The sequence below is a fragment of the Dryobates pubescens genome, chromosome 13, assembly GCF_014839835.1.
Source record: "Dryobates pubescens isolate bDryPub1 chromosome 13, bDryPub1.pri, whole genome shotgun sequence".
Lineage (NCBI taxonomy): Eukaryota > Metazoa > Chordata > Aves > Piciformes > Picidae > Dryobates > Dryobates pubescens.
This window is the reverse complement of record NC_071624.1, coordinates 12,062,127-12,133,008: the sequence shown is the minus strand read 5'-3', so window position 1 is coordinate 12,133,008 and position 70,882 is coordinate 12,062,127. Positions and strand designations below refer to the sequence as shown.

At 44.8% G+C, this 70,882-nt stretch overlaps 1 protein-coding gene across 4 annotated transcripts; it reads left to right on the top strand.

The window, feature by feature from the left end:
• Positions 1 to 26,595: 26,595 nt before the first annotated feature.
• Positions 26,596 to 68,988, top strand: SENP5 (SUMO specific peptidase 5). 4 transcript variants are annotated; one of them, XM_054166948.1, is made up of 10 exons: positions 26,596 to 26,731; positions 32,674 to 34,262; positions 38,127 to 38,232; positions 38,384 to 38,531; positions 39,166 to 39,213; positions 41,127 to 41,204; positions 43,832 to 43,969; positions 45,630 to 45,713; positions 47,092 to 47,142; positions 68,782 to 68,988. In XM_054166948.1, exons 2-10 carry the CDS (start codon positions 33,296 to 33,298, stop codon positions 68,818 to 68,820), a joined length of 1,659 nt encoding a protein of 552 aa, XP_054022923.1. In that variant the 5' UTR covers positions 26,596 to 26,731; positions 32,674 to 33,295; the 3' UTR covers positions 68,821 to 68,988. The 4 variants fall into 4 exon arrangements, with proteins under 4 accessions (XP_054022923.1, XP_054022920.1, XP_054022922.1 ...); XM_054166945.1 differs by lacking the exon at positions 68,782 to 68,988 and adding an exon at positions 47,233 to 47,921; XM_054166947.1 differs by lacking the exons at positions 26,596 to 26,731; positions 68,782 to 68,988 and adding exons at positions 32,344 to 32,362; positions 47,233 to 47,921.
• Positions 68,989 to 70,882: the final 1,894 nt, after the last annotated feature.

Genomic DNA, 70,882 nt, shown 5'->3' with positions numbered 1-70,882 from the left:
TCAGTCTGTCCTCATAGGAGAGGTGCTCCAGCCCTCGGATCATCCTCGTGGCCCTTCTCTGGACACGCTCCAGCACATCCATATCCTTCTTGTAATAGGGGCTCCAGAACTGGACACAGTACGCCAGGTGGGGTCTCACCAGAGCTGAGTAGAGGGGGAGAATCACCTCCTGTTCCTGTCTGAGTTGTGGCCTCCAGAGGGTAAGACTGAAGAGAAGCAATGACAGCACTATTTGGGCTGATGCTTTTGGAACTTCAGAGCCAACTGTGTAAGCTGCCATAGCAGGAGTTCTGACACCATGGCTCCCAAGTGGAACTGGAGTAGATTCATTTTATGTTCTTCAGGCTGGTAATTCACTGCCCTTGGGACACCACCACCTCCTTTTCCCTCAGCTCCTAGAACTCATGAAATGCAGGGAAAGGTCAATGATCTGCTGCCCTGTGAGGTATCTAAAGGAGAGTGGTTTCCCTGGGTATGTTGATTCCACAGGAGGGAGGCACAGCCATGAGAAGGATCTGTTACAGGGCCGACCGATAACTGAGCCCCTTGCAAGGGTAGTGCCACATGCCAGGAAGAGAGCACAGCATGGCTGGACTGTGAGACACAGTGATCTCCATCTCCCACAGCCAACTACCTCTGAGCTTTTTGCCATTATATCCAAAGAGTGTGGATTCAGCAATGGAGCTAACAGCTGTCTTTTGTCATTTGCTGTCTTGTTCTCTGCCCAGGCAGGGAGTAGTGCAGCTTGTTCCAGCAGGGAATGTCTGTCTAAATGTGTGCTCTGCTCTGTGTTTATGTTGGAAAAGGCAAGATCAAAGCATGTGCTTGGAGTTAAAAATGGAGGCTGTGTGATTAGGGACCTCATGTCATTCCCAGTCACATGTGTATGTACATGTACATACCCCAGCTCCTCATCTCCACTGGGACCTGGGGCTGGAGGCACTTCTCCAAAAATCAAGTTTTTCCTTTAGATGGCCATCAGAGGTCAGGGCTGCCTTTGAGGGAAAGTGGGCTTTAACTTATCTGTGACTGATTAGTTGTTCTCCAATAAGGAAAGACCCAAGATCAGGTGATGGTGTTGGTTCTGTTGAATCAGAACAAAGCCTTGCCCAGCCTGGTCTTCTGTCTCAGAGAGTGCAGTACTGAAGTATATGAAAATAGCATAAAAGAACCAGCACAAGAGTCCTTTCTCTGATACATCTTTCCAGCTTCTAGTGCTCTGTATGGAGGTAGTTCCTGAGCTCCAGGTTGGATCTGAACTACTCTATGTAGTGGCTATTGGGGAATTCCCATTAATTTATCTATTATGGTTTTTTAAACCCATTTATTCCTCTGGACTCTACAGCGGTGACCTTCACATTCAACTACCCATTGTGTAAAGAAGTGTTTCCTCTATGTTGTAAGAAGCAAAGAGTAATTATTCCTAGTTTGCTTTCTCTATCCCACTCCATGCTAAATACCTCAATCACATCCAATTTCAGCTGTCTGTTTGATAAGCAAATGAGTCCTTGTCTCTGAAGTCTTTCCAGTTATAGAAGCCATTTGGTACCTCTGATGTTCTTGCTGCTTCTCTTCACTCTGCTATACCTTTTTGAGAGAGCATGACCAGAATTGCATGCAGTGCTCAAGACATGGGCACACCAGGGACTGACAAAATTGCAGACTGATGTTTTCCATTTTGTTGTGTCTCTTCCTTTCCATTTTGTCCTTAGCATTTTGCGAGAGTTAACAAGCAGTTCTATTGTTAGAAGAGCCTACGGGGAGAGCCTCACAGGCTCCTCCTGGAGGAAGGATGCAGATAACAGGACATGATTTAGCTGTTTAATTTATGTTAGACTGTTTGATTCCACAAAATTAACTTCCTCCCTGCAGAAAGATGTCACATGAAATTTTCAGTTGAAATGTGCAAGGAGAGAGTGGGAAATCAGTGCTCATAGCAGTGCAAAGCTGCGTGCTTTGATCTTACTCCATGCTTGCTGCTCTGTTCCACTTGCCTACAGGACAAAGTTTGGGGTCGGAACTGGGGAGTCTGCCTTATCCAGAAACTGCCAACCAGATTGTTTCTCTTGGATCAGACCCTATCTCAGCAGTTATGTCCTTGGCTTTTCACATGCAAAAGAAGCACTTTATTAAAAGAAACAAGATACTTCCCAGAGCCTGACAGCTTGCATTTTGAACTATCACCCCTAACAAGGGACCTTAAAACTGACCCCAAGACGTTAATTTAACCATTACAATTCCATTAGTCTAATTTGTCATGAAACATCTTTAACTAATTACCTGCATTTGTAAGTTAGTCCACATGTCATGAGATAAGAAGTCGACCATAGTCATAGGTCACTGCTCTGGGCTGCCATCATATAACGCAGACCCCAGATGAAAGGGAATTCAGAGTTGATAGGAGGAATCTAAATGACAGCTACTCAGTCAGTACAAGGCAGCCGTGGCTGTAATGTAAAAATTGGACCACTGTTTAAGAAGTGGTGTGTTGGAAAAGATGGGGCATGCCCTCATTAGCTGAATAAGGTCTGGGCAGACTGAGTATAATGCATTCCCTATGAGCATTTGTCTTGAAGGTGGTAATGTGATAAATACAGGTCCCCACTAAAACCATTTGCTAAACTTGGCAGACAACAGTATCAAACATTTATGACTGAATTTAGAACTGTCCCTTTTCAAAGAGACCTGATTATGTCCTGAATGTTACTTAAAAAAGCTCAGTTGGGAACTGCTGTTGGCTTCCTCAAATGACAAATGTTGAAACAGAGGGAAAGGCCAATTAGGAGTCTGATTAAAGGTTGCTCAAACCTTTCAGTGAGGAGTATGTTTGGATTCAGCTCCCTAATACTTGTTGGAAAACTGCCCATGAATTTCTAGCGGGAGCTGTAACATGCTGCGTGCCACAAACACCTCTCCTTTTTAGCTTTAGCAACTGTAAACTTCCCTCATTTCTCTTGTTCCAGTGCCTGTGACATTCCCCTAGAGACTAGATGAGAAGACGGGTATGGTATGTGATTAATGCAGGGTGAAGCATTCAGAAAATTTCCACATTCCTTTTGCTGTTTCCTTCTTCACCGAGAGAGGAGGTGCAGAAGGAGGTGGCCGAAAGCAATTCTCCCCCCATCAATATACAGAGTGTCATCGTCACACTTTTGGCTGCTGGTGCTGGGTGTGAGTGGTAATTAAATCCCTGCCTCCCCCCCAGCCCTCTGTCCCTTTGCTGATCCTCACAGCCAGCAAACACAATTGAATTCTTCACTTCCATCACTCATTTGATCAATACAAAGGGCCAGCAACGACACAGCTATACTGGTCAGGCCAGCCCTACCTTTGTACTCCCTAAATATGGGCTCTGTCCAAGCCATAAATCACAGCTACTCTAAATTATAGAGGCTGCCAACACATCAGAGGGCTGGAGCAGGAGCTCTCTGTGATCACAGCAGGGAGGGGAGGATAAGGATGGCCCTGACCAAGCTGTCTCTTCTGTACTCAGCAGCTTCATTCAGACAGCAGGGAAGAGAGAGCTCCTGGGAGTCTCTGTGCTCTTCTTGCAGGCATAAGCCTGCTGCAGTAGCTCAGCAGTGTTCTGGTGGTACCTGCTGTCCTCAGGAAAAAGTGAAATCCTCTTTCTACAGGCCATAAGGCAGTCACTGAGATCAGAAGGCAGCTTCCCTTGGTGGTGTATTACTGCATACTTTATACCTACAGATACCCTTTTTGGGCATGCCTATGAGAAGGGAAGGCTCACTGATTTGTATCTTGCCTTTATCGTCAGCCAGCACTAGGAGTGCTCTGAGGGGGAGCAGCAGCATTGCCAGGCCGTCCCCAGCTCCTGCCATGCAGCAGCAGCAGCCCTGCTCTATTGCACACCTTGGTGGTGTGAGCACCAAAGCACTTCTTTCTTTCCTATGTGGAAGGTCACCTCTGAAATTCTACCAATATTCCTTCAAATCTTTAAAGATAAATGACTCTTCAGGTCTCCAAATCTTTAGCCTGTCTGCATCAGGCATAAGGTATCTACCAGCCTGCAATGAAAAATCACAGACAATCCATCCTTTCGATCTCTTGCTTTTATCCTAAGCTGATAAGGGAGGCCCTCCTGTGCTTGTCAGCTTTGCATTCTTGGTGTGTGCAGCATAGCTGAGTATTGCAGATTAAAGGTGAAGAGTTGAACAAGGAAAAAAAGCAGGAGTGAAGCAGCTGTTTAATGAGATAGAGAGGCTTTCCTCTTGAAAACTGCTTATCCATATCCTGTCTGTTGGTAATTGCAGAGTATTTTCTTTATGGAGCATCCTAGCACTGTCTTCCCAATTTATTTTATTTTACCCTTTTGCAGGATCATATTTTCACCTTGGTAGCATTAAGTCATTCTTTATGAAATTGTAGGTGACCCACAATGTATTTTTTTTTCAAGATGCTTGGTTCTGCTTTGCACATCTTTTGTTTTATAGTTACAACAAAGTTCAAGTGTGCTTAGGAGTCAAAGCTTAGATGATCTCAATCTGTACCTAATTTTGGGCCCTTGCAGTTCCAGTTTTGGATACTCCTTTCCACCTAAGACTGTCTCAAGCTGTAAGAAAACCTCTAAAGTTACAAATCCAGATATTGGCAAGGTGATTTAAAGTGATTGGATGTGCCATGTTGACAGTTAAACCCAAAGTTTGTCAAAATGAGCTTCTTGGCAGCTGTTAGAGCCTACTCATGTTGCTGGCTGTCTTTCTCATAGAGTTAACTCTGGTTTTGCAAACTCCTCCCTGTGCCTTGCTCTGTTTTTCAGGTAGATCCTTCACCTCCTGGTGCCTTTAAGTTTTTTGTAGGACAACCTCACTACTGTGAGTTCATGCCTCCACCAGTGCTGGTGTTTGCTGGGTTTCATTCCACAAAGACACCTAAGAATCTATCATTACAAAATCTTCATGAGTTTAGGGCAGGGGCAGAGCAGCTAAGAAAGATGACTGGTAAAGGGCTAATTTATGTAGGCTGTCACTGTCTTTGTTTGTCTCAGGAGATGTGCTGGAAGAGTACAGCAATTGCTGACAGAGAAAAGCAAGAAAAGAGAAAGGATGCATCTGTCAGGAAGAATCACACAGAATCACAGAATTAACCAGGTTGGAAAAGACCTTCAAGATCATCAAGGCCAACCTATCACCCAACACCATCTAATCAACTAAACCACAGCACAAAGTACCTCATCCAGTCTTATTTTAAACACTTCCAGGGACAGTGACACCTCCCTGGGCAGCCCATTCCAATGGCCAACCATTCTTTCTGTGAAGAATTTCTTCCTAACATCCAACCTAAACTGCAAAATTGTTTTAGAATCATAGGGGGTTGGAGGGAACCTCAAAAATCATCCAGTTCCAACCACCCTGCCATCAGCAGGGACACCTCACACTACATCAGGTTGCCCAGAGCCACATCCAGCCTAGCCTTAAAAACTCCCAGGGATGGGGTTTCCACCACCTCCCTGGGAAAACTGTTCCAGTGTCTCACCACTCTCATGGTGAAGAATTTCTTCCTAACATCCAATCTGAATCTACCCATTTTTATTTTTTCCCATTCCCCCTAGTCCTATCATTACCTGACACCCTAAAAGTCCCTCACCCACCCCATTTCCACCCTTTTTCCCCTCAAACCCCAGAGCACCTGGGCTCTGTTGGAATCTCCTCCCACCCCAGGTGTTGCCACTTGGCCCTCCCCACCCACTCCCCTATTTAATCCTCTCAGGAAAGGCAGAAGCCCCAAGCTGAGCCCATCTGGGCTGAGGGATCCTCCTCTCATCACTGGTGAGTGCCCACAGTGCACACTGGGTGATGGTGGTGGTGACAACAAAGGCCGGGGGGCCTGGTGGCCCCCCGGTTGTTAGGACCATGATTGATTGCTACTCCAATATCATCCACGGGTGCTGGCTGGGCCTTCGTACTGGGGCTGAACTCCTCTGTGTGGTTATCTTGGCTGGTGAGGGTCTTGCCCCTGACTCTGGGAAGGGTGCAAAAATGGTGGTGGTGGAGCAGGAGCTGTTTAGTTGTATGACATTATGCTAATTACTTTTTTTTTTACCTGGAGGCCCCTTGAGTCTGTTCTCATCATTCAATAAATCTCTGCTTTTGTGCCTCATTTACAGACTATTTCTTCCCCCTCACTGCTTCTTTTCAGAAATAAGGAAGGAAAGGAGGGAAAAAAGCAATAAAGCATATCTGGAAAATGCATTCACTTATCAATCAACTCTGAACAGGAAGAGGGGCAGGCTGGAAAGTATCACTTCTTATGAATCACAAGACAAACTTCATAAAGAACAGACAGAAAAAGACTGCATCTTCTCCACTGTGGTTATGTTTCATGGTGGTAAATGCAGAGGAAAGAAAGTTTCACCTGGCTTGGAAATCTTAGTCACACTTCTCTACAGAAAGCTTCACTGAGAAAGAGACATTGTGACAAGTGAATACCCAAAGTTCACACAGAAATACAGAATTAACCAGGTTGGAAAAGTCCTTTGAAATCATTGAGTCCAACTTATCACCCAACACCATGTCATAAACTAAACCATGGCACTAAGTGCCCCATCCAGTCTCCTTTTAAACACCTCCACTGATGGTGACTCCACCACCTCCCTGGGCAGCCCATTCCAATGGCAAATCACTCTTTCTCTTAAGAATTTCTTCCTAACATCCAGCCTAAACCTTCCCTGGCACAGCTTGAGACTGTGTGCTCTTGTTTTGTCACAGGTAGCCTGGGAGAACAGACCAACCCCCACCTGGCTACAGCCACCCTTCAGGTAGTTGTAGACAGCAACAAGGTCTCCCGTGAGCCTCCTCTTCTCCAGGCTAAACAACCCCAGCTCCTTCAGCTTCTCCTCATTGGGCTTGTGCTCCAAACCCCTCCCCAGCTTTGTTGCCCTTCTCTGGACACATTCCAGCAAGTCAACATCTTTCTTAAACTGAGGGGCCCAGAACTGGACAGAGTACTCAAGGTGTGGCCTAACCAGTGCTGAGTAGAGGGGCAGAATGATCTCCCTGTTCCTGCTGGCCACACTATTCCTGATACAGGCCAGGATGCCACTGGCCTTCTTGGCTGCCTAGGCACACTGCTGGCTCATGTTCAGCCTGCTGTCAACCAGTACCCCCAGGTCCCTTTCTGCCTGGCCACTTTCCAGCAACTCTGACCCCAGCCTGTAGCACTGCATGGGTTTGTTGTTGTGGCCACTGTGTAGAACCCAGCATGGTCACTGGACCCCAGACAGCCTCCAACCACCACATCTCCCACTAGCCCTTCTCTGTTTGTAAAAAGGTCAAACAAAGCCTTACCCCTGGTAGGCTCACACAGCAGCTGGGATAAGAAGCTATCCTCTATAGACTCTAAGAACCTCTTAGACTGCCTCCTCTTGGCTGCGTTAAGTTCCCAGCAGATATCATGCAGGTTAAAATGGCCCATAAGAACAAGGTGTGGTGCTCTTGAGACAGCTTCTACCTGCCTATAAAATAATTCATCAACCTCTTTACCCTGGTTGGATGGTCTATAAGAGACTCCAACCAGGATGTCAGCCTTGCTGGCCTTCCCTCTAATTCTCACCCACAGGTATTCAACTTTTGATCATCCTGAATCTCTAGTTCCATGGCATCTAGTGCTTCCCTATGTACAGGACCACCCCTTCTCCCTTGCCTGTCTCTCCTAAAGAGCCTGTAGCCATCAATTACTGCACTCCAGTCACGTGAGTCATCCCACCACATTGCTGTGATGGCAACTACATCATAACTCTCCTACTGTACTAAGGCTTCCAGCTCCTCTTGTTTGTTACCCATACTGCATGTATTAGTGTACATGCACTTCAGCTGGGCTGCTGGTTTCAGCCCTGACTTCTGCTTACCACCCTCAGACTCCTGTCTGGGGAGACTGGTTTCAGCCCCTTCCCCCTTCAAATCTAGTTTAAAGCTGTATCCCTTTGGGGGATAGGCCATTCTCATGCACTAAGATCTTTCTCCCCCTCTGGGACAGATGTACTTCATCTGTTGCTAGCAGACCTGGTGCCATAGAACGTTCCCCAAGATCAAAAACCCCAAAATTCTGTTGGTGGCACCAGCCTCTGAGCTACTTGTTAATTACACTTGCTTTCCTGTTCCTTTCAGTATTCCTTCCTGCAACTAAGGGTATTGATGAAAAAATTACCTGTGACCCTGACCCCTCAACCAGTTTTCCCAGAGCCTTGAAGTCCCTTTTGATTACTTTTGGACTTCTTGTTTCAACCTCATCGCTCCCCAGCCTCATAACTATCAAGGGACAGTAGTCAGAGGACTGTACCAGACTAGGCAGCCTTCTGGAGGCAGCAGACCTCCCTATGGGAAGGATCTGGCCGACATATGGGGCTCTCTGTTTCCCTCAGAAGGGAATCACCAATAACAATTACCCTCTTCTTTTTTTTAAGGGAACAAGTCCTGATGGGGTGGTTGGGGGGTGGTGTCTGTTTTCCTTTAGGCAACACCTCGGATCATCTCTTCTGCCTTCTCATTCACCTCACCCTCAACTTCCAGTGCCCCATACTTGTTCTGCAAGGGCAGCTCAGAAGGTGAGTGAAGGGAGCCGTGAGGGTTTTCCCTTGCCTCTCCCAACAAGAACCTGTATCCATTCCCTGCTGCTTCTTGGGTCTCCTCCCTCTGCTAGGGGAGTCTGCAGAGCCTGGTTCCTCAAATCCAACTCCCTTTCACATTCCCTTACAGTCCTAAGTCTAGCAACTTCTTCAGTTCAGCCACTAGGTGAAGCAGATAGTCAAGCTGCTCACACCTAATAGAGGTGGTGTCACCACTGCCCTCCATTTCAAGTGCCAGGCTCCAGCACTCTCTGCAGCCAGTTGCCTGGACACTTGCCTGTTTCTATTTGATCTCAGTCTGCGTTGGCACAGATCTTTTGTAAACAGCTTTACGGCGAGTTGCAGCCATCCCTATACCTGCCCGTGTGACCTAACTGGAGAATGCTTCAGCAATGAGCCCAGGGGACTCAACACCTCCCTCTGGTGAAAGCACCTGCCCCCCTCCCCGCTGCAGCACTCTGCGCCCACGCCGCACCCGCCTCTCAGGAGAGAAAAGCTGGCTCAGGGAGATGGGGGGTGGGAACGTGCCGCTCCGCACGGTGTGCTGCCCCGGTCCTGCCTCGCTGCACTGCGGTTGCAGTTGCAGTCATGACTGGCTTGGTGTGATAAATAGCATGTGTTGCTCAGAGATCTGGTTGTGGTCAGTACATATCCCCCTGATTTCTCACCAGCTTGCTCCTGGAGGTCCTTCTGCTGTGGTTGATGTGAACACTCTTGGTTCTTTTTATCACCTCTATCCAACTGAATTCTAGTGGCTTGCTAATTAGGTTAGAAGCATGAACATTCTAGGGCTGGGAAAAGAGTGATCTGGGATATTTCAGGTGTCAGCATTTCCTGATCTCTTTTGTATAGATAATGTCAATGTTGATATATGTATAAATGATAACAGAGGGGTGGGAGAAATGGCAAGACTCTGAATTGGGATAGGAGGGGGTTACTGTGAGGTGGAGGCTTCTGAAATGGCAGAGGCTTGGGGTCATAGTCTGGAGAAGAGGGAAGCTGTGGCTTAAAGAGTATTGGCACAGTTTGGAGCAGAAAAGCATATTGGGTTTGAGATGTGCAATAGAAGCAATTTATTCTGGGGACTGGAAGGGCTGAAGCAAGTTATTTCACATGACAGTCGCTTCCCCATCCTGTGCACATGACTGCGTGCAATAGTAATTTTTTTTGCTGATGGAAATGTGGTGGCTCTTATTTCCTGCCCCACCTTCATCTCTTTGTATTTTTACTTGTCCATATAGTGTCATATACCCCATAGCATCATACAATTAGAACAGATTTTTATGCAGATGCAAATAGATCCCTGAGGAAACCTAGCACATGGACATAACACCATAGGCAAATTTTAACTGATTATGCTGCTATAAAGAAGTTTCTTCTTTTTGAAATTGGAAAGAGTTTAACTTCTTTTTTTAATGCTAACAGCTTAACATTTTCCTCACCAGGCATAATCTGAAATGGAAGAGAGGAAGCTCAGGCTTAACACCAAGTACCTTATGGAAGTGCAGGGTTCAGAAACCCTTGAAGAATGCAAAATCTTTCCTTCCATTTGCAGCACCTCTTCCCTCTGCATGCAGAGTGCAAATTGTGTGCATTTGGCTTCCAGACCTATGGAATCCCACCCACCTTTTTATAAGCTGTGAATTCTCTCCCTTTCAAAGCATAGATGTTATGCCCCACTCCCATGCCCCCAGGAAACTCTTTGCCCTGCAAGTGCCCCACATTTTTAAATGCTGTGGAAACTCCTTGGTTTATTTGGTTTCTGTACTGCTACCTCTGGCTCATGATTTGTTTCTCTCTGCCTCTTCTAATGGGTGTAGTGTGGCCTGGGTGGGGTGATTTTTTCTGCAGTTCCAGTGGCTGTATGAACTGGGACTGCAGCCTTCTCGCTAGCACCGTTTCTTGTTATGTAGTAGAGAAGAGGTAACGCTTTTTCTTCCCTCTCCATTTTAGCCTGCTTTTATTATTGCTGCCAGCAAGTGATATCAGTACTGTTTAAGTTTCTTTGCCCCAAGACTAGATGGATACATTAAATGATTATATTAACTCTTCTCTGTTCTCAGTGGCACCTTTCCAAACCACAGTTGGTCTTACAAGCCTTCACACCAGCTTATCCCACCTCTTTTGGCTTCTTTCCCAAAGGTGCAGAGTTCTGAGGAGAACACTCAGCAAGAATATTTTCCCTCGATATCACTGGATCCAGAATTTCTTCTTTTCTTATCTACAGGTCTGCTCATTCCTCTCCATTGCTATCAGCAATGAGGAGCAGATACTCCTTACAGAATATAATAATTTAAAAGAAAATATGAAATCTAAACCAAATCTGCCTGCATTTTCTCTTTGAAGGTACAAATCAGGTAGGGATGCCCTGATACTTGTGCTGCCTGTTAAAGAACAGCATGTTACATAAAGAGCAATACAAAGCCTTCTCTAAGAGTGATCTCACAGCAAAGCAGGAGACATGTTGTGTGTGGAGGAACCAAGGATTAGCTAGTGCCTGAAGCAGAGACTGTATGGACAGCATCTCTGACCACATTCCTCAGAGCAGCATCAAGAACTCTGGCAGACCACAGCAGAACTTTTCTACTTAATTATGTGCTGAAAACCAACTGGTTTCTACTCATTAGACACTAATCAAGGTCACCCTTTCCTTGCTGAATGCTCTGCATTCACGATGCTGTTGGCAGGAGGGCTTGTTCTGCTCCTGTGTGTTCAGAAAAAAACACCCTAGCAAAATAAAATAAAAGGAGAAGAAATCCTTTGGCCAACCATCTGTTGGAGCACAGGCCGTGGACATAGTGCAGATATAAACACCTGGATGCATTTTGCAAGTGTGCCCTGTGAAATTCACTGGGAAAATAGATTGCACCAGACTGTTCCTGCAAGTGCAGTTAATCACACCTTTTCTGTATTGCTGCTACAGGATTAACACAGACATTGCTCCTATTTTCAGGTTTATCAAAGGCAGCAGCACATCTCTCTAATCTCCTGTTTCCCTGCTCTCTCTAAAGTGTTCAAATGAATGGAGCACTGATGAGCAGGGATGTGGTGCCAGCAGGGATGGTGTCATTTAATGCCTCGCTATTTATGCTATTTAATGCCTGTGTGGCTTTATGTGTCCTGGGTGACTTGCTAACCATCTGGCACCCTCCACCCTTTCACAGGACAGACGGAGGTGTAGACAGCACCTTCATCTGTCTCCAATCCAGAGAGTGACCAGCAGCAATAAAACAATATAGTTCTGATCTGCCTGCTTCTACACAGCCTGCACCTGCTGTCACTGAAGGATGAAGCTTGGAGGTCATGGTTTGGTGACCCTTGCTACCAGATAGTTTGGATCATAATGAGCTATGGGCACATACCTATATTGCCATTGAACTGCTTGGCACACACAGCCTGGATTCTTCATCCAGCTGTAAAAAGCATAACAGTATCCGATCTGCCCTAGCACCTGTTTGTCCAGTTAACTTGTCAGAGGCCCTCAAACAACCTGGAATCATCAGAATTGTGTATGTCACAGCTCCCTGGCCTGAGAGTTCTACATCTGGATTTACTGTATCGTTGATTTACAGCCTGAATTTTTAGCTTTATTACTTTCACCAATCACAAATACTTGGGCTGTGTCCTCCAAACTACTAGGAAGTGGGCTGGGATCCACCCTGCTTCTTTTACACCACTGTCAGCTGGCATTAACTTCTAGTCATTTTCTCCTTCAAGGCCAGATTGTAATCAGTGACCTAGAAGCAGAATACTCTGTATTTTGTTAGCAAGCAGTCCTTGGAGTTGTGCAGTCTAAATTGGGATGTCTTCTCAGCCAGCTCTTTTGTGTTTAATCCTGTAGCAATTGTACAGTAATTACTAACAATCCTTTTTTTGGTACCAGTATTTATAAACGGCTTTCCACTTCTTCCAATGTATTTCTGTTCAGATCACAGTGAAACAAGGACTTTCTTTAGTTTGTGTAGGGGTCATGATATCCTGCTGTAAAGCATTAGTTTTCTATGATGACATTCTCAGAGAGTATATTACAGATTCACTGATATTTTTGCCAGGAAGGCAAACTGGAATCTGTGCTTGACACTTACTGCACTGCCTGTCAGCAATGCAGCTGTGAGACCTGACCCTGAAAATGCTCGTGCCTGTGGCAGTATTTGCAGGAGTAAGGACTGGCCACACGTAGAAGCATTTTCACAATCAGCCTTCATGTTTATGGGATCACTTGTGGACGGTGCTGATAGTGTGCTGGCTGTGCTTTTCAGTGCTGTTGCTGAAGGTTCATTTTATTCAGCATTTTAAGGAAGAGCTCAGTTTACATTGTCACTTTAATGCAGACTGTCAATATGAGTTAAGTTATATCTCCATGGGGTGTGTTTTCTTTTGCCTTCAGATTCAAGGTCATATCCGGTTGGTCACTCTGTGGCGATATCTAACAAACTGTCAGCATCCCAGAGAGTACACAATTTGAGATTAAAAGCAGCACCACCTTATTACCATGGTAGTCAGTTGTGAATGGAAGTGCAGTGGAAGAAAGGGCAAGGTAATGTGACATGTGAGTGGAATAGCACTCAATCCGCATATTATGAAATTGTCATTCTGTGCCACTGTTCAGCATAAATGGACTAATCTTCAGTTTGAAAATGAGGAGAGCTTGACTGTTAAAGAATAGGTCATTTGGCTTCTGGCAGCAGCAGAAGATGCTGTAATATTAACTGTAAGAACTTGTGCATTCTTGGTAAGGAGATAAAAATGATTAAATTGCACTGCTTGCTTCTCCGTCTTCTAAAGCAATACATATTTGGACCCGGATTCATCTAAGCATTTGCATAATTCCTCAGGCCATTCCTATTCAGCCATGCATTTCAGCTTCTGCTTAAACTTAGGCAAATGCTGAAGTTCTTTTCAATTCCTGGGGCTTCAGCCTTGTTGAACAAGATTTTGGCCATTAGTTTATAATGTTCCAGTAGCTTCTGAGATTGCTTTGCTGTAGCAAATAGCAGCTTGCTATATTTGTTGTATTACAGGCTGAATATTCTTTAACAACTCAGAAAGGCCAAGGGTGAAGATCTTGGGGCCCTGGAGAGGATCATTTTCAACAGAGTCCTCTGTTGGAAATCCAAGAGCCAGAGAATCAGGGTCATGTCTCCCAAGAGTTTCATGGGCTCTGCAAAACTGGCAGTCACACTGACTGCCTCCCTTCCGCTGGGTTCTTCCTCAAAAGGAAAGAGCAGAGCCAAGGGAAAGGTTTTGTTGGGCTCTTTGGGACATGGAGTTCTTCAGGCCAAATTCTGTTCTGAATTAGGCTTTATTATTTCAGAGTAACTGCTTTACTTTGGTCAGGCTGTGCCAGGTGGCAGACATTGTCAACACAATTTGTAGCTTTTAAAAAGCCTTTGAAAAAATTGCAAGTATTATTGTGTGCATTTCTATCCAAACTTGGGAGGGAGCAATGAAGAATCTTGATAGGCTTAATTTTTTGTCCTGTGTGGGGATGAAAAGTTCAAAACCTACTGCCTGGCATTATCAAGTTATTGTGTGTCAGTTCAGTTTAGCATCAGAACATGTCAGCCGATACAGTGCCACTGCTTCATGAAGACATGTGTGGGAACTGGAAGTTTTTATAATTGGGATGGACCCCAATCTAAAGTGAAATGTTTGGCTATGGCTCTTAAAAGAAAATACAATAAACCAATTGTCTCCTTTTTTAAAATTTATTTTATTTGGAAAAAGTAGTTTTCAAACATTTGGTAGGAAACCCTCTCCAGAAGAGATTTATGGCTTGAAGTCCTGTTCACAGTGAAACTGGTGGGAATTTTGCTGTTGACTTTCATGTAGCCAGAATTTTACTGAGGCTTCCTTTGCACCAGGAGGGATTGTGTAGCTCTTTGTCTGGAGATATTAATGTAACTTCAAAGCCTCCTGGCCCAGTTTAGAAATAAAAAGTGTTCTTATGTGTCCCATTGACGTGTTGGAGGTCTTGCTCCTTTAAACTAACATGATTTTGTCTCTATCCCAGAGACCAACAAGGAGCTTAATCTGTATTTGTTAAAATGAGGACCAGTTGCATGTTATTCTATCATACCAGGAGCAGAAGAAAGGGCAAATGTCCAGGTTACTGTTCTGCTTTCCTGGGCTGTCTTCACATCATTGCTTCTGTGAAGGCGAATCATTGCCAGTTCCAGATGCAGGTATTTAACAGTGGGATCATACTTCTGTTTTAATGTAGTGCAGTGCATCATATTGCCTCTATTTGTCTGGTCCCACCACATAAGATAATTCACCTGCTGCAGAAGTTTCCTGTCTATAGAGCAGATTTTCCATCCCAGAGCTGGTTTTTCCATCCCAGATTGGGGTCCCATTATTATTAACAAGTCTTTATGAACAGGGGTCAGTTTGTTCCATTGCTGAGTGACTGGAATCCTTTGTTATCTCCTCTTCACCTGGGACAAGGTGTCAACAACAGCAAGAGAGAGAAGAGGGAGGACTGGAAGAATCAGAGGAGGGAGAAAATATATCTTTCTAAGGGGAAAAGAGTATTCAGTGAGCAATTTTCATGAGATACATCTGGAAATTTGCTAAAATAGGTTTGCATTTTTTTTTAATAAGCAACACTAAAAGAAAGTAGTTCTGGACTTAACCTACCCATTTGTCCTTGTATTTAGGCTTAGCTCAGTGCAATTTTCCAGTTTTGCATTTCAAGCCCATCTCTACCTGCTTTGCTGACAGGTTCCAGTGCACTGAGGACAGTACTTGTAGACACCAGTAGACATCAAAAAGAGCAGGATCCTCCACGGAAGAAGTGGCTCCTAGGAGGGGCCTGAGAGCAGAGTTTCAAAAGCATGATGTTCCCAGAGAAGGGCCAAATTTTTCAGAAGAGCTGAACAACAAGCACTCCTGCTGTGACAGATGGCTGAGTATTTCAAAGGCTCTTGCCATTAAAGCTGGCTGGAGATTGTCTATTCTCTTGGTTTTGACAGGAGGTTGGGGTTTCTGTTAAAACTAATGATAGCGCAGTATGGGCAGATTCCCTTTCAGCATTCTATTTTTATGTGAGAGTTTTAATTGTTTTGGTCAGGGAAACTCTCACTCTCATAATACATTTACCACTCGCTGTGCTGGAGAGCCAAGTGATAGATGCTTCCAAAAGTCTGCTCACCTGTTCTGGTTCCTCTATGGCATGAAGCTTTTCTAAAGCTCTAGCCAAACGCAGGCATGCTGTGTGTGATGTGGTGGCCAGAGCCCTGGAGCATGCTGCTTCCATTTGGGTTTTCTTGCCTGCATTTCTGTTTAGGTTTCCTAGAGTGTTTTGTTTCCTAGAGTTAGGCTTTGAAATATTGGATTTGGGATCCTGAGCACACGTTCTTCGGTGGGAAAATGCTTTCTCCTGTGGCTGTTCACATTCAGGATTGGGAGGAAAAGTCAAGCTTTGTTTGAATGTAGCTGGACACTCAGAAAGTGGGAGCTGTTTCTCAAAACTGTGTGCTTTAACACTTCCATGGTTGGACAGTGTTTATGCACCTTTGGAGAGGCAGAAATACAAAAAAAACCCCAAAAAATCCTTTTCTCCCATATGAATGTCTCTGAGCTCTTTTAAACTGTTAATTAATTGAGCAATCATAATGATGTGTCTGTGGGGATGAAGGGGGAGGAATAATTTACAGGTGGGAGAAATGAGGCATGAATGACTTCCTAGCCTTACCTGTGCCATGCTGTTAGTCTGTGTCAGATCCAGACAGATACCTTCTGTCCTGTCTCCTTTTGCATCTGTGGTGGGTGGCTGGGAACATCAGCTTCCTTCCCCCCTCCCCCATTTCTTCTGAAGGGGACCCATTTTCTTATCACCAGGATGTTATTTAATGGAAGTACAAGAAGTTCATGAGGCACATCTCTTTGAGGGGGCAGGCTTGGAAGCTGAGACATTTCAGCTCCCAAGTGCCATCCACTGAACAGAGCATGGCCAGACAGTCTCCTCCACTGCAAGGGAGAAATGGATTCAAGAAATTAAACCTTTGGGTGCTCTTAGGACAGGTAACCACACATTCTGCACTGGCTTCCTCTTCCTAACCTTTTGCACAGCTGGATTATGGTGTGCTGTCCTCTGCACAGCTCTCACAGCAATTCAGGTTATATCTTTGCTGCACTGAGCAGAGATCTCAGACCTGGCTCTGAAACACTGGCTCACCTCTGAGAAGCAACATGGCCCCTCTTTGTCACCCTTTCTTCCCTGTTCACTTCTGTTCAGAAAATATTGTGCAGCTCCTGGCACATATAGAATAAATAACCACAAGGTTAATTCAAATTGCTTAAAATTTGCAGGATAGGCAGGGTGAAAATACTGCTTAGGAAAAGGTCCAATGCACAATTTCATCTACAGTTTGGCTGGGAATCCTGTTTAAATTTAGTTCTTAAACACAGCTGTGAAACTCATGAAGATGTCACATTGGTTGCTCACCCAGCAACCTTAATAGCCTCCTGGGAAAGTAATAAAAACACCAATAGTGAGCAGCAGTTCTAACAGGCTGCTTTGCTTCATTCCTCTGGCTACTCCTCATCAAGCTCCTGCAACTCGAGACATGAAGTTTTTCCTTCTAGCCAACCTGGTTCCCACTGCTTCTCCCTACCAGTTATTTATATCTGAAAAGAAAAAAACAGGCATAATTTGCCCATCCCTGGAACACAACAGGTTTTTTATTTACCTGACAAAGCTTGTGCTTAACTTTAGTTACAGCTTTTTAAGTAGTTTTTAACCATATAGCAGCAATAAGCCCTCCAGCAAAAAGCAGTGGTAAGCGGTGGCTCATGATAAATACTTTGTTCTGTCTGGTTGTGTTTTCCATTCTTCTTCAGTTTATGTGCCTTGTAAAAACTTTCTGGTAAAGCTGCTACCCTCTCTGTGGTGAATTTAAGCCTATTGATTTTTAGCTTTTCTAATTGCATTTTACAGGCTTCCTACTGCATCTGGGACCAGAGCCTGAAAAGTCCTGCTTAGTGAAATGGATTGTCTTCCCCAGGTCATTGACACCCTATATTCTGCTTATCTAAATTAGGCAGTCTCCAGTATTCTCTGACCTACTCCCAAAAGGAAAGGGGGTGTGTTATGTGCAGATATAATGCTTACACATGCATTTCCTATTGAGCAGTTATTGGTAAAGGAGATGAAAGCAGGTAGAGCTTGACCTCCCAGTTCAGTGCACATGCTGCCAGGGACACAGTGCCTTCTAACAGCTGGCTTTTCTGCACCTCGGCAGGTGATGGAGTTCCCACTAGTTCAGGAGCCCACTGCCAATGGTTAGCACATGCTGTTGTGAGAAATCTCATCACTCAAAAGTGTCTCATAAATAATTTAGAGGAAAGCAATTAGCACACACAGCTGTAGCTCTTTGCAAAGTCACAGTTGTACCTGCCAGGGCAATCTGGAAATGGAAATTTCAAAACCATTTTGAAGTGGCCAGAAAGGTCTAGCTTGGAGCTAGGGTTGGTGGGTAGTTGCTGGTGAGTAAGGAATAATTGCACTTTCATGTCCTTTTTATGTGTAATGAAATTCAGGGGAGAATTTTAGTATTTTTTCCATCTTGGGAAAGGGATCTAGGGGACACATAGTTCAAAAAACTCCAGCAGTCAAGGCTTTCCAGAGGCTCTGCAACTCATTCAGCTTCAGAGTGATGGGGACAAGTTTTATTAGAGACTTAAACCTGCATTTTGAAGGCATCAACTAGTTAATGTTTGTCTATATGTACAGGCTGCCCAGGGAGGATAGGCAGGAGGAAAAGGAAGAAGATACTGCTGGAAATATCTCTGCTGAGTGTGCTTGTCTCAACATATTGATGGGAGTAAATTCTTTGAGAGCTTCTGAGTTCTCAAAATGGAGAGAGGAACCTGGTCTTAAAGTATCTCAAGCAACTACAAAGTGAGACAACGAAGGTTAGTTTGTGCAGGTGAGTCCTGGGAAGGGGTTATCCATATTAAATCTAGAGATGGTACCAGGCTGGAAAGGACATATGTAAATGTATTTTAGGGTAGGGTTAGAAATTGCCTGCCTTGATCCTACTTTGTGACAAAGGGATGGACCAGATAACATTGCAAGATCCTCTCCAGCTCTTCTGAGGGCTGTGCATTCAGTCATGATATCTTTGCTACCCAAGTTTCCAGAACATGTTCACCTTTACAGGATCCTCCTTTGCCTAGGGAATGAGTATTCCAATTTTAACAAATGAGAAATAAACTGCAGTATTTTGCCAAATGTATTGTGAAAAATGCATCAAAATGTGTTTGGTTCATTTTATGAATGCTACAAAACATGCTTCAAGACCAGCTGAATTACAAAAGATCAGAGTTACCATTTGTAGCAGTGGCATTATTTTACTCTGTGGTTCTCCTGTGCAAAAATGAATCCCAGCTCCCAGCTCCCATTGTTGGCTGCACCATTTGACCTGTTCTAAATCAGACTGCCATCAGCTGGCCAAGAAAACAGCATAGAAGCCTGAGGAACTGCCTGCCACTTTCCAGTGGCCAGGAAAATGTCATTGGCGAGGCTTAGACAGTAACTGAAAGCAGCAGCTCTCATTGACTATGAACTGGATGAAAACCCCTGCAGTCAATCAACAGGCTGCCCAGCTGGTCTGGCCTCACGGAGACAAGTAAGACCTCCTGTAAGTGATACTAATTTCAGTCTATCTAGAAATCTCTTACAATAGATGTTGTTTGGCTGCAGTGGGTACTTCCGCTAACAAATGATTGACTACGTTATGGCAATGTACCTTTTTGGGCTGCACAATGATTAGCCGTTAATGTATTTTGCCAAGATGCTCAACTCAAGTATTTAATTTTCTTATTTCTGTCATTTATTTATACATGTTAAGTTTAGTAGAATCTGGGGGAAGTGAAGAATATCCTCTCAAACTGCAGATGAATAAATCCTCAGCAGCCAGAACTTTAAAAATCTTTATTGAGCAGTTATTCACCCTTCAGGTCTCTGGGGTGAATCTGGAGTTTTCTCTTCTTGTGAGTTAATCCAACTTTATTCCAATTTACCATGTTAGCTAACTGTGATCAGTGCTTGGCTCCTCTTAAGCAAATTTAACACATTTGATATGATTCTAGATGGTATTATCTTGTGAATCACAAATAAGTGTTCAAGAAATGTAAGTGAAAATGATTTCCTAACATGCATTAAATAAATATCTTTTCGTCCTATGCAGATAAAAGCAGTGAGTGCAGAATTTGGATCAGTGTCCATAAAAGTCTCCAGGATTATTTAGAAGTATTGTTCTTGAAGCAAGCTGAGCCCAGTCCTGATCTTTATTGACAGTAATGCAATGCAGAAATGTGAGAAACTACTAAAAATCTCAACTAGGTCAAATGAGTCAGGATTTTGTTTGAAACAATAGGCATAATGTTTTCATAATGCAAGAAAATATTCATTGTACAAGAGAGAGATGAACTTCTGTTTTTAAAAGGGGGATTGTCTGCCTACAGGGTTTGGCTGAGCTCTGCCAGTGGCTGTGCTGTACAGAAGTCTGCAGTCTCCTGTCACATCCCTCGCTCTGGAAGCTGTCAAGTCTGGATTGGGATCTGTCTCCATTGTCTTTGATGATAAGTTAGTCAGGGAAGAAACTGTTCTTCTGTGGTAGGATTCATGTCCATCAACTTTAACTGGTAGGAGCTGTCTGGGTCTGCCCAGGATGAATAGAGAATAAATGGTTTCTTCACCTGGAGATTCCTCTTCTAATATGGATGGGATGACTTGCCACTGGAGGAGCATGTAGTTTGCTGTTCATTTAAAAAGTCCTGGCAGCAAGATCAGACTGAATGTCTCCTTTTTACATAGCTAATTTTGATTAATACCACAAGAATTTCATCACAGTAGGATCCCTGATGTTTCTTGGTGCTAGCATAACTCCAGTAAACATTGTATAGGTTTTACTTCGGTTAAGTTTTGATGATTATTCTGTTTTATACACTGAAAGATAATATGGAATCATTTAATGAGCCCCATTTTCCCTTTTTTAGTCTCAGCCATTAGCAATAATCTCTGTGTTTAAAATCTTCAACATTTATCAATTTGAAGTTCAAGTGTTTACAGTCACCAGTCATAGGCCAGCTACACCGGATATCTTTCAAATGCAAGCAGCTGATGCTTGGTTATTCACCTGATGGTTGGTTATTCACCTGAGGCCCAGCCTTGCACTGGAATCTTTCATTTGACTGCTTATGTAGAGTTTACATTTGTTTTCAAGATACTCAAACAGAAGAGGTTGAAGGGGTTTAACTCTCTTGGTAGTGGGGTGGCTTCTTCTGTAGCTCCTCCAGGGACTGCAAAAAATGCAAGGTTGCTTCTGAACACTTTTGCCCCCCGCCATGTGGGCAGGATGCTGTCTGCTTAGCTTTTAAAAACTTACAAAGATACAGAATGAACTGATGTCTCTGGGGCAGAGGCTGACATTGAGTAGCAGTCTTCTGCTGCATCTCTTGAAATACCTAAACCGAACCATGCCCGTCTCTGTGTGATGATAGCTCCCAAGCTGGAGCAGCCCTTAGTTTGGGTTGGGGCTTTCCCCCTTTGCTTGTAACTTCAGCTCAGAAAATTGCCTCATGTCTGAATAACAAATTTGTCATCACAAACATTTATCATAAGTGCCAGGTCTCCAACTAAATTGCCTGGATTTTCTTTCCTTGGAGTAATATTTTAATATAAATTAATAATTAATTTTTTTTCCAATTTGAGAAGAAAAGTTCATCATATTTCAGAAGCCTTAGATACAGCAGACCAGCTCCAGATGATATTGCATGAATATCTTGACTGGGAAAGGCTGATATCCTTGCCTATCTAATTTTAAACTCCCAATTTGATCTTACTTTCTCCTAGTTGATTCTCCCAGGCTAAAAAAAAATGCATAAACACAATTTCCTTTCACTGATCCGAAAATATGCAGGAAGACCCCTCCAGCACTCTCTTTTCTCTCTGAAGATGGTCTCAGCTTCTCCAGCTGCTCTGATAACGAAGATTTTCACTAACTGCAACATCCTTATTTTTGTCCTACACTGCACATTCTACATCCTTCTTCATGTACAATTCTGTTGCTGCAATGACTGTAGCTATCTACTGCTTTAGAAAGTGTTTGACAAATACAATAATGCTGTCATTTGGGGAAGCAGATAATCAAATCTTTGCTGCAGGAGGTTTTCACCTCTTTTCTTCTCAAGTCCTAAGAATTGCAATGACAGCTTGGTCCTGCTTCTAATTTATTCTGTTTCACTCTTTTGTTTCTGCTGAAACAACCCCTCACAATCTGATATGAGTGAAAGGCAGCACAGTGTCAAAAGAAAGCCCTACATTTGGCTGCCAAGCAAAAGACAAAATGTACCAGTAGGATGCTGTGCATCAGCAGTGTTTCCAGGAGGCAGCCTTCTTCCAGATCTTGCCTCCAGTGCGTCACTGTTAGAGAGAACATAACCAACAGGTTTTAATGAAGAATACTGGCAGTCAGCTAGAATAAAAGAGGTAATATTTATCCTTTCTGCAACACCATTTGAAGTAGCATAATTTATCTTGTTTAAGGGTTGTTGTTCACTATAAGAGCAGAGACCGGGCATACCCATTCTGAGACCATGGTTCCGTGCACATTTTTGCTGGTGGCTAACTGGATTCCTGCCTTGACCATCCCTTCCAGACTCAACCACTTCAGCATACTCCTGCTTTCAGTGGTCCCTGTGCAACTTCCAAGAAAAAAGTGCTGGGTATTTATTCTTTTTTTTTTTTTTCCCCTCCCATGTAGACAAAATCAAGCATTCTGCTTCTAGAGATCATAGTATTGGCACATGTGGAGGGATTGTGGAAGGGAACAGAGATACAGGAGCAAAATGGAGTGACTGGAGGCAAGAAGCTTCCTCAGTTGGTTTCACTGCTACATAAAAACATGGAAGTGTACCTAGAACTAGCTTAAATTACTGAGATGAGTAGCAGTCCTGGCAAGCTACAGAGTGAAGCAGAGTGTAGTCACCTGCATATTTTCTCAGTTTCACAAGTGGGCTCCACAGCCTGCACTGTATTGGTACCATGACAACACTGTCTGTGGTACCTAGAATAGTTTAAATATAGCCTATACATGGTCTGCCTGAGCTATGGTTTGTGTGGACATACAGCAAGGTATAATTATGGACTAGCCAAAGCCAATGCCAAACACTGGGGGAATGGGGGGGAGGAGGCTTGCTTTCACTTTCACAGTCCCTTATATCTGGGGTCTGTTGACTTCAGTCTGCTTGTTTCCAGAACATGCCAGCAGGGCAGGGAAGCAACCCTGTCAATGTTCTGTGAAGTGAAATCTTAGAAGCACTCCAGAAACTTAACTATTTTGCAAGCAGCAAGAATTGCTTGGGCTTTACTGCTCCCACCTGTTTGAGGGCAGCCATCAGTGTCACAGTGTGGAGGTGATGGGCTGTGTGAATCTTCATCCTTCAGCACAGTTCTGGGTATCATCACTTCAACCACTGGTGAGGGTGCGCCAAGTTGTTCTGTATTGCATACAAAGTGGACAGAAGTATTTTCTGCCCTGCATCCTGGGCTAGAAAGGTAACAGCCTCCAACTGCAAGTGCTGGTGGCCACTGGGGTGAAGCACTGTCCTGCAATGCCAGATGTAGGGAGTTTCACTCCAGGAGGCTGTGGTGGAACAGTATGTTGATGTTTATACACATCATCCTCTATCACTAAACATCCTGCCTCCCTTGAGAAAATTAGCCTTGCCTCTGAAATCCTTGTCAGTGTTGTACTTATGAAAGTACAGATATTTTAAATGCAGTTGAGTAAGTGTGCAAGTAGCAGTGCTTTTATAGTTTAAAGGCTCTGCCTGCATTTATATGATTGGGTTATAATCATAGAGGAGGAACCGAAAATCTCACCTTGCAGTGATGGAAATGCCAGAGGTCCCCTCACCCAGACCCCTGCAAGAAGCTGCCTTGGATGAATTGTACAGGCCATGGCCATGGAGCACACTCTAAACAAGCTATGCAAGTCTCCTTTTAGAACGCTGTGGGAGATTTTAAAATTAGGTCACTTTGCAGATCCAATTCAGAGTTTGCTGCATACATTGTATTGCAATCCCCTGCTTTGGCTATGAAGTGCTAAGAACACTTGGACATTGGAAACTTTTTAAATGAGGTTTGTGCATACCTGCATGGCTGTAGCAATGGAAGGCTTAATCTTTAGTGAGTCCGTTGAATTTCAAGGAGAAAGAAATGCCACTTTTTGTTTACTGTGAGATAGAAGTGATCCTCTTTTCAGGAGCTGCTATGCACTTCACCTTGCCTGTGAGGACAAAATGAGAAAGTAGGAGCAGAGGCATTGAAATCACAGGCAGAGTGTAAGCATGTGGGGTGGCCATGGGGAGGTCAGAAGCAGGGACAGAGCTGCTCCATCTGATTTTCTCTTCATTCAGTGGGAAGGGGCTGAAGGTACAGAGGCAAGATTACATAATGAAGATGTTTCCTCACAGGGAAGTCAGGGCGTGTCTCTGTTGCATTATTGCTTCCTGCCCAGCTATTGTATTGCTGTACTATAGCAGCATTAATTTAATGAAATTTCTTATGGCCTGGAGAATCTTGAAACTTCCTGAAGCATGGGCCAAAGTGCAGCCACACTTCATTGTCTGTAGCTGCATCCAGGTTAGAGTTCACCTGCTGTGAATGTACCTTTTTAAAAGCTTTTTTACTTTGTTGGAACTTAACAACAATCCTTTCAATGTATCTATTAACAAGTTTGTGCTGAGTAGTACAGAAATTTCTACCAGTATAGTCTTTACATCACAACTTGAAGCTATGTGAAGGAATGTGCAAGCTCTGTGGAGCAGTTTTTAATTTTACTCCTATTCAGAAGTGGAAAAATAGGCAGGGACAACAATGAACAAATTTAATTTTCCTTCTTAAACCCTGCCAGTTTGAACAATCTTTTGCTGAGTTTCTTGATGTGGCTATTCACATTCTTTTGTGAATTCAGACTAGCTGTTAGCAGCCTCCAAATAAAACATGGTTATATGGAAATTTACCTTGGCCCTGTTCTTGCTTGGCAACACGAGACACAGAGCAGCCAACTGATTCAGCTTATGCTACATGTCCTATTCCAGCAACTGCTTCCCAAACAAGCTCACTGCTGTCCAAAGTAATGGGATTGCTGCTTTAGCTGAAGATGTAGGAGATTTCGTTCTGGTGCTTTTGTCAGTGATCAATGAAGTCAGGAAACTGCCATTACAGAGCATTCAAAAGCCCTTTTATTCTAAAAGAATCAAACCCAGGGTTGTGTTAAATGCAGTAAAGGCTACCATCATTAAAACATCGAGGCTGCGAGTTTGGCCACAAAAATGTCACAGTAATGCAGCTGGTATTCAGTCCTTTCTGTCAGCATTGCCAAGTCTGCCCTTTATTTATTTATTTATTTATGAACTAACTTTCACAAGTGTCATGTCTTTCACACGTTCCATAAAGCCTCAGTGTTTACAGGCATCTTACTCATCTGAGAGTCTCAGCTTCCATTTTTTAAAGATCTGCTGCTAGGCCTCGTGGACAGAGATTAAGCAGAAACGTGCGATAAGGCTGATCCTTGCAGGCAAAACCAGAAGGCTCATAAAAATGCACATTTAAAAAGCCAAATCATGATGTTTTAAGAGGATCTCATGAACTTGAGCTCCCATTTATGTCTCTCAAGTGCCTAGCATAGACTGTACTAATGACCACCTGGGTCACTGATGCAGCGGTGCTGTTACATACAGAGCCAGAGAACGCTGCCGCACTCTCCACTGATGGCTTGGGGGAGGGATCCTCTTTCCATTTATTATATTCCTGTTTAACTTTATGGCCTGAGCACTACCTTGTGCACCCTGTTTACTGTGTGTTTCATAAAGGCCAGAGGACTCATCCTGTTGCTCTGAAACTGCTTAGCCCATCTTTGTCTGGATTGACTCTGCAGGAAGAACAAACCGTTGCCTAGGAAAGCTCTGCATTTAACAAGAGAGCAGGGCTGGACTTTTTCAACAAACAAATAAAAGCCAGCAGCTCTCAGTTTGACATGGACTTCAGTTTTGTTTGTTGCATCACTCCATTGTCTTCTCTACCGCTTTTCTCAAAAAATTCTTTTGTTTTAGCATGTCTCAGCCCATGGCTTGGACACTGTAATTCCTGGAGGAATGCACAAATAATGGATTCTGCTCGATCACGGAACAGTTCATCTCGTGCAAAGCTCTAGCAAAAATGATGCATTGTGGCTCTTTCCCAATCTTTCCTGCTTCACTGCCTCTTTTTCATTTGGAGAAATTCCTTTAGCTTCACCTCACAGGGGCTACCCAGTGAGAGGAAGTGTAACCTTTCTCCACCCAGCAACAAAAATGCAACGGTTTTGGAACATTTCCTATTTTCATGATGTCTCTGTCCAACACAGCATAGCAGTTAGAACTGGCCAGTACCTTCTTCCCCACGCTTCAGGCAGAAGAGTTGTGGGAGGGAGATGTGGACCCCCCAACCCCCCCCAGCCTGGGAAAGCCCTGCCTGCAGCTCCAGCGGAGGCAGGCTTGCCAGACTGCATGGCTTGGAGTAACAACCGTATTGTTGAATGCTTTCCCCCCACTTTCCCTTTTTTTCTTAACTCCCCAGAAACACATCCATATATCAAGATATTAATTCACGGTTTATTGTAAAGAGTCAGGTTGTGAATTCCTCGTTTCTGCGGCCACTGCCAGTGTGCAGCCAGGAACGGAGCAGCCGCAGCCTGCCGGGTCCCCGGGCCCCATGTCGAGAAGCGCTGCCCTCGGCCGCGACTAAAGGGGAAGGAAGAGAGCTGCTGCCGAGTGACAGCGGCCCGCGTCACCTCTGCTCTCACGCATCCCTGGGACGCCTTGCTCCGGCTTCCCGGAAGAGCAGCGCAGGAAGGGGAACCGGGCGGGCCGGGCAGTGCAAGCCCTGCCCCGCGACCGCCGACCCGGCCCCGCTCCTCGGGCGGAAGGGCGCAGGCGCGCTGCCCCCGCCGGTCGCTGCCCCGCGCCCGTCGCAGGGCTGACGCGGCGGCGCCGACGCAGCGCGCTCCGGTCCGGCGTGTGGTGGCGGCGGCGGGAGGGGGGCGGAGCGCGGCCCTGGCGGCTGCCGGGACGAGCCAGGCGCCCCGACGGGCAGAGGTGAGGCGTGGGGCGGTGGGCCCCCGCGGGCCCTGACGGCGGTTGGCGGTGGCCCCGGCCAAAGCTCGATACGTGCTCGGCCCTGTCAGTGCAGGGCAGCGCGGCCTGGTCAGCGGTCGCCAAGCCCCGGCCGCAGGGAGAGCGCTTGGCAGCTCCCACCCGGAGCTCCCTGTGGCAACGCTCAGGCTTCGCTCACCTGGGTTTGCCCCGACTCCGGTGGCCGGAGAGCGGCGGGTCCGGGAGCGTGGTCGCCTGACACTCGCAGCGCGGGCGGAGGCCGCTGCCCCTGTGCTGCCTCCCGGCCTTCTGCAGTCCGGCCTCTCCTGCCCGCCCTGTGAAGGCCGGGGGCCGGCGCTGGCTCATGGCGTTATCATAGAGGTTTGACTGGGCTAGCGGGAACAGGGACCTTGAGGAGCATCCTGGGGCGGTGCAGAGCCTCTCCTGTGCCGGTGCGTCCTGGGCAGCACGCATAGCCTCTCCATAGCTACAAGACTCGCAGAGTCAGGGTATTCATGGCAGCTGGGCAGCTGTACAAAGGGATCCTCAGTTGTTGCAAGAGGATTTCTTTTTCACCGGGCTATCACCCCAACTTCTCTGCCCCCAAGTTGTCTTTTGCTCACAGAGCTTCTTTGCTGTGTAAGCAGGGAGCTTATCTGTGGCAGTGCTATTTGCTCTTCCTTCCCTGAGCCCTTCCAAACTGGGCTGCACTGGTGAGGAGGGGATAGGGAGCATAGCAGGGGTGGCTGTCACAGGTGTGGTGCTGAACCACGGACAGGAACAGCAGAGCTGGGTTCCTCAGCTGAGGACCGAATTTAACTGGTGTGCTCTCCCTACAGCCATCTCCAAACTAAACTTGTTCATGCTCAGAAGAGAAGCAGATTGCCTTTGGTAACAGCCTCACCTTACTGTGTGTGTGTCACAAACACAAGTAGAGAAGTAATCTATTTTTCAAAATTGCAGGAAAATAATATTTGTGAAATACACTGTGTCTTAAGGTAAGCCTTTAGAAAGCATCAGGGGGACTTTTGATCCCAGACATGTGCAAGGACTTTGATTGAAAGTTTGGGCTCTCTTTCCTTAACATGGCTTAGAGAAGTTTGATGGACTTTTTTCAGCTAGTTCCATGCGTCTGCCTTGTAGAGGTATTCAGGAAGGAAGGGACAAAGCTTCAGTGATACTTCATTAAAATCATACTAATGCCTGAAGATTCAACATTATTTATATCTTTATGCCTTACTTTTACAGAAGTGACTTTGGTTTTTATTCTAGAATCTTTTTCATCACTGATTTCTGACAGTATTCCTCTTAAATGCTATTTTATCTGATAGCTGAGATACACATACCTCTACTAATCTAGTTTAGCCTAAAGGAGGCTATTTTTGTAAGTAAATTATAATTCTCTTGCCAAAAATAAATTTAGCACATGTGTAACTAACTGGGGGTTTGCTCCCAAAAGCACTAGTTGAGAGACAGGAAGAGACCAAAGTAACTGTCAGAGTTTAACCCTTGCAGTGTGATAGCTGAGATCATCAGCTGTGTGACTTGCAGTGCTTCCATGAGCTGGTGACTGGACTTCAGCCATTTCTGCATGATCTTGTGTTAATAAGTTATGTTTGTCAAAGTGTGTTTCCCTCCGTCTTGTTTCACCCCTGGGACAAAATGTTCAGTTTCGATTTCACAGAACTGTGGTGGGCAGGTCAGAAAAGGCAGCAAAGGGGAGCTAGTTCCCAGTGCTGTGAACCTTCGTTACTTCTGCATGTGCTAATTGAATCATTTCAGACTTCCTGACCTTGTCAGCTTTGCTCTGGCCACGGGGTGGTTTGCAGAGAGACACCCTTCCCCAGTTTCCTCTCTCTATTTCCAATTTTGGATTCTGGTTTGGGGAGGGCAGGCATCTTCTTGCACAGCATATCTCAGCTCTCTAACCTCAGGCCTGCTTTCTCTTTCCTGCTTATCTTCTGTCCTTGGGAGCTTGCCCCAGATCTCAGCTGCAAAATACTGGACTCATTGGGTGTCGCAAGAGCTGCTGCCTCCCCTGGGAGATGGTGATGCACAGATTAAACTCGTGCCCACATAAGGTCACGCTTTCAAGGCTGTTTGCTTTATTTACATTACTTATGCTCTTCAAAACAGCCTTTCATATTTGAATAGCAGCATTAGAATCTAGGCATTCTGGGGAAAGCAAACAAACAACAAAACAATCTGAGAGTTAGCAAGTGAGCTGTATTTGAATGACTTGCCAGCTGCATGTGTCCCTTGATGTGCTGGTGGTGAGCTGTGCTGCTGAAGTGTGATGGGTTTCTTCAGAACGTGTGGACAAGAGGTTTCTGTGGTCTGATACTTCAGGTGCCAGCTAGAAACCTTTGATTAAAGTCCTGTCAGCAGCATTGCCTGGGACTGCCTTTCCCATTTTGGTGTTTTTCACTTGAAACCTGGGCTCTCTAAACCTGGCAAAAATAAATAGGACTGCCAGGGATTAATTAGCTGTTAAACTACAACAGGCTTAAAATTGGTGGAAGATGTGAACATGTAGTGTCTTTTCCAGTACTTCATTTCATTGAAGCTGTAGCAATGTAAGTTGTAGAGTGAGCTGCTAATGGCTCCAGTGAAAGTAGAGCGTGCATCTGCTGAATTTGTTAGTTGGTAAAGAATCAAGGGCCTCCCATTCTTCCATTCCTCTTGTGTTGCTGTTTAGTGAATTTTAGGTAGGCTTTATGTTGATACAAGGTCGTGCTCTCTTGTAGCTCACCAGAGCTCTCAGGGTAAGTCTCCAGCTGAAAACAGAGTGGCTCCCAAATGCGGTTTTAAAAGCTCCGAGTATGAAGCAAATTTATAACCAGAATCTGCCATTAGTACAGAGCTGTAACAGTCTAGGGGTGTCTTTCTCCAGTGCAAAAGAGTTTGTGCCTTTTAATATTTAATCATTTGTAGATGATAAGTCAGTCACAGCTGAATTACAGTAAGTTGTGGTCTTTGGGATGTGTACATTTGGAGCTTTTTTGAATTTAAGATTTTTCTGGTGTAGTCTTGGCAGTGTCCCTGTGCAGTAGAGGTATGGCTTACACCAACCAAACAGCTCTTTTACTGCTGCAAGTTCCTCTGTTTCAGAGGTTCTTAACTTGTGTCAGTGTATGGGGCAAAGATGTGACTTTCACTTCGGGTTCTTAAGCTTTGGGTGGTGCTTGCTTTACTTTCAGTCTTAGGTTGCTCGCTTCGGTTCCTTTTCTATCAGACCACTTCCTAAGCTGTCCTTCTGCCCTGCTGATTTATGTTGCCAAGTAAAACCAGCAATGCTTTGGTAGCACTGATGGAAAATAAGTTCTTCAAGCAGTACTTTTAATTAAACATTTGTCTATGGATTATCTTTTGTCACTCAAAGTAATACTGCTATTAGAAAAGTGAACTATTTCAGCTCATAGAACTGGGATTAACTGCTCCTTGGAGGCCTTTGCTTTAAAGGGATCCAGGCTCGAAACTGATTATGTTTGAAAAGGAAGAGGGGAGGGTATGAAAAGTTTGCTTGGGTTAAATGGCTTAGTCAATTTTTTAAGGAGTCCATTTTTTAAGGAGAAACTTACTTGTACAGAGGAGAACTTTCACTCTGGAGAAGCTGGTGTGTGCATCACAAACACAAAACATTTTGTAATCCTGTAAGTTATAACACCAAGCATTTTTTAGTGATCTATGTTAAAAATGAAGCTGAACAACAGGTGGGTAGAGTAGCTTTCCTAAGATCTTCCTTTGTTGCAGTTCAAGAAGCTGCATTTCATGGTGCTGATGTGCAAATGAGCTGTTTCAATTGCTGTTGCAACTGATTGCATTGGAACTGTGGCACCACTCTTGTCTCTCAATTCAAGTTACCTCAGGTTATTTTTGTTATCAGGACTTATTCTTTGCTAGAATCTAGTTCAGTATTTTCCCTTCTGTGACCATTAATTCAGTCTGCTGTGGGTGAAACAATGGCAGCTGTAGACATTTCAGCTCCTGTGTATTTTGTCTTCAGAAAACCAGTGGTCACTCAGCCTTCTTCCTCCTCTGAGGAAGGAGGTTGGATTGTTGGATTTTGCTGTGACAGAGCCAGGAGAAAAGCAATGACTCCAAAGTGTTTAGGGATGTTCTTAAACCCAGGCAGGTGCACAGTTCCTGTGAAGCAGTGAAACCTTCCTGGAGTACTTAACACTAGCCATATTGGCTGAAACTCCTTGTGTATGTAGTTCTGTTGAGAACACTGTGGTGTTGCTGGGTTGGCTTGGCTGATCTGGATGGAAGTGTGGCTGGAATAAGCTGTCCTAAAGAAGGCTGTGGTTTGACAGATGTTTCCTGGGGCTGCTCAAGGCATGTTTTGGAGGTGTCATGTGCAATAGACAGATATGTAAAGTTTGTAGCATAAAAGCAGGCAGAAACCAGATCTAGCGTGGAGAAATATGTCAGTGCTAGAAGAGCAAGTATGAGAAAAGAGCTAGACCCTGTTGCAGTGTTTACACTGTTAAGCTGTACTGTCTTGCACATCTCTGTCAGGGGACATAGCCTGGTTCATTTCTGTGTTGTAGATGGTGAACTGTGGACTCTTTTCTGTGTGGTGGTAATACCTTCTGTGAATGTTAAATGATATTCTTCATCCTTTCTGTATTTCTGCTCCCCTCCCACTCCTCCATGGGAAAAAAATTTTAAAAAGCCACCTGCTGTTTGTGTCTAAGATGAGTAGAGTGAAAAATGCAGAAGAACTTTTAAAGTCACACTTTAAATACCTGTTTGTGTAGGAGCCAAGCACTCATATTTGCCTTTAAAGTCCAATTGTTAATGTGCTCTTTCCATGTATAGGTTCTTTTATTTTCAGCTAGATGATGGCTTCATGCAGGGCTTGGGACAGATGTAGCTAAGGGAAAACTAGTTATAAATTTGTCTGTAAGTCAGAATCAGTTGGGTAGAGTTGGGGAGCAAAGCTCATTTCTGAACTTGAGAAAAAACCAAGCTGTTGTACAATACAGGATGCGGTGTACTTGATGAGGCCAGGACAATTTGCATGAAACGTCCTATGTCGTGTCCTCAGCTGATACCTTCCCCTTGTGTTTCTGGAGTCTTCTGCCCTTGAATTAAGTTTTAGTTATGTTGTGAAGAAGAATGGATGTTACAGTGCAGGCTTTATGCTCATGTAATTGCAGATCTATCCCTATTGCACACTTTGAGATGCAGGATTTTACTGGGCAAAGGGAATTTTAAGATGATGAACTGGTGTCTTGCATTGATAGTTTGTTGGGTGTTTTCTTAATGCTAAGACAAACACTGACTACAGTAACTGATGGTGGTGTTGTCCTATGGAGTCAGCTGTTGCTGTAAACGTAGAGGAACCACTTCAGAGTAAGCTGTGTCATTCTTTATCTAGTCAGAGAATCAGCGTTTCTGTGGCAGCATGTGCATCGCTGTTCCTTTAAGGGAAGAATTTGTGTGAGCATGTGAAGTGTCTTCACACAAAGTGCCTGCTAACATCTATTGCACAAGAATAAACGTTTGCTTTGTACCAGGCTGGTGGAACTGGGTACCTGCACACACTTGTTGACTAACTTGGACTTCAGAGTTTTGTTTTTCAAAAGCCTTTTGAGGCAAACAAGTTAATCATGCTTGCTCTACAAAGTGGGTATTGAGAGAGGTTTAACCTCAGGCTAGAGCCAGAAATTACATATAGGGAGTGTGGGGTGGGTGGGGATTACCTGTTTATCATTTTACCTCAAGGGAAGGTAAATGAGAAGAGGCTGTTTATGTGCTGGGCCATTGCAACTCTTGCTTCTTTTTTACTTTTGGTGCAAATGAGAATGTCCTAGGGAACGTGGGATTGCGTTTGGAGAATGGAATTTAGATAGGCGTGTTGCCTGAGGAATGTGTCGTAGTGTTTTGCTATTATGTTACAGTCCAGATAACTGAATTAATTTCCTTTATTCTTTCAGCTGTTTTTCAAGATCATAATGCAGCAGAAGAATGAAAAACCACAGAAGACAATTGCTTTGGAAAAGAAGGCAGTTGCTGACCTGGTCTAGAAGATGGACCACCGGATTTGGGGAGCTTGGAAAATGCTGCTTCCAAAAGCAATTTTTCCTAGCTAAGAAAATAAGACCGAGTGCTCAGCTAGTTGTGAGGTTAAATCACAGCAAACTGTACAGCAGACTGCAGTGCAGAAGAAGAGCGCTTGAGCACCAAAGCAAGTGGACTCCTGATGTGCCTGTAGATGCAGAGACCTATCAAAAACCTACTGCTGAACTTTACAGCTTTGCTTACAAAACTACCGAGAGCAAAACCATCCTGTCGCTATCACAGAGCTGAAAGCTCATCTGGAGAAGTAGTAAGAAAGCTCAACAATGAATCTGTCTAGAGTGAAGATCCCTTGAAAGAAGAGTTTGAAAGTGTCACTGTTCTTAATATCATCTCTGGCAATATCCATTATGTCTCCTGTGGTACTCTGGGTGCTGCTGCCTTACCTGTAAAAAACCGTGGGTTTGTATATAGCAGGGAGGAGAGCAGTAATGGTGAGGGCAACACAGTCCTAACAGTTTTAGACAACTATAAGAGGAAATGCTGTTGCAAAGGGAGTGGAATGGAACTTGTGGCCCCTTGACAGCTATAAAGAGGTCAAAATTTAACCATCGCACTGTAAAAAAGAGATTTTCGTTTATGATGCACAAGAAACTCTCTATGGTTAGGTCCTGGTATAGAGTTATAAAATCCCCAAAACTTCGAGCAAAAGGCAAAACCTGCAGACTGGGAAAAACCAGAAAAATCAGGCCAAGGTGGGTGCAGAAAGGTACGAGGGACCACCCGGAGGCGCTCCGGCGGCGTTTGGAAAGCAGGTTGTGCAATTGGCTTACCTACTCAAGATCTAAAAGCAGCCGGCTTTGGCACCGGTACAGCTCGCCAGGTATGAACAATAACACCCCCAAATCTTCAGGTGAGGAGAAGGAAATTCCTACACCTGAGGTCTGCCCTACACAGGATGCGTTTCTGAGTGCTGAGCTGTGTTCTGAGGAGCCGGAGTCTGGTGGGCAGGATGGCAGCGTGGATGCTGTCCTGCCAGAACTGCATGCTAGAGCTTCTCCAGAGGCGGAGGCCTTGCACCAGGTGGAGATCAACGGGGCTCTGGCAGAGGATCATTGCTCTGATGTTTTAGTCTCCGCTGCAGGAAAAGAAATTTCTGTTTCAGATCAAGAAAACGCAGAATGTGATGAGGTTATGGGTGTAGATGGAATGACACAATTGCAGTCCTCCTTGCAGAGTTCTCATGTCAATGACAATTTTGCAAATGGACCTTTATCCATGGAGATGGCACAAAATGAAGACAGCTCTGGCCAAATGGAAGTAGAGGACTCCTTAAACCTGGACAATTTTAGTGCAAAGTTACTAGATCACCCTTACTGTAAAAGTCCTCTTGAGGAGCCTTCACCAGAAAGCACAGGACTGAAATCAGGAACTCGGAAGGGAGGCAAAAGGAACATTCAGAAATCTTCCCGGGTGGATGATGAGCAGTTGGCAACGTGGCTTTGTGGTATACCTTTTACATATTTTAGGGTTTCCAGGAGTTCCTGAAACTGCTGGATGTATTGTGGAGTTTGTATGTTGCATTAATTCCCTTGTTAAAAGTGTTTTGTTTGATTTTTTCCAATTATGAACTGTAAAGGGTGCTTAGCATAGCACTAATGATGTGAAGCTGATAGGAGGCAAGCTGCATGGAGGAAAGGCAAATCAGTGCTTACCTGATGAGCTGTTTTGAGGGATAGTTGAATGGTGTCTCTGCTTCTTTTGGTTTAGAGAATGAAATGTAATTTAGTTGGAATCTTTGTGGAAAGCTATGTCTATAGACATTTAAAATGTCTTCTATCACAGTTTCAGAAGATGGTGTGGGGTTGAAACTTGCACATTTTTAAATGGATGACAATTGCAACTCTCACCTTGGTTTTTGAAAATCTTTCGTGTTCTAAGACTTCCAGCTGTACCTTCTCTTCTCTTGCTCTGTCTTAGACTGAAACTGAATCACTTAATGAATATAAGGTTTAAATAGCCAAGTATTGTTTAATGTCATTTGGTTTCTTCTACAATTGTTCACTGGATCTTCCTAGACTAATTTTTTAAAGGCAAGAGAAGTCATAGCAAAGGTTCAAAAAAGGCTTTGGGATTTCTTTTTTACTCAGTGCTGAGCATGCAACATTTGATAGTCTCTCTAAAAGAGGGACATGCTAAAAATAGTAATTGATGTCTTATCTATAGCAGCATATGGTACACATAAGGTTCAAAGTTCAGTGTTGTTCTGGTAGCTGAAGTCTTCCTTTGGAGGAATGGACTTCATAGATTCCCATAAACTGGAAGCTGGTGTCAACTGCCGTTAAAGGGATTGAAGTTTGACTTGCTCCAAATTTTCTGCCTGTCTTTTTAGCCTTCTATTTTGCAATTGGTTCTCTAAAGCAAAACATGAAGAAGGAGACATTGAACCTCAGAAGTTGATGCAAGTTAGTGTGGGATGTGTTCCTCTATGACCCAATGGGGACCAGGTGCTATGTGAGAAACCGAGAGAAACTGTGGTACCAGAGTGAACAGACCTCTTCTGCAATGGAGCTTTGAAGTTTGTCCAGAAGAACAATGATAGTCTTTGTTAACCATCAAGAACCAAGACTTATCAGAGTGGCAGAGTTACAGTTTTGTAGTCTGATAGGTAGTCATGTTCTTAAGAGGCCTGAATAACTTAAATAAGACAGCAAAGTCACTAAATTTTCCCACACTGAACAATTTTAAGGGAGTTCTTCCCTAACTTCAGCATGAAAGTAGATGAGACCAGTTTCCATTTTTTTCAGAGCTGAGGATTCCTCTCTGAGGATTGAAGGCAAGTCTACACTGTGTACACATTCATACCAATATTACAGCATTTCTGAGCTTTCTCAGATGAAGAACTAAAAAAGAATTCTAATTTTGATATAAATATGTAGAGGAGTTCTTGTCTGTTTAGGAGTGTTGTTAATAAATAATGGCACCCTAAAAGACACTGCTAACCTGCCAAGGATTCCTAGGGTAGATGCATGAAGGAGATGAAGTGTAGGGATGCTCTCAAGTTTTGAATTTCTCTGCAGCAGCTGAACAGGGCTGCAATATTGAGTGCATTCTGATATGCTATTAGATATCAAACAGAGCTCCATGGTTAAATCCTGTTCGTGATGGGTTCCTGATCTTGCACCATGTCTGAACTTCATATTTTCCTCCTTGAGTTATTCAGTTACAATCAGCCACAGTGAGGTCAGAGCCTAGCTAAGGGTCTCCCGGAACTCTGCTGCTATTAGTTGTAACTACAAGAACAATCCTTCCTCTGTGAGTATGAATAAAAAGCTTTTAAAAATTGTATATATTAAAAGAGAATAAGGTACTCTTATAAGGCCCATGCATCCTCTATCTAGATTCTCTAGCCAGAGTGAGAAATACCTCTTTGTCAGAATGTAAGGTATGAAGGATAAAAATCGTTAGCCAAATGTGTGGCAGAGTTGTGAGGAAGGTTATCTTCCCATGAAGAATGCTTCCTTGTGTGATCTCACTCTTCAGTCCTCCCTTCCTTCTGTCACACATCTGGGTCTATTTCTTGCTGTATCTGCACTGCTTTTCTCAGATTTTTGTGTTTTGTTGTCTCTCTCCTTTTCTTTTTATAATTCTTTCCTTACTGCTCTGCTTCTGGCACTTATTTCTCTCAGGTGTTTCTCTCATCTTGCTCCTTCCCATTCTGATCTTTGAAAGTTTTCAGGAAGTGCTGCAAAAGCTTTAGTAATCAGAGAGCTCATCATGCACTGCACTGTCTGCTTATGCTCTCTGCACAAAACTCCAGCCTGAGAAGAGTCCTGGAGTTTGAGTTACTGCAATTCCCTGGACTCTGATTTCAGATCCAGCTTTCTGTGCACAGAGCATGTGTTTAGTGCTGCATTTGAAAATTAGTTTTCAGAAAGCTGGATGACTTGGTCTTTTTCTTTTTTATTCACCAGCAAGGGTTGAAATCCTTTTTCCATTCTCTTTCATTCTCAAAGTGACTTCAGATTCTTGGGTGGGATTTACATCCCCAGTGTTCCAGTCTTGTGTTTGAGGGAAAAAAAAAATATTTCCTCAGGGTTTTTTAATTCTTTCAGCATTCATATCTTCATTATTTCCTAGTGAATACCTTGTTTCTGGTATTATGGTTGCCCAGTGTTTTCCCAGGCAATGTCAGACTGATGCGTCTGTCCTTGTCACCTTAAATGCTATCCCTAGGATACAAGGGTAAATGAGTTAAACTTGCTGAGAATCTGTCTGGTGTCTTTTCTCTTCACTGTGGTGGCAGCAGAGGAACTGAACAGTCTGCAAATACCCTGCCAGCCAAGGCTCCTTATGTTCAAGCATACCATAAGAAGGAGAGACTGGGTTTTCAATGAAAAACTGTGGCAGAAATTGATGACTTTTCATGTTGCATTAAAATTATTTAAAATGCTGATTGAAATAGGCAGGAGAGTGGATTCTCCTAGTAGCACTGGTATTAGCTTGATGTTTGTACATGTGTGTGCTCAGCACTGCTTAGGCCACACCTTGAGTACTGTGTCCAGTTCTGGGCCCCTCAGTTTAAGAGGGACACTGAGACTCCTGAATGTGTCCAGAGAAGGGCAACAAGGCTGGGGAGAGGCCTCAAGCACAAGCCCTACGAGGAGAGGCTGAGGGAGCTGGGGTTGTTTAGCCGGGAGAAGAGAAGGCTCAGGGAAGACCTTATTGCTGTCTACAACTACCCGAAGGGTGGTTGTAGCCAGGAGGGGGTTGGTCTCTTCTCCCAGGCAACCAGCACCAGAACAAGAGGACACAGTCTCAAGCTGCACCAGGGAAGTTTAGGCTCAAATTAAGGAGAAAGTTCTTCACAGAGAGAGTTGTTAGTTGTTGGAATGTGCTGCCCAGGGAGGTGGTGGAGTCACCATCCCTGGAGGTGTTCAAGAGGGGATTGGATGTGGCACTTGATGCCATGGTTTAGTAGTCTTGAGGTCTTGCGTGACAGGTTGGACTTGATGATCTTTGAGGTCTCTTCCAACCTTATTGATTCTATGATTCTATATGTGCTAATAATGGAGTCTGATCTTTTCCTGTGAAGCTGAGTGATCAGATTCCTGCTTTCTATTTTGTCCTCCTTCCCCGACCCCACTTTTATTTATTGTTGCTAATTTGAGCTTAGTTTTCTTTTATATATGTATATATATACACACATACACACACCCTTGCCATGTGTGGTGCTGTGTGTTAGTCCAATGCAGAATGATTGCTGCTTGCACTTGGAAGAACTGAGTGCTTCTTTGGATTAGTGAATTTGGAAGGGTTTGGTTTTTTTTTTATAGTTGCACTTTCATTTTTTTTTCTGGTATCTTTAAAGGATTCCTAGATGAAGTTATGAAGAAATATGGCAGTTTAGTACCACTCTGTGAAAAAGATGTCATGGAAAGATTAAAAGAAGACTTTAATGAAGATTTTTCCCATAGGTGTGTAGCCATTTTTAAATTCTAAAGAACAAATTGCTCACATTGCTGCTGCATGTTCCACGTCTAACACCTAGCAGAAGAGAAGTCTCTTTGACATGACCTTAACGTTTTTTCTTTTTTTCTTTTCTCTTTCTACCTTTCCAATCCTTAGAAAAGCTTTTATCACCAGGGAAATCATGAAGTACCGGGAAAAACATCCCAAAACCTCCACTTGCAATTTCCGTGTCTTCTATAATAAGCACATGCTAGATATGGATGATTTGGCTACACTGGATGGCCAGAACTGGCTGAACGACCAGGTCAGAGCTGCTGGTGTTTATGTGCTTCCTTACCAGTTGTTTTTGGTTTTGTTTGTTTTTTTTAAAGCCCATTTATATTGGGGTATCACTTTATCACCTGCTGCATTATAGCCGGACTATCCTTCACACTTGAGAAGTGAAAGAAACAGTGAGCAGCTTTTACAAGGGCAGGTGCAGTAATAGTGGTTCCAAGTCTGCGAGACGGGAGGTGTCACAAGTTTCCTTTTGAAGAGATGGTGTTACACTGAGAAAATGGTGGCCACCTTTACAGGTGTTAGCATATTCCCCTACCCCCAAGCTTGAACAGATTGCAAGAGCAGTAGAGTGGAGCAACAGACTGTGTCCCTCAGCCAAAAACCCAAGAAGGTTGCAGCGCCCAGGGCATGCACCACTGAACTTAAGTGGAATTAAACTGCGTTTCAGATTGAGGCAGGCTTCAAGCAGCCAGTTACAGTCTCTCTCTGGGCCAACCACTATTAGTTCCAGAGCGCTTGTCCTTCAGAGCAAAATGTTACTGTCATTGCTCAGCTCCTTGTTGCAGCTGTGTGAAGTGCCCTGTATTTGACAGGAGCTTGTGAATTTGGGTTTTACAGTACTGTTCTGTTTGTGTTCAAGTATTTACTAACTTTTACAGGTAATTAACATGTATGGTGAACTCGTCATGGATGCAGTCCCTGAAAAGGTGAGGGCTTTTGTTATGATGCAGATGTACCTAATGAGGTACTGAGAGGGAAGGGTGAAACATTGCTGTTTCATACAGAGAACAGAGATTTTAGCTCAGTGATGTTCTGAGTGGTTCCATTATAATTTGTTGCTATTTGCTGCTCAAATTTTCTTCCTTTCCTGTACTAAAATACAGTTTTCAGTGCTGTTGCTCTTGTTTCAGGAACTTACTTGATTAGCTCTGCAGGTGGTCTCTGTGGTGGCCTGATGTTGCTGAGGTACCTGTAGAAGACAGGTGCCCTGTGTTCACCCATCCCACTCTCCTTTCTCCCCTGGAGGTTTTTGCCCTCAGCTCATCTAGTTCTAAAGTGCTTTATCCATGCCCTTGCTCACCAGTCTGGTGTTTCAGCTGAAATTTCTGATGAAGATGGATTTCTGCTGAGATGACAAACCATGAATGGTAGCAGCTGAACCATGCACATGTGCTGCTTGCACTCACCCACCCGCCCACCTCGCAGCTGTGGGGGCCATAACAGCTCAAACTGCGTCAGCTGCCTGCCTGGTGAATGTGAATTGATGCAGAGCTGCTTGGTTCCTCGGCAGGACTCTTTGGTTTGTGCACCTTCAACAGAATGCTTACTGCTTTGCAACTGGAGTGTCTAACTTGGTGGCAGTTTGAAAAAAGGAGGAAAAAAAAAATCAGGAAAACACACACCCCCACACCCCCTCTGTGGCTAAATTTACAGCAGTGGCAATTATAAAAAGCCATCTGTTTATTAGTAGAGCTGAACAATTTTCAGGTGAGACCACAAAGAGAGAACCAAACAAAGCCCCCCCCCCTTTTTTTTTTTTTTTAGATGGGCTCTGCAGAATGTAGCTCTTAAAATCTTAAGGCTCAGAAGAAAGAGTGTTCTTGCTTTGATTGGTGGTGATGGTGATTCTTCATTAGTATTCTCTGTACTTCCTGAGTGTGTGCTAAGGTTGTGGTATTGGAGATTGTATCTGTTTGCTTGTGTCTGCTTTTTCTTCATAGTGCATAATTGAAATCCTCATGGGAGATTTTGTGCTGGTACCTCAGAAAGTAGTTTTGAAGTCTGTTGGCATAACTAATGGGTGTTAGGCTGTGTTTTCAGATGCTGAATTTTTGAACTTCTTTTTTCAAGTAATAATTCCAGCCCACTACCACCTCTACACTGGCAGAATTATTAAAAACAGATGTTGCAGATACCCATTGGTATTAATCTGTTCCTGTAATTGCAAGAAGCTAAGCATGGGGAATAATAGTGTTAACCTGGAGCTAAATAGGGGGCTTTAACATTTTTTTGCCACAAATATAGGTGTTTAGTTACAAGATGGATGTGCTATAACTTTAAAATGCTTTTAAATAGCAGGATTTTTATATTATTTTTTTCTTGGTGTGAAGCTGTTCATGCTAGGTGAATACAAATGACCATGTTGTTGGATTAAATCTCCTAACTGGTTTGATCTATTTTTCATATGAGAGCTTCCAGCAACTAAAACCAGAAGTTACTCCCTTCTTTACCACCTTGTCTTTGCCAGTCCAGTGTTGTCTTTTGATCCCTGTAAAGAACAACAAAACCTATAATTCCTTATCCTGGTATTTCTCCCCCAAGTCTGCCCCCAACAACAAAATTAAACATATCTATACCTGGAGATACAGAAGTATAAATAGAAATACTGCAGTAGCTCACATCATGATTGTAGGGAAACAAGGCTTGCTTTATTTGCTTGCTAATGAATAGCAGTAGTTTAGGCTTAGCAAAGCCTCTTTTGGTCCCTACTGGGGTTTTATTTCTAAACCTGCATTAAATATTGCCTCATTACAAGTTGTTTTGAATTAATTATGTTGGGGAAGGGGAATGACACTGCATGAAGATTTCTGTGCTCATTCTTCCTCTCTTTCTTTTCTAGGTTCATTTCTTTAACAGCTTTTTTCATAGACAGCTCGTAACCAAAGGATATAATGGGGTAAAACGATGGACTAAAAAGGTATCCTTTAACTCCCTGTGGTCAGTGCTCTGCTCTTTCTGGGCTGGGTTGGAGCTTTAACTGAAAACTGGGTTAAAACGTGTTATCTGCAAAGGAGCTATGCAGAATGAAAGGAGGTTCATAAAAATAGTAGAGTGGTAGTATTCAACTTAGTATGATTATGTTGTGAAAATATTCTTTAAATGGCTTCATCTTCAGTGCTAGGTTATCTCTGTGTATGTTCATGCAAGCTGTTAATTCAGCTGCAAGAAATGTCTCATAGTGCTGCTGACAGTGCCAGGTACACTAATCCACAGGAGAGCAGACTTAATTCTGCTTCTTCCTTTTATCTCAAACCAGGACTGTTTGGTAAAATCAAATTGTTACTCTGAACACTTACAGGTACTAGAAAGCAGAAATTAGAGACCTGTAGTTAATAAGCTGAACTCTTGTTCATGTGACAAAATTCACCTTGCTTTCAAGGAGCCATGCTGGATCAGGAGTTGTAATATTTTCTGAGGTAGCTAATACAAAGACCAGTGCTCTCTTTTGGGTGGGGTTTTTTTTTTCCCTGTGAACATTTGTCCTTTCTAATACAGGAGATGAGGCAAGACTAATCAAGGGCCATGTTTGAATGTATGATCTTTCTGCAGAAGCACTTAAATAGCACACGTCTGTGAAATGCTAGAGATGAACTCATTATCCAAATATAAAATCTGTTCCTATAATTTATTAAAATCTCTTCAAAGAGAGACTGAGTATTGGTGCTTAATATTCCCAGATACTTTTTTTTTCCCCAATGTTCTTTTTCTCCTAAGTTTTGAAAAAAAAAAAACAACACCAAAAGTGAGGGTGGATTCTGGATTCCTGGTGCTGGTGAGGAGGGACCCCATGAGAGCAGGACAGTCATTCAGACATGCACTGAAATTCCTGAAGAGTCTCTAAAAAAAGGAACGAGAGCTAAGCACTGCTGCTTCATGCTGCAGTGTGCAGTTAAGGGCAACCTGTTTCTGCTTTTGAAATACACCCGAGTATTGCACCAGGCTTTATAAATGTGCTCTCCTGGGAGGCTGGAGCCTAGAAGGACATGCTCTTCTGCATCTAACTGCCGTGGTTTCAAAGCTCAAGTTTATGTCTGTCCCTTCTGGCCACCAATCAGCCTGGCACTCTTGCTCTGACCTGCTGGCACGTCAGCTAGCTGGCTCTGCACCGTCTCGCAAATGTAGGTTGCCAACGTTCTTTCTCTACCTCAGGTCATAACTAAAGACCCTTCCAGCTTTTGGCTGCCTCTTTCCACTCTTCTGCTACAGGTTTGCATGCCTGCAGCAATCCCACAAGAGTCACGTGAGGCCCCTTGAGTTTGGCATGGCTCTGCTATTGCTGGACATCACGGAAGATGCAGTTCATTTATCTTATTCCAGTTTTCCTTTGTGGTCTCAGCTTGCTGCTGGCTGACATCTCTTTGCTTCCCTCCAAGAATGATGGATTGTTGTGTAGCGAGCATGCTGTAATCTGGTCAGGAAGCAGTTTCTGCAGGTGGGAGCCGGGATTGTCCATGCTTGTGACAATCAAAGCACTGTTGTGAGCCAGGCTCAGCTGATAACCACTGTGAATGCTCAGACTTTTTTGTGTCTTTGGCTTCCTACTGTTACTCAAAAAATGGACTTTTCTTTCCTACCAGCAACCTGCCTTTACTGGTGGCGCAGCAATTACGTAGTGTTGGAATGGCACAGTGCTTAGGGGGAAAAAAACCAAACAGCCAGTGTAGAAATCTTCCCACAGGATGAATTAATTTAGATCAGCATTCTATTTTTGCATATTTTCTGGACTGTATCTCCAAAACCCCAGTAATTAGACACCCATTTTGAGAGGAGCTGGGAGAAAGAAAGATCATGAAAGGCCCTGGCTTGGCTGGCTTCCAGAAGCATAAGGGCTCATCTGCCACCCAGACACTGGGGGTGTTGTATCTGATCTAGCTGTTCTGTACGTTAGGACTTTCTCCTTTGTTTACTTGCCTGTGACCACAGTACATCTGCTACAGAGTTAAGTTCAAGAAAGGATGAATCTGTTATGCCTTCAGAGTGTCCTTTATTCTGCTCACCAAAGCATCATGCACTCCTCTGCCTTCCTCTGATGAGTTGCAGAGTCTGTGTTATGGCAGAGGGAGTCAATGTGCACCAGCTTGATGGTTTTGTAATGGGTGGTTTGTAATCACCACTGCTTCATCTGTCACCTATCCACGATGCAGCTCTGATGGAAATTGGTAGTGCTCAAGCTGCAGGAGTATTGTTACAGAAGGTCTGTAGCTAACCCAAATTGAAGCTCAGTGGTGTTACCGTCATTGCTTGGGAAATCAACACAGCTTTTAAGGTGCAACATGAGCAGGACTTTGCCACAAATATAGTGGTGACTAACTCTGCTATTGTATGGTGCTCTTTAGTCACTTTCTGGGCTGTAACTAGATTTTTGTACCTGCTAGTAAATTGTGAATGAGATAAACATGAAGAATGTAGTGAAAGAGTGGAGGGGGCAAAAGAACACTTCGATCAGGGGGTGCTGTAGAGGAGACTTAGATACCAAATGGGAATCTTGCCTTACTGCATTCTGCCTGTGGAATTCTCTCTAATGTATATTGTTCTTCTTGCCAGGTGGACTTGTTCAAAAAGACTCTTTTGTTAATTCCTATTCACCTGGAAGTCCACTGGTCCCTCATTACTGTGAACATCCCCAATCGAATTATTTCATTTTATGATTCCCAAGGCATTCATTTTAAGTTCTGTGTAGAGGTAAGTGATGGCTGTGTCTGCAACACTTGAGCTGTTGGAGGTTTTTAAACAAAACACACACCCTCCTTTTTCTTTTCAGCTTTAAACTTTAAATGCAGTGTGTCTGTTGTCCTGCCGTGTATGAAATGAGAATCAATTTGTCCTGCTGAGGAGTCTAAAGCACAGACCTCGAGGGTCACACCAGAGCTGGGAGTTGAGGTCAGATTGCCTATTGCCTAATTAGCCTGACCGTGTAATCGGCACACCTTTTGTGGCTCTGTCTTGTCGCTCCCACAAAGAGCAGGGGGCTCAAAGCCAAGTGCCAAAGGGAAGCAAACTAGCCAGGAAGAGAGTATGGCAGTTCTTCAACCTGCTGAGGGACTTGTGTTTAGGAAATATCAAATTGTGGTCCTTTTGGGGGGAGTTTGCCTGCGTGAGAGAACAGGACTGAAGATGCTGTAGTGCTGCCCAGCGGGGTTTATGTGTTACTCTGCTGTTAAGTGTGTTGCCTTTTTCCTCCATCTGCTTTGGTACAGGGTGTGTACCTCTGATTATAACCCAGCAACCTTTCAAAGCTGCAGCTTGGACAGTGGAGTTAAATTATCAGTCTTCCTGGTAAAAAAGCAGCCAGAAAATTTTTGCTGGAACTAGCAAATTGTAATGACCCTCTTACAAAAGCTAATTTTGTCAACTTAATTGCTTGCTTGATGCAGTAGCCCTTTACTTTTAACTGTGTGTAGTTGTTGGCTTACAGAAGAGTAGTAATTATTGTACCCAGGAGAGTTCCCGGCTAGGACTTCTGAATGAAGATACCATTTTTCTGCTGGTGTTTGCTGAGGATGAAGCTAATGTTTGTTCTGGGAGCAAGAGACCTCATGCTCTCCAGCTCCTGAACTTGCAGCATAAACCTAGGATCCCTCTCAGCAGCCCTAGTCTCTCCTGCAGTCTTACTAAGTGGCCTCTCCCATCTTGCTCCAGGCAAGGCATTTGCACTTAAATTCTTGCCCTCTGTAGGGGAAGGAGGGCCAATACCCAAAACTGTGCCGTGATCCACCCACTGAGGTGAATGTTAGTGTGCTAGAGCGTGTTTAAATTGTGCTATAAACCAGCAGCCTGTTTACAGAGAAGTAGAAGGATTTGCTTAACCCAAGACCATGGGCTCATTTATCTTCCTTCCTTCTCTTAGCTTGTGTCAGACTATTTTTTCCTGTATGTCACTAAAACTCTCCCTGGAGCTTTGTTGATTAGCTGCAGAACTGAGAGCGTCGTGTATTGAGATTCAGGCAGGAAAATGTCATCATGCCGAGTGTAAGGGTTTTGGTGTCAGCCAAGTAAGCTGGAAGGGACCACATGCCAGACTGTGCTTTGTCTCTCTGCATGTCTGGGGGCACTCTGACTCTGAGTGCCACAGCTGGTCTGGTATTAAGTATACCAGTGTCTTATGAGGCTGAGGGGTGTTAAAGCTCCCCTTAATAGAACAAAGTGAGTCTTGGTGGTAAAAGGTGCAGTACCCACGACAGTTCATTTCTTTACCTTTAGATCTGAGCTCAGCTCCTAATACTTAAATCACTTGAAATTTGTCCTCACTGTCAAAAGGATACCAGCAAGCATGTCAATGTCTCTCTCTTGTTGTTTAGCTGGTGAATAATAACAGCTACTTTTTTCCCTTTCCTTTTTGAAGAACATTCAAAAGTATTTGCTGACTGAAGCAAAAGAGAAGAATCGCCCTGAGTTTCTTCAGGGTTGGCAGACTGCTGTGACAAAGGTAAATGGCAGCACTTTGAGCCCTGGAGTCTGACTTTCTGGGAGATTCTAGGGGACTGCATCTAAACCTATGTATTTGTACAAGTACTGAATTCTTTTATGCTGACCACATGGAGGGTGCTAGAAATGACACAAGTGGTTACACGTGGCAGTCAGAGCTGTCGCTCGTTTAGCTCCCACTAGGTTTCTCATACTTTCTGCAGCTGACTGATCTGAGACTAATCTCTGGACAGTTAAATACATGTGCAGCAAAACCTGTAGATGGCACAAGGTCAAGTGCTAAATGTGCTGGAGACTCAGCTTCCTCAATTCTGTCAAAAGGACTGTGCTGACCTGTGCCAAATGGATGGGATTTGGTGAGGAAGTGAACAGGCTGATGCTGCTACTGCCTATATTTCATATTTGCTATGGATAAAGGGCTTTGGTCTCCAGGGCTGTTTGTGGCACATTGCATTTGATCACAAGTAAACAAAGTCTGGCAACAATAAAAAGGAATAACTCGTGTGTAGTGTAAATGAGGGAATGTGTGATTTGCGTAGCCGTCCCATAATGGCTTCAAAGATATAAAACAGGTCATTGCACACCACACATACTCCCAGCAGCTCCCTTCTCACACAGATTTATTTTTAGAAGCTGATACAATGATGAAATGATTCCTCTCTGTGCTCATGCTCACCCTGTGCAGTCAGAGTTTGTCCTGTGTTCTGTGAGGTCAGACGATCAGGGAGTTGAGGAGAAAAGGACCTTTTCTCTTTGATTGCCAATGGCATAGCAGCACTAGTGAGTGGGACTTGTTAGCTCCACATACCAAAATTGAGCACGTTTGAAGAAACAACAAAGGTTGAAAGTTATCATTTAAGAGACTGTTTTGCACACTCTTGTTGCTTGACAATGTACCACTCTTCATATTCTTCAAGACCCTTTGACGTGGCTGTGGTAGGAGAGCCACTGCTGGTAGCTTGGGTGCTGAGAATAATCTTACTCTAGGCCTGCATGACTTTGCTGATATAGTTTGGTGCTGTGTAAAGCAGATAATGCTGTACAAACATTTATTTAAACTAATTGAGAAGCTGTTCTGTGCAGGTCAGTGAAAGAAAATAAACTTGAAAGAAAGATTTGTAATTTGTTTTGTGTCCTACACTATATATTTTTCTAAATGTTAGATGTTATTCTAACAAGGTGTTGAGTGTCACCTTGCAAAAGTTGAGATCAGAGTAAGTAATTACAGTTTCAGTTCCTACTGCTGCAGTCAGCTAGGTCTGAGAACAGGATACCCAATCGTTTCGCTTGAGTCTCCTTCTGGTCTTTAAGCAGGACTTGAGAGAATGAAAGGGTAAGTAAAGGTCTAACCTGTTCCTTCTTGTTTCTTTTCCTCCTAGTGCATTCCACAACAGAAAAATGACAGTGACTGTGGGGTTTTTGTGCTCCAGGTAAGAGTACTGCTTTTCCAAAGTCAGTAGCCTGTGTTGTTGGTGTAATGGATGTCCTGTTTTTCAATCAAGACTTTTCCTTCTCCTCAGTACTGCAAGTGCCTCGCCTTAGACCAGCCTTTTCAGTTCTCCCAGGAAGATATGCCCCGAGTGAGAAAAAGGATTTACAAGGAGCTGTGTGAACGCCAGCTAATAGACTAATAAAATGCAGCCAACCTAATTTCTCTGGCATTTCTGACAAGTTGCAGCTGGTGTTTGTGTACTTGAATTTCTGAAAACTTCCGTGAATTTTGAGCGATTCTCAGCTGAGTGGTGTGGCCACTGTTGTTACCTCAATTTTTTTGACAAGCTCTTTAGCTGGCAGAGTATAATAGAGCTGCCATAAAATATTCTTTATGTCAGTTTGGTTCTCTTATGTTCTTTCCTGTATTTAATATTTATTATTTCAGCATGCATATAGGCAAAGCATGCAACTAAAACCATAAAACTGTAGATTTGGTGCACCTTTGAGATGTAGCTAGAAATGACAAATACAGGTGATTCTTGTCTGGAAACATAAAGATGCATGATATGTTTTCTGATGCAATAATGCTTTGAATGTATCAACCACAAAAATCAGTTACAGAAAAAGAACAGCTCAACCCTATTTGATAGCTCCATTGTCCCTGTTGTGACTGTATGATAATGAATCACCACTTTTTAGGGTGGCTAAAAATCATTTACAGATTTAATTTGTGGAGACCCCTTTTTGCTAATAAAGTTTGTTCTGTTAACATTTATCCAACTGTCATGATCAGCCTGTCCCTATAGATAAAAAGCAGCCTTTGCACAAATAAAGCTTCAGCACTTGTCTGTGTAATAAAAAGTACAAAGGTGTTCAGTCAGATTGATGGTCTGTTCCTATATGCTGCAGAAATCTCCATGATGTGTTTATTAAGGACAAATATAAAGCTGACCCTGAAGAGTCACAGCTTAGATACTAAGATAAACTCCTTGGCTGTAACTGTTTAAATCTCAGACGGCTTTGGCTTGTTTTTCAAGTCCACAGTACACAGTGAAATGTACCATTTCAGCATCTCTCCTTTCAGCTCTGTCTTCAAATGAGCTCCCTTCAAGCTTGTCATGGTTAACCTCCCATTGGCTTTTGCCTTTGTTCAAATATAAATTAATTCATTTCTGCTGCATCTGCTGTTTGATTGTCTCAAGCATCCTTAGTAGTGTTTGCGTTCAGTAGCACCGAGGGGTCTGGTTGGGAATAATGGCACTTGTGGTGCGTGTCGTGCAAACACAGCAAGCTCATGTCCTGCTTCTCTGGAGGGCTGGGAGGCTGGGAGTCCACCACTGAACTTTGACCTGTTGCTGCACTGGGCAGGGATAAGTGAGAGTGGTGGATCTTGAGACTTCTGGGATTTTTGCCTTCATCTGTAAACTCTAATGTGCGCCTTGCTGAAGAGAGCTCCTTTTGTTTGAAGAGGTTGTTGCATAGGTCTGCTACACCAGCAAATGTCTTCTTTGTGTTTTTCTGCCAGAGAAAGGAGTGACCCCAGAGGAAAACTATGTTCAGTGGTAAACATCATCTGTTGCACAGCTTCACTCTGTCCATAGCCCTGCCTTCTGGTGGAGGAAAACCACTTTGACTTTCCTGTCTTGCAAATTAATTCAGGCTTGAGCTGAGCCAGGTGCAAATCCCTCCTAGATTACAGGAGAGAGCAAAGAGAAGTGAGGGAGCACCAAGCCCAGTCAGGCCAGGAGATGGAAGCGTGTGTTGTGCTAGAGGTCTGCAGTATCCTTGTGCATTCCCTCTTCCCCTTTTTGGCAGCTGGCAAGGGCTGGCTTCATTTAGCAAGAAAAGGCCTTAAGCACTTGGTTGGATGATTTAAATAAGGACCTTAAGACCCAGAGTGGCTAAATGTACATTTGCCCATTGTATGGTGCAGAGGGACCCCCACAAGGTGTGGTTTTCTGTTTCTCTGAAGTGTTGCTGATGTAAACAGCAGCACCTTGTTAGGGTAGTGACTGTGAGCAGTAGGGGGTGACTTCCATGAAAATTTAAACTTGGGATGTAGCTTCTCATGCGCCAGGGTAGAAGATGTCAGTCAGTGCTGCTTTTTGTTTTCTCTCTTCACTGCTCTCACATGAATGGTCCAAATGCTGCCATGCTGAACCAGTCCAGGTTAAAACTGACTCAGCAAAAAGATTGGTCTTAAGCCAGAAGATAGAGTTCTTCTCACCTCAGTGTGACTTGTCACTGAATGTATATACCAGCATGACCAAAGAGGGAGAGTTGGGTGGCCAGGAAGAGACATGAAAGCAGTGCCAGCTTTGGAAACCTGGAAATGAAGCTATATTCTCAAGCATGACTCCCTGCAGGAAAGGAGTGAAAGAGAGAAAGGGAAGCTGCATAAAGAGGTTGCCTTTATTTGCAGAATTTAAGCTATTTATTGAGGAAGCTTGAAAGGTGTGCTGTGACAGTCTGCTAGCGGCGGAGACTTAGTACTTCCAAGGAAGGCCCTTATTTTTTGTGAGAAGTTGCTTCGTTGATGGCTATTTTTCATTGCATAGGGATGTGCTGGAGCACTGGACCGTAGGTAGTCCTTTCCTGAAACTTGGTGCCTACTCTTGGTTGGTAGAAAACCATCTTCCTCTGTGTGAGAGGTTGGGAGGAGACCTCAATGATGATCCCTTTCTTGGTGGCATCAGTAGAAGCGCAGCGTTCCTGTGAACTTCGTGTGGAAGGAGAACAGGGATGCTTTGAAGGAAGGGCATGTGTGTACCAGATCATTGGAGGGGAAGGGGCTTGCGTTTGAGTCTGTTGTCTCGTGAACTGGGGAACAGGGTGGGGAAAGATGCATGTTGGAAAGTACTTCTTCTGTGCTTTCTTGTCATCTAGCGGTTTGCTGACAAGTGTTCCAGTTGGTTATGGGGCAGTACAGAGGAGTTGCACTTGAGTCTCCAGCTGTGAACACACCAGTGAGAGGCCTCTGAAAAAAAAAAAAGGGGGGGGGGGGGGGGGGGGGGGGGGGGGGAGAGAGAGAGAGAGGGGAAATTGAAAACAGAGCTAATGTAAGCAAAGTATGTTGGTGCAGGGTTGAAATTAATCACAGGCAGTCAGAATCTCAGGCTCTGTAATGGTGTATCCTGTGAAACTGGACTAATTAACTCCTCCTTGAGAATGTCTTTGATGCCTCAAAGGAGATGGACTCCATAATCTGTAGTCGTTTTACCAGTTCTTAAAACATTCAGAACTATGCAGAGTGTTTTTATTGTGAGAGGCACATTTATGTGGATGTAGTTCTGGCTGTTAGGAATGGCATTAATGCCATCTTCAGAATTTCATAAATCACTCTGAACTGGTTTGGCTGATGCTTAAATTTCACGACTTGTTCCGAGGAGATTTTCTCACTCTGCTGATTTATACAAATGGTCCCAGACCCAGTGAAACCTCCATCTTGTGTGTGTGACAAATTTAAGCTACCTGAGTTGTAATAAACCTTAAATACAATTGGACAGAAGTTAGTAGTTCCCATTTTTGTTTGTTTTGTACTTTAAAATGACTCTGCAGCTGATATAAATCTAAACAAACAAAAATATGCAGAATGTGGCCTTGGTTCTGCAAGGTAAGTAAAGAGATGCCTATTGCTGAGCTGTTGGATGTTTGCAGGAGGGAGACTGGACCCTTGTGCTTTCTAATGCACTGGTGCTCTGTTCTTACCTAGCCCTCTTGAGTGTGAAAGTGATACTTTGAACACTTCACTTGCACTGGTTACTACACCAGATAGGCTTGCTATGAGTTACTGGCTTGTGTTGAATCTCTAGCATAATGCTTAACTTGTCTTTACTTCCTCAGAGTTTTGTTTGGCTTCATATAGTGTAGCACTGACCCAAGCTGATGTGAAAATGTAAGCCTCAGGAAGCAGCATACACTTAACTCCACCAAGCAGCAACTGTGTTTTGTGGGTGTGTTCTTGCATCAAATGAAGTCCGTGCTCCTGTGAAGCAATAAACCCGAGTTTTGCCATAAACCCTATTTTCTTTCAGCAGTTTGGTTTCATTTTAATTTTAAAGGCAGCTGATGTGATGTTTGAGGGAGTGTTTGTAGCAGCTTGTTTTGGAATCTGTGATACTAGGGGAAGCCTCTCCAGCTGATTAGTTCAATAACTCTGAACCGTGCGCTAATGATGCTCTCTGTTCCGTAGCAGCACAGTGATAAAACTTGCTGTGGTTTGAGCTGTGACAATCTAACAAGATTTGAGGTGTCACATACTGCATAAATAAGGGTGCATAAACGTTTTCTACTATTTAAAAAACACAAATCTGTCAACAGAACAGGTAGGATTTAGGTTGCTTTTCTAGATCAAACTAGATTAATTTCCCCCTTTTGTACTGCTTGTTGATTTAGCAGTGTAACGAAAGAGTTAAATCTCCTCTTTGCCAAATTTTACAGAGCTGTACAGCTTGTGAATTTGTGATAATGGGGGGAATGAAGGCTGAGAAAATGTCTCTTTAAGCTATTAATCATGAGACTGGCAACATCATTGTCTTTATTACATTCATAATTTAAAAATCCTATCATGGAGGAGGGAACATGGATGCTTGTTAAATATATTCTTCAGTGGAAAGTACTAAGAAATCAGATCATTAAAGTATAGAATCATAAAAGACACTAGAGCCTTGCCAGGAACAATAATTACTATTTATATGTAATAGGCACTGGGAGGGAAAGAGATGAGTCTGGTTTGCTTGTGCCTGAACTTAATGGATTTTATGAGTAACCAACTAGAAGGATTTGGGGATTGAATTTCGTTTTCACCGTATGTAATATTACAAACTGTAGAGCTAAAAACTGCTGCTGAGTGAAATATCTTGAGAAATCAACTGATTTCTTGTCTCAGCACAAGCAAGCAGAACGTATGCAAAGCAGCTTCACCTCCTGCCTGAAATTCTGATGAGTTCTTAATTCGAATTCTTGGTATCAATACAGGTTGGGGGATGATGTGATTGAGAGCAGCCCTGTGGAGAAGGACTCAGGGGTACTGGTGGATGAAGAGCTGGCCATGAGCCAGCAATGTGTACTTGCAGCCCGGAAGGCCAATTTTATCCTAGGCTATGTCAAAAAAACCCCATGGCCCACAGGTTGAGGGAGGTGATTCTGCTGCTCTGCTCTGGTGAGACATTACCTAGACTACTGCATCCAGCTCTGGAGCCTTTGGCACATGAGGGACATTAACCTGTTGAAAAGGGTCCAGAGGAGGTCCACAGAAATGCTCCTATGGCTTGAGCACCACTCCTATGGGGACAGGCTGAGAGAGTTGGGGCTGTTCAACCTAGAGAAGGCTGTGGCAGGACCTTATTGTGGCCTTTCAGTACTTAAAGGGGGGACCTATAACAGATGAGGACAGTCTTTTTAGCAGGGTCTGTTGCAACAGGACAAGGGGTGATGCAGACTAGGTAGAAGGAAGAAATTTTTTTCAATGAGGGTGGTGAAATACTGGCACAGGTTGTGTGCAGAGAGGTAGTATTAGCCCCATCCCTAGGAATTTCAAGGTCAGGTTGGACAGGTTGAAGATGTCTGTACTCACTGCAGCAAGCAGTTGGACTAGATGACCTTTAAAGGTCCTTTCCTACCTAAAGCATTCTATGATTCTTGTTTGATTTCAGGACTCCTGGCAACCCGTCTCTCCTAACGTGGAACTTTGAGGTTGCAGACTTCACTGATCACTTAGGTTAGCTGAGATTCTTTATGGGCAGCTTCAGGAAGTGGCTGAGAGGAGAAGGGATCAAGAATGCATTGGGGAATGTTTGCACCACCTTGGGATTAAATATGTTGTGGGTGGAAGGGTAGGGGGGAAACTGAGCTGTAAATAAGATGTATTTGACTGGGTAATTTGGGTCAGGTTATGTTTATGGTACACAAGCTTGATACAGACAAGGAACCATCTTGTTTGTGGAAACCTTTGGAATGAGTGGGAGCAAAATGTGGGGAAGAGCTGCCTTCTGGGGGGACAATTGCTCTGCTGTGCACACAGGGATGCTATGCCTTGTTTCAAGCCTGTGAATTTTAGATCAACTTAATGCAGGCAGGAACTGCAGCAAAGGAAGAAAATCCTTCCACAGTGCCGAGCTGCACATCACGTTTGTTTAGGACAGTGAAGGCTTGACAATTTATCCTCGGCATCTCTGACAGCTCCAGCCTATTGAAAAGCAGACAAGCGTGCTTCTGCTCCACCACAAACAGCAGGGCTGCCCAAAGGCTCTCGCAGATTGAGTTGATTCCAGCTCACCTTTCTGTTCCTGCCTTCTTTGGGCTTTAAGGGTTGAGGGATTTCTGGTTTTTAAAGAAGTCTGAAGCACAGAGAAGTTTTAAGGTGTGTCTTCAATAAATATATTCCCTTCCCATTCATGGAGCTTGTCTTTGGAAATCTGCTCTCAGGTTTGCATACTGAAGTGTTTCTGTTTCCCATGCAATTAGTATGAGGTGACAATCTTTAATTGCTGCTATTAATGGGCAGGAGACTTTTCAGGGCTTTGGCAGCTTTGTCCTCAGGTGGATCACACTTCAGATGAGTGCTTTTGGTTTTGGTTTGGTTTTTTTTTTTCCTTTAGAACATAAATGCAGCAAAAAACTTAAGGATAATGACATGCAGTGCCTTAAACTTGTGTCCACTTAGGATTCTTGCAGGCATTTGATTGTCTCCAGGCAGGATGCACAGGCTGTAGAAGGTACCAGGACTTATTTTGAGGGGATCAGCCCTACTTAGAGTTCAGTTCCCAAAATAGCTACTGGATCGTTTTACCACAACTGAGCACGTAGATCCTGGTGAAGTTCTTGGCAGAGCTGCAAGTCATGGTCTTTTCCCATGGCTGTGGGGGTACCCCGGGTGCAGCCTGAGTCAGATGGTTCTTCCTGGGGTACTTTTTGACCGCCAGATGTCACACAAGGACCATCAGAGTAGCTTGTGCTGCTGCACACTCCAACTCCCTGCTTATGGATTGACCAAGCCATGGTGTCTTCTGGTTGCGTGTCGCTTGCCACGTTGGTTATCTTCTCACACGTTTCTCAGCAAAGTCTGCACCACACTTGCAAAAAGAATGTGTGTGTTAAACCAACCCACTCCCCCCACACACCCACCCCTCTTCCACCCACATTCAAACCCACTGAAAGTCCTTCTGTATCAAATGTGTAAGTGCTTGGCTCCGGCACAGTTACTCCAGAGTCCCATCAATTTTACAAATTGGCCGAAGCATTTCTTGATGGAGAAGTCTTGCATACCAGAAATCTTTGGTCTGATCAAACTGCTGTGCTACCATAGATCATGGCTGTTATTTTTATAACTGTATTACCATGGCAAATGCTGGGGTAAGGGGGAGAAACCACATCAGTAGTAATTTCTGTCTGATTTGTGGTCATGTGCTTATAACTTGACATGGTTTTGCAAATAACTAAACAAAACCAGGAATTCATTTGAGAGGTGGGGGAACAGAGTTCCAAAAACGCTGCTGCATCGAGTGTCTTGTGTGGAGAGTCTGACTTGCTCACGACTTGGATCTTTTAATGGAAAATGCTTTAGAGCAGGAATGAGAACCGATTGCCCTCTGTTAGGCAGTTGAAGCTGTGCCGTGGCTGTCAGCCACCACTGAATGCTGTGACAGCCTCTGGGCCATGAATTGTTTGGATTTTTTTATTTAATTGCTGGTGTTTGCTCGGTCTTCACCCTAAATTTAGTAACATTTAGTGCTGCTTATTCTCTGCAATACCTTTCTGAGTTCCCATATAATCCGATCTCTAATTTTAAAGCCATCCGTCATTTTTGAGCTGTATATTTTCCAGCTTTAAAAGGTCTTGTTGAAGGCAAATTTAAATGCAGGGCCTACTGAAAAGGCATTTTTCTTTAAATTATTCATTGGTTAAAATGCCTTTGAACTCGTGTTTGTGTAGCTGGTGAGACACAGGGGTGGGAGGAGTGGAGATGATGGGATACCTGGTTAGTCCTTGCACCGATGCCATCCAGATGGTTTGCCGAGCCCGACGGCAGCAGTGGGAGCTTCCTGTATCGACCCCTCACCCTGGGACCGGCCTTTGAGCTGTCTGCTGTCTGCCGCATGCTGTCCTGTTCACTAGGTGGCATCACTTCCTAGTCTAAAAGCTTCTAAATACTTTGTTAATTATGCTAATCCACGAGGTGGACTGAAAGTGAACTGCACTGAGATAGCTTTGCCTTTCTATCAGCTTTGTTCTGTCTGCTGATGAGTTTGCTTGGGTTGACCTGCAGCATCCTCATCCCTGTTTTTGAGGTTCTGGGTGTAGGGAGGGCTTTGGCTTGCAAAACTGCAAAGAGCCCATTGGAATAATACTGAACATAGTGACCTTGCTGTTGCTAGCCAGCTCTGGGGTCCCAAGTCCACCAGTCATTGCCCACCTCAAGTTACTAATCTGGTTTATTGTCTTTGCTAAAAAACATTAATGTTTGAGCAGGGTTGGGGAAGTCTTGCTTGTCTAGAGTGGGAGTCAAGTGGGGATCCTTTCCAACATCTGACCAACCATGGAGGTGCTAGGAGAGCAAGGTGCTCTGGACAGTAGTGAACTACTACAGTTGCTGGGGTGTTTTGATGGAAATTTGTTCCTTTGTTTCCCCTGTAGCCCTGTTGGTTTATATTCTTCTGCTCTTACTTGCTTGCCTTCCTTCCTTCTCCTCTTAGCATTAATGATCAGTCAATTAAGGGCTGAAATGTAGTGGATTTAAGATTCTTTTCTGTTGCAAATGGGAATTAATCGGAGCCTTTGCTAATCTTCAAAACAAGGAGAGAAATTTTGGCTCTACAGTCCCATTTTAATACCAGACATATCAAGGAGAAAGACATCAAGGTCTCTGTATGGTGTAGCTCTCACCTTGGTAGATACCACTTGTTTGAATTTGCAGGGACCTGCTGGGCCAAGAACTCCCAAACCCTCTGGAGGGGTCAGTTCAAAGCATGGCGAAGAGCAGGGTGCTGCTCTCCGAGGATGGTGGTACTGCCACTTCCCAGCTACATAAGCACCTTCCAGCCCAACATTTCAAGAGCGCTTCTAGCTTGCGGTATTGATGCTCTCGTCTCGCCGCAAACTGTGAAGGTGTAACATCTGAGTGAAGACCTCCTGCTCAGTTCTGAGTTGAGCTGGCCAGTCATGTCTTGCCTGATGCTGGAGCCATACTGGGCTCAAGCATACCCATGCACTGCTCTGATGAAAAGACAAGACAGAGTAGTTTTTTGAGCGTGGCTTTTCATGAACGAGCCAGATAAAAATAAATGTAAATGGAAGATCCTGTTTCTCATGTGTATTTTATTAAAAACTACAGAGTTGTTCATTCTTGCTGCGTAGTATAATTGCTAAAACATGATTTGTAACCAAATATAGCTGTTTGCATTAAATGTGGCACTACTTCTTCCTAGGGAGGATGATATGGGAAAGGAATGCTCATTTAAACAATTACATGGCTCAGTTTTTGTGTTCAAGGGCTTCGCTTTTTCACTTTTAAAAGAGTGAATGGAACCTTCAGATGCTTTTTTAGCTTGAATTTGTTGAGCTGCTCTTGGCTGAAGAATGGTATGCAATTAAAATAAACAATTTACTTTTAAAACTGGCTAAATACAGAAATGGAGCTTGTCAAACCACGTTTTGCATTTCCAAGTGATTGAGTAAAAGGTGATGTGCATGACAGATTCTGGTCACAACAGGACCATGACTCCTTTCATCAGGTGTCCAGGGCCTCTACAGCCATGGAGAGGATGTGCAAAAGTCACTTCTGAGAGATGTTAACTGGTTTAGTACCTACAGCTTTGTGAAATTGTTTGTGGCTTTTTTTTCTATGACATTCTAGAATTTGTAGCTCTTACCTCAAGAGTTAAATTTGCTGGGTGAGCAAGGATGGGAAGACTCCCTGGTTTCCTGGTTCCTTCAGTGTGCCCAGGTGGCCAAGAAGGCCGATGGCATCCTGGCCTGCATCAAGAATAGTGTGGCCAGCAGGGACAGAGATGTGATTGTGCCCCTTTACTCTGCCCTGGTTAGGCCACACCTTGAGTATTGTGTCTAGTTCTGGACCCCTCAGTTTAAGAAGGACATTGAGACGCTTGAACGTGTCCAGAGAAGGGCAACGAGGCTGGGGAGAGGCTTTGAGCACAGCCCTGTGAGGAGAGGCTGAGGGAGCTGGGATTGTTTAGCCTGGAGAAGAGGATGCTCAGGGGAGACCTTATTGCTGTCTACAACTACCTGAAGGGTGGTTGTAGCCAGGAGGGAGTTGGTCTCTTCACTCAAGCAGCCAGCACCAGAACAAGGGGACACAGTCTCAAGCTGCGCCAGGGGAAGTTTAGGCTGGAGGTGAGGAGAAAGTTCTTCACTGACAAAGTCGTTAGCCATTGGAATGTGCTGCCCAGGGAGGTGGTGGAGTCACCATCCCTGGAGGTGTTCAAGACCCTGGACATGGCACTTGGTGCCATGGTTTAGTCATGGGGTCTGTGGTGACGGGTTGGACTTGATGATCTTTGAGGTCTCTTCCAACCTTGGTGATTCAGTGATCCTGAGCTAAGCTGGGTGAAGGTCACCTTGTCCTACACTTTGTAGCTGCCCTGGAGACTGGTAGCCTTAGGAGGTGTGCATGACAAAATGTGCAGATTTTTGCACTGAAGTGTATCAGTTCATCCTTTGTAACAGACTAAAGACTGATGTGATGTTTAAAATGTTAGCTGTACCTTAAAGTTCAGAGTGCTGCTTTCTGCTTTTGTAACCCATTAAAAATGCCACATCCCTGAAACTGAGGACTGAAGAGCAGAGGCAGCATATCTCTCATTGTTTAGGGACTAGGTTACACTTAAGTTCTTGCCTTGGTGCAATGCTGTTGCATTCAGCTTCAGCAACAGGTTATTTTTTAAAAATCACATGTGAATGTTTGACTCAAATCACCCTGAAGTTAGCCTGGATTTTTAAATCTGGTTGTTGATGACCCAGGAGAAGACAGTGAGGGCTGTGAGTTGTTTGCCGTTGTGCTATACCTGGCACTCAGCTGAAGGTTTAAACATTTGCTGGCTGAAGTTTGGTGTCAACCGCAGAGCCTGTGTGTCGTGGTAGCCCTAGCATGCAGGAAAATGCCTCTCCAAGCCTCCTCTCTGGGACTTCAAGAGCCAGTCATATGTTCATGTCTTTCATTCCTACAGACTCCTTTTGTGACAGCTAGATATGAGCTGTTTCAGATATGTGTCTAAAAATCAATAGTCCTAGAAAAGAGTAAACAAGTTCCCTCTGATTTGAGATTAATGCCTCCAAGAGCCTGCGAGTGGCTCTTGGGAGGACCATCAAAACCATCCTCGGCTCCACCCCAGTGGCAGAGTTTTCATCTGGGGGAAAAGAACAGTTGCATTTAATTAAAAATGCTCTGAGGAAACGACAGCTCTTAGTGGATTAGAATTAAAATCAGAATTTCTTACTTCCCCCCCCCCCCCCCCCCCCCCCCCCCCCCCCCCCCCCCCCCCCCCCCCCCCCCCCCCCCCCCCCCCCCCCCCCCCCCCCCCCCCCCCCCCCCTTTAAGAGCTGATGGGAAAGTCTTGTGTGGTTTCCACCTTATCTAACATTTGGTTTGGTGAGGTGTCTCTGGAGTCGTGCCTCTGCAAGCTCAATCCGCAGAATGCTTAAAGATTTTATTTCTGTCCCGAAGGTGAAAGAAAACATCTCCAAAATGTCAGAAGTGCTGTTTAGCTGATGAGCTCTGGTTTTTGTAAGGTCAAGAAAAAAATGATGGATGCTGTTACAAGTGTTTTGTGCTGTTACCTTTTAAAATATATATGTGATGCTCAGGTTCATAAACGTAGCGTGTGCCTTTCAGAAGCTAAAAAATAGCAGCGGAAGGCAGGGAGTCCTTGGTCTGATCCTCTCTGTTTCTTCTGAAATCGATTTTTTTTCTTGTTTCTTTTTTTTTTTCTAAAGTTCTTCTGGTGTAAGTAATTTTAATGAAAAGGATAAAACTGCTAGGTGGAGTTTTATCATCTGGAATATATAGCCTTAGATGGTTTCTTGAAGTACAGAAGACAGGTGAGCAGATCTCCTGAGTGCCCTGGAGAAATAGAACCCAACCCCTTAAAAAATGAAGTAAATAAATGTTAAAACTCAGTTGTCATCCTGCAAGTGGGCTGAGCTGGGGCAGCTCCAGGCAAGAGGGTTGTGGCCGTAGGTTCAGACCCTGCAAAGCCTGGTTCTGCCTAGGGGTTTGGTGGCCGTGGCAGCTGCACCACAGGAAGGGGGCAGGCGTGTGCCTGCCGTGGGGGATGCTGCAGAGGCCAGGACCCTTCCTTGCAGCAAGGCCATGAGTAGGTGAGAAGGCCTCATCCTCCTGACTTTATTCTCTCAAAAGTGCAATCCCAAGAGATGGGTGGAGCACGTTTCTGGAGGGGAGGGGGAATAAGGGAGTTTGAGCAAGGTCGTGATCCATCCTGTGGGAATATCCAAATAATGCAGGTCCAGCTCAGCAGAGTATTTGCATTTGGCCATAAATTAAGCTGATTCCTTGCTAGGGTCAGGTTGTCTGTTCAAAGGGATTTCTTCTATGAAGCATCTTTCCAGCAGGGCTGTGTGAAGTGGTGCTTTTGGTGATTTCAGAGTGATAACAGCAAAACTCCTGCCCTAATCAGCAAGGACCATGTTGGTTGCTGGATGTGGTGTCTTAGGAAAGTGAGGATGCTGAGCCTGTGTCATTACTGTTGTCTGCCCTCCTGGGCAGCAGATAGCGATCCTGTCCCAGCACCAGGACTGGGTGAAATTAGTGACAGCTTTTCTTCTCTGAACTGGACTTAACAGTACCTGATGGTATCAGCTGCTGTAAATCTGCATAGAGGTATGAACAGCCAGCTTTAGTCCAGCTCCTTCCTTACTCAGTGCAACAGGAACTTGAATGCATGTCCTGTGAGGACCAGGCTGCTCCTGCCCTATCTTCAGCTTCTTCCTTGTACCCATAGTTGCTCTGATAAACATATAAAGGTTTACACCTCTGATAAACATACATAGTCTTGAAGGAAAACCAAAGAGAAGAGGAAACATTTGAGTTATGTAAGGACCACTTGGGTCCCATCCCATCTCCTTCCAGGAGAGGGTTGCATGCAGGAATGTGTGTGTATGCTGAGCTTTGTGCTGTCATAAAGCTCTTTGTGCTTTGCTTTTGGCCTTTGCTGCTGGGGCATCCTCTGAGGTGGTTGTTCAAAACTTAGCTTTTGCCCTGCTCCATCACACCTTTTTCACAGCACCAGAGAGCATCCTCAGCCCCCCATGCCTCCATGTTCAGCCTTTCAGGAGCTGGTACAGATACAGCTCCCAGCCCTGGTTATTCCCCACAGTCGCTGCAATTACCTTACTCTGATGTTCTCCTTGGTCACCTCAGTGTGCTTTTGTCACCTCAGCATGGTTTTGGCACAGCACTGCACAGGCCTGTGGCGATGAGCCTGTTCTGGGTCATTTTTCTACTCGTGCCTCTGCCATCAGCAGGGTGGTGACCATCCCCAGGGCCTCCTGGCAACCGACAGGAACCTCTTTGCTGGCTCCGGCGGGTGGCGGAGGGGGTCCGTAATGCTTTGCAGACCAATTTTCTCTCGGTTATTGTTCTAAACTCCCTGTTAGCCATTCCTGCTTCCCAGGTTTCTGAATGTTTCAAATTATTTTCCCCAGAGGCATCAACGGCATTTTTCCAAATTGAATCTCATTTATTTTCTGCCCAGGTCTCCAATCTCTCTGGGGCCCTTTGTATTATTTCTCGGGCCGCACTGCCGTGTACGATATATCCAAATTTAGTATCGTCTGTGAATTATATTACCCTGCCCTTTTGGTTCCTCTTCTACTTAATGAAGATATTTCCAAGGAAAAAAAAAAAAGAAAATTAAAAAAATAAAATAAAAAAAATCTAAACTACCTTTTATTAAAATAAGAAGGGGTAGAGTCTTAAAAACCCCTCTGTGGGTTTCCAGGATGAATTCTAAATCTTTCTGTTTTATTATTATATTTTTTTTTCCCTTTCCCCAAAGAAATCTTCAGCTTTCTAAAGAGAAATTAAAACCTTCCAAATATCAGAGTTGGTGGGTGTTAAAAAAAAAAAAAAAAGAATAAAAATTTCATCAGTTTTTCAATTATCTGAGCCCTCTGTCCCTGCGCTGCGAGCTCGGCACGGTGCGATCTCCGAGAGGGACAGAGGCACCGCTGATCTATTTGCAGCAGGTTTGGTTTTGTGTTTAGTGTTTTGTTTGGGTTTTGGGGGTTTTGTTGGTTTTTTGTTTGTTTTGTTGGTTTTTTTTTTAAACCAGCACCAAACATATGCTTGAATTTCTCAGTAAATTTGTTCACTTTCCCTTCCTGACCTTTTTTTGGGTTCGCTGTCTGCGGCTGTTCTAGCAAACGTGTGCGCTGTCAGGGACGGTGCTGAAGCAGCACATTTTAATGCACACCGTGCAGGCTTATTCATAGGAAGTGATTTTCAAATTCATAATCATGAATATTTGCACTGTAAGGCTGATTCTGTTATGAGCTTTTTATTTATAAGCTAAGCAAGCGCTGCCTGTTGGTGCTGGGCTGGAAGATCATCGTTGCCTCCGTGACGGAGAACAAACCATGCTATGGAAGCTGTGTGTCCTATCAAAACAGCTCAGGTTTCTGGCTGTGAGCAGGGAAGTAGCACTGGCAGCAGGCAATTTGCTTGGAGATATGTATCCTGAAATATTTGCTGCATAATTTCTGGCAATGAGCAATTTCATGGAGACTATGATCTGCTTTGTGAAGAGAAATAAGGTGTAAATTGGATGAATAAATTGTTCTCTGCAAAAGATTGCTAGCTCTTAGAGGACTTTTCTCTTTGAGGACTGCTGCAGCTTGCTGGTATCTTGGGTCCTCTGTCTGGTGGCAGTTTGACCCCAAGTTCATACTAGTGCTGGAGAGAGGTGTCTCAAACACCCTGTCCTTTGGCACATGCTGACTGTACTGACAGGCCTCAGTGGTCTGTCTCTGGCAGTGTGCTCCCTGGGGACCTGGGCCCCTCCAGTGGAGATAGCCATGCTGAGCAGGGCTGCAGGGGTTGCCAGCAGTCAGTTTGAAGGGTCACTGGCTGCTGGGAAAATGCCTGCTCTGTTTTATCCTCAAGAACAGGTGTGCCATAGGGATATATTAGGGTGATAGTGTTGTGTGTCCTTCCTTGGGGAGCAAGATGGGCTGGTGTTGGGGCTTGCAAGCTGTTCCTCAATGTCTTGGCTAATAGGTTTTGCTGCTGGCATTTCTTTGTCCCCTTTAGGTTGGTGTTAGGCAGTGTGAGCCTTGTTCTCTGAAGATGTAGGGGCTTCCCCAGGGATGAGGAATCCCCCAGCTCCTGGGCCTGTGCCACCAACATTCCTGCCACCTCCAAGGGGGATGCTCTGGGTGGAGCCACCAGCTTGCTGCCATGCTGATGTGCAGCAGCTGTAGGAAATTAGAGGAGCCTTGGCGCTATTCTGGGAAACACCAAGGGAGATTCCCGAGGTTTCTGGAGCAGAAAGCTGGCTCAGAGCTGCCTGCTTTTCATGCCAGGCAGGGCTGATGTGAAGTTGGGCACGGAGCCTCATGAAGAGAAGGATCCTGCAGATACAACAACAGGATGGCACAGAAGCAATGCAGAGTTGGGGACCGCAGAGACGACTGATGGTGGGTCTGGCCCTGGTACTTTTGAACTGCAAAGTAGGCTCCATCTGGGATGTCCGCTTGGCGTACATCTGGGTGTGTGAGGCTGATTTGGGCCAGAGGAGGGAGGGCATTACATGCCTGTGCCCTGGGTCAGAGAAGGTGTAACTGCTGCATTACCTTGGAGAGTTTCAAAGGCTGCAAAGATAAAACTTTGCCTTGTTCACCATTACTTTGTGGGAACTTTAGCCCTCAGGACTTTTCCATCTCTTTTCTGATACTTGGCTGCAAAGAGGTGGTGTCTTGCTTAGAGTAATTCCTGTTCATTTTGTGAACAGGGGCATAGTGCCTTTTCCTTTCGCCTAAGCAGAAGAGAGACCAACTGCTCATGCCCCATGCTTAATCCCAGGGAGCAAAATCCTTCCCAAAAGAGGATCTGAAAGCCGCATCATGCGAAGTGGTAATGTTTGCACTGGGACTCCCACATGACACATATGGGTGTGGAAAATGCTAGGTCCCACAATCTCCTTTCAGCTTCAGGTCTGCACTTCATTTGTTCTGCCTGATGGCTAGATCCACCTTTTGTCACCGCAACTGCCTTTCCTTTAAGTCCTGGTCATGATGGGAGGCTCCAGCTCAGTGGGAGGTGTTGCATTACTTACGCAAGTGTTTAGAGAGTGGCACATCCTCAGGGACAGCAGTGACTTTATCCAAGGGGACAGACCCAGACCTGTCCTCCCCCTCCTCGCAAATGGGCCAAGCACCAAGTTCTCTGACCAAGAGTCCTTCCTCCCCTTTATCAATAATTTTAATCGTTTTAATAACGTCCCCTTGCACGGATAGGATTACGATTAGAAAATGTCAGAGCCTTGTTATCATCTAATTAGAGTCACATTTCAGCAGAATAGAAAGAAAAATCTTCAAGCACTGCCTTGTGCAGTGAAATGGGAAGAAAGTGATGATTTAAACCAGCTGCGGGCCGAGCCCCGGCTGCAGTCCCGCCTGAGACGCAGGGCACGGCGCAGGACAAGGCGATGGTCCCTGGTCGGAGCCCTCTGAAGCAATCAGTGCAAACTGCTCCCAGATCACTTTTGCAAAGCAAAAAACTCCAGCTCAGTCCAGTAAAAACAATCAGGCTGTCAAGTTTGCCATCTAACAGCTGAGGGGGTCAGAGCAGCAACACAACACAAACCAAAATAAACACCACCTCGTTCTGCCAAAAAGCCTTTATCACTCTTCTGGGAGAGAGAGAGGCACTTTCAGATGGATTTAACTTTTCCCATTTTTTTGTTGTTTGTTTTTATATGCTTAAATGTGAGTGCAGAGCTAGGATCTCTTCCCGCCCTTCTCCTAATGCCATTATGGCAGGCAGAGGTACGTGGGGCTTTGCTCACTTAGGAGACCCTCTTTGTTTTGCCTTTTGCAAGAAGGGGGTTGGAAAGGCGGTGAAGAGAGCAAGTATGTGCAGCCCCTTCACCTCTTGAAAGATTCCTAGAGGTTTGCTTTGGCTTAGCTCATCCTCTGGCCTTTGCAGCATATCCCAGAGAGCATCCCAGCTGGGGAGGAGGAGGATGCATGGCTATGGTGGGAACAGGGCTCTGCTGCCATGCTGGAGCTTGTGTCTCTCCATGAGATCCACAGTGCCTGGTGGAGGGAAGCCTCGGCTCCTCCAGGTTTAATGACCCTGAGTGCTGCACCAGCACAGGAACAATACTGCAGGAGGCTTTCCTGTGTACAAATAAGGTTTCACAAGCACTGTGGCTGCTTCACCGCAGGGAGGACAATGCACATCCCTCCATGCAGAGTCTCATTAGTGGGCACCCACTCAGGGCACTAGGTAAGGACAAGGTAACGTTTGGCAGAGAAGCAGAGCAGTCAGCAGGGACTCATAAAACCCAAACCCACTGCAGCTGTGAGCCTGAGCCCAGCACAGGCACTGGGAGCTGGGGGTTACAGTCCTGCTGTCATCCCTGTGTGACAGGCAGAGTTCTGTATGCTTGGCTAGATTGCAGGGTGGGGGGAGAAAAATGGAGCATTTCCTTCAAATGAAGTGCCTGAACATGTCTCACCCCACTCCCTAGAGATGCACCCCTTGAGTTACAAGCTTAAAAGTAACCACGTTTCAGTGCTTTGCTGTGGGGAAGCAGCCCTGCGGTTGCTTACGAGTTTAGCAACCTGAATGCATCTAAGGGCCTGGGTTAACCACCCTAGGGCTAACACATCCTGCTTTGTGGTTGTTGCCTTCAAGAGCCCATGGAAGGGGCAGGAGGACCATGGCCACCTGCTTTAGAGAGGCTTGCCTGAGGCTCACCAGCATTTTGTGCTGTGAACACCTGCTGTGCGGAGAGGGCCAGACCCTGGCCCCAACCAGCTCCACATAATAAATAACAACGGTAAAATAGTTCTCGCTTAAATAGTGCTTCACATCCTCGGGATGCTGTAAAGCCCCCAGTGCTTAATCACAAGCTGCTCTCTTGATGTTTACAGTGAACTGAAACTTTCGGTCTCAGAGGAAAATGTATTTTCTGGTGCCAAGAGCTACACAGGGCTGTGTCGGCAGCTCTGCCAGGGAGCAGGACGAGGCCACACTGGGGGCAATTAAAGCTCAGGTGTCACACTGGTACGTCCCGGGGACTCGGTCCATGGCCAGGGGCTGTTTCTGAGCCAACACCCAGCCCTGCTTTCCCTGTGCTGCCACTTTGCAGCTGCCTTCCAAACTCCTGACATTTTGGGACTTGCTATATTTAAACAGGCGGAGAGTTCAGCCCTGGCCGGGAACCTGCCGCTGACAGTGATGGCTATCCAGAGTGGCACCGGGCTGCCCCCGCCATGCTGGGGGCCAGTGGTGGCATTTCTGCCAGGCAGAGCCTCCCCCATTCCCAATTAGGGGTGCTGCTAATTTTAAATGAGCTGCTGCCACCAAGTAGGAGCTCTTTAAAATGTCATCCAGCCGAAGTGTCTTTGGTGAGAGCCGAGGCTTGAGCATGAAGTGGAGTCTCCGGTCCCTGACATTTCGGAGTAGGGAGAGCTGTACCCTACTGGGATGGGCAGCTTTGGGAGAGGAGAATTTTTTTTTGGTGGTGGTTTGGATCAGTGTTCTCCAGAGCTTGGGGAGGGAGAGGGAGATTTCTTTAATCGGAATGAAAACCATCTCTGATTTCATTTGAAAGCACGCTAAAATGTTTCATTCGACCCGATGCTAAGCGCTGCATTTCGTTTTGCATTTTAATTAATTTTGTGATCCTTTAATTAGGCTAATTTCAAAGAAAAGATATTTCTCACAAAACTGGAAGTCAAAACATTTTGAAGATCATTTCTGCCTCTGAAACGCCGCTTAAAAGCATTGAACACTCTGCTCTTTCTAGAAACCCAGGTTAATTCTTGCCTTACAGAGTTTCCAAATGCCTTGGGAATTAAACCCAAAGAGTGCTTTAAAAAAGGGCCCTTGTTCCTCAGAAAGTGAGCACTGCAGCCTGTGATCCTGGGATGAAAGGAGAAAGGGTCTCATCTCAGACCTTTCCTACACTGAAAAAATTCAGAGCACTGGTATAGAGGGAGCCGGAGCCCGTTGCTGGATGAGGCCCCTGTGACTTTAATCAGCTGCAGAAACTCCAGCAATGGCAAAATCTGACACTGCCTGAGTTGTTCTTCAGTAAGAGGACACGGCACAGGACCCAGGATGGAGCCTCTTGAGATATTGCCTGCTGAAGAGGCCTTTGTCCCCCTCTATTGCTTAGCCGCTTCAGTGGACTAGGATTGAGGATGTGTTCACACGGAGAGCCTTCAGCTCAGTAGTCAAAGGGCTGAGCCTTTGCCAGCTCCAGCATCAAGCCCCTTGGCACTGCAAGATCATCTGACAGTTTCTCAGATCGTAGTTTTGCTTTAATGCATCGCCTTTTTCAGTCAATTAACGAAATAGAACCACAGGCTTTAGAATACATACACGTTTACATAGTTTTATGGCCAGTAAATCTCAGTCTGAGCTCCCCTGGGTTTCCCAGAGCCATCTGGGCACACCTGAGCTCACTGCATTCCTACCCATAGAGGCAAAAAAAATTTCTTTAGAGAAAGGTGTGGAAAATGTCAGTGGACTGCTGTAGCTGCAGCGGAGGCTTTGGGACAGATGCTCAGCTGCTGCTCTTGTGCTGCCCCATAGCACATAAGAATCGCTAATACCAGCATGAAGGAGACCTTTGGACCACACTGACATTTAAATGAGGAAACTGCTCCTCTGCTGACCACTGGCAGAGCTTGGGCACACCAGAAGAGTCCCATGTGTCATACAGGTGAGTCTGTGTTTGTCACCCTAGGATACTGCTCCCTGCTCGGTGCTCTGCTGAGGCAGCTCCAGCCACTCCCAGGTGCTCCTGAAGCTTGTGGTGGGTCTCATCATCTCAGGCTCCAGGCACTTGTGCCATCCACATACCTGATACCCACACAGGCAGAATGGGCTCATGCAGGCACAGCCAGATACAACCCCCAACTCTACCATATCTGTAGGTCCCATTTAATAACCTGCAGGTGATGGGACAAAAGTGGGGCAGGACACCCAGAAATTTCGCAGCGCCTTCACCTCTGCTGAAGGTTATCACAGGGCTGGCAAGGTAGGCCATTGCTTTTTCTAGATCCCTTGGTGGTGTTTCATGCATATTGAGTCCAGTTTATAGGGGGGATTGATGGATATTGATCCAACTTTGCACTGGAAAAAGTCTGGTTGGGACATTGGGAAAGTGGAGGAGCTGACAGCTGTTGTGTATTGCTGTTTGTATGAGATGTTGAAAGGAGAAGAGGTACCAGACACACCAACTGCTGCAGGGGAGTTTTAAGGCTTGCTAGCAAGGAGGGCTGTGTTGACAGAAGGTAACTTCAGGCCATGTTCTGCATGGCAGGCATGCAAACCCACACTCAACCCTCTGCATGTGCACACATTGAATGTGTGCCATGGATTGACTGAGCTGGTGGGAGCATCGTTCTCTGTACCACTGACCTGCTCTGAGCCAGCTCACGGAGGCTTTTCTCCCTGTTCCTATTCCTGGATTTATTTTCTTTGCTCAGTTGATTAGATGTCAGCATGCAGAGGCTCAGGACAAAATGCTTTCCTTGAGATGCCATTTGTACTGAAAGGCAGGATGGCTGTTCCAGAGACTTCACTGTTCCACAAACTTCTGGCTCTGTTCTCACAGTGCTTAATGTGGGGCTCCATGCTCTGATCCCAGCAACCTGCATCTGGCTTGAAGCCAGCCCTAATTGTCCCGTCTTGAGGTGGTTCAGAGAGACGTCTAGCTCCAGCACAAATTACAGTGCTCAGAGGACGGCTGTAATTTCTGTCCTGCTGTCCCCAGTTCCTGGGAACTCTCCTGGCAAGCAACAAATGATATGACTCACATTCAAAGAAGCCAGATACACTCCAGCCTTGCATGATATTTTGATTAGTAAGAGGCTGGCATAAGAGCCGAGAGGTTCCTGCGTGTGTGCCAGGCTGCACAAGTTATTCGCTCGCTGCACCAGGCTCTTGCTGGCTGCTGTAGCTTTGGGGAGTGGGTAAGTGCTCCATTCTGGGGTGCATGCTTGCTTCTTGCCTTCCATACAGTGTGGTGGCTTGTTGGCAGGCCTCCCTGGCCACCCCAGCAGAATGCTCACAGCCCTGCCTGCAGGTCTGCGCTTGGTCCCCACGGCGCAGGTTTGGTGGCGCAAACAGGGCTTCGGTGGCACAGCTCTGTAGAACCCGGCCCTGCCTGGCCCCCTCATTTCACTGCACATGAATTTTAGAGCTGGAAGTTGGGCTTTGTTTGCCTAGAAACCTGCAGGAGTGTGACTTGGGTCCCCAGATGTGTGGGTGAGCTGGGAAGTTGTATGCACTCACACCTATGTCCATGTGTGCTCAGAAATGCCTGCTTTTATCAGCTCTGCCTACTGCTGGGGATGCCTGGTTAATTTATCAACTGAGGAGCTCCATCTCACTAAAAGTCTCATTTCCATATTCTTTCCAGATGGTCAAGATGCCACAGAGACAGTTTCTAAGTAAATAACTTGCTTCTTCATGCAACCCACTGTCAGCCTCCCAACTAGATGCCCCAGATGGCTGGAGAGTCCGAGATGGTACCTGGGTCATGAAAGGAAGTGTCAAGTTGCATGAATAATAGAAGTGGTGCAGCTGTGGTGTGGTGGAGCAAATGCTTGTCGTTTGCAGCTCCAGATCTGAGCTGAAGAACTGCTGCTGGCAAGTGGTAATGCAGGGCTGGCACAGTGGGCTGGTGCTTGTGTGGCACTAAGAATGGGATGCACCTTGAGCCAGCCCCTCCAAGACAGAGGTGGCCCTGCGGGGTGCTGCCGTGCCAGGCTCGGTGTCAGTGCAGAGCTCCTGCTCCTGTGCAGCGCAGTTTGCTTTTTTGCTGCCACCTGATCTCAAGTTAAAACCAAAAGATTAAAAGCATTTAATTATGCTGATGCTTTCCCAGCAGATTAAACAAGAGGATAAATAGACTACAGCGTGTTATTTTGGATTTGATTTTGTTTTTGAAAGAAGGGGAGGGAGGGAGGCAGGAGGCTGCAGCTCCTTGGCAGCTGTCACACGTTCCGCGTTTGATGGTGTCAGTTGTGTCTGTTAGGAGGTGTTTCTCCTGCCGCTGTCAGCATTTTCCGGGGGAAGCTGAATTCATTGATACAGTCTGTTTGCTGTCCACATATTCACAGTTCATGTGTTACATTTTACATAAAGTAAACTTAGCAAGGGGGAAAACTAATTCTGCAATTCTTCAAAGCTAATGCACAGTAAATATATTCTGACACTGACAGGTATTTCTTATTAAATAGCTCTGAACTGCAGTACTAGGTTTTGCTTAAGTGGCATTATTCTCCCTGAGCAAAGACAGTTCATTTATTAGTCATTCTGAAAACCAAATAACAAATATTATTCTCTAAGCAAACTAAACAAACCATTTAAAAGGGGCCTGTCTGAAATGATTAAAGTACAGTGTCTGAAAAGCAGCTGACATTTTAGTGCCAAAATACCATATGGAGACTCAAGTGCTTTATTAGCATCCTTTGACCTAAGCTGCAAAATCTCCCGACACCTTTGAGCACGGCGGAGCAGCCTTCCCGCATGCAAGGGAGAGCGCGGAGGCAAATCTTTCTGCCAGTTCTTAAGATGTCATTTTGGCACACCGAAGAGCGAGGTGCAATAATTGAGGGGCTGGATGCAAGCAGATTTTTTCAATTTCTGCCAGAGATATGCCATAAAATAATTCAGCGAAGCTGAAGGCGCAGGGGCTTTCCGTTTGCACCGTAAAAAATAAATACCTCGGGTTTGCCTTGCCTTCTTACAGCTCTCTCTTTTTCTCTTAACTAAATATTTCCTTTCTTCTGAGCATCAGACATTATTTCTAGCTTTCAGGCATGCAGAATGAAAGAGCCTGTGCACTTATATATATTTATTTATGGTCTACATGGGGCTGCGTCTGTGTATCCCCAGCTCTGCTCTGAAGACGAGCAGGAAAACAATTTTGTACTGCAGGTCAGACAGAATAACTGATACCGCTGTGTGCAGATCTCTGCTCACTGGAGAAGCTTATTAAGCTGCAGTTGGGTAAGAAAAAGGCAGTTCATCCACAGCAGGACAAGAAAGATATGGGGAAGCACTTGCACGGGCGATGGGAAAGGCCCAGGGAGCACCAGGGAGCCACTGGATGCCAGGAGGAGATGCTCGCCAGAAGAACTCCTCCAACGACCTGTTATAAATAGTTGGGTCAATTGTTCTCAGGCTGTTGTGCACAGAAAATGCTTGAGATCTCTGCTAGAGTTTATTTTTTAAAATACATATATTAAAAAAATATTTTAAACAAATGTTTTCATTTTCCTTAAGAATTCATCAAATAGTGAGAGGAAATAACTTTTAGCTTGAGGTTTGTTCATGCAGCGTCTCCTGTGAGCGCGCCCTTGCTGGCTCCAAAGCAGGGCAGCTTGAGTTGGCAAGGACGAAAATAATATAGAAGGTATGTGAGTAGTTTAATAAAAACCTAGCAGATACTGAGCTGATGTATGTTATTAACTTGCTTCTCTGGGATTAGGTAGGTCTGGGTAAATGAGGAGGTA

Excerpts from the sequence above, each read along its gene's own strand:
- SENP5 (XM_054166945.1), top strand. The coding sequence starts at position 33,296 with ATGCTGTTGCAAAGGGAGTGGAATGGAACTTGTGGCCCCTTGACAGCT. Across the intron at positions 38,532-39,165 it reads AGAACTGGCTGAACGACCAG|GTAATTAACATGTATGGTGA; the intron begins GTCAGAGCTGCT and ends TAACTTTTACAG. Across the intron at positions 43,970-45,629 it reads ATTTTAAGTTCTGTGTAGAG|AACATTCAAAAGTATTTGCT; the intron begins GTAAGTGATGGC and ends TCCTTTTTGAAG.